Here is a 72,089-nt window from a genome sequence, read left to right as displayed (position 1 = left end):
GAAGGCAACATCACCCAAAAGTCCTTGATCAACTGATGCTGGGGTTCAGGTAAGGAAGCAGTCAAAATAGTGAGAAATTTTGCTGCAGTTGGCTTTTCCCTCTGCCTCTCTATGATCTTTCACAATTTCTCCAATACAATGGTCCGATTCTGCCAGTGCTGAGTATTTTCTGAGAGGTGCTGAGGGCCAGATCCATAAAAGGGACATAGTCTCAACACTGCAATGCCTTACTTGTAGGCACCCTCCTAATTAAGTCCACAGCCCCAAGTGTGATGTCCAGGCTGCCTATAAATTGCATGAAGAGAGGCACTTAAGAATAGGATCCACAAAAGCCAGCATGGTGAGCAAGGAGTCATGTAAGATAGCCAACAGGAAATGCCAAGAAGAGAGGCATGACCTAAGCCCCACGTCTCAAAGAGACATAGGCACCAAAGTCCAAGCTGGAGGGAGGTGCCTCCGTCTGCTTAGGATTCTCAGCTGGTTTCTCACAAGAGGAAAGGCAGGGGGAGGAGGGTGCCATTTTTTAGCCCAGTTGTTAGAGCGCTCACATAGCAGATGAAAGACCCAGGTTTAAATCCCCCCTCCTAATATGGAACAAGTATTTGAACCCAAATCTCCCACCTTCTAGGTGAATGCCCTAACCATGGGGCTATTCTGAGGTGCATGGCTCTCAGTCCCACCACTATCACCACCTCCTCCTCCTCCTTCTCTGGCGTCTTAGGCAAGGCCTGATCTGGTAGATGTACCCTGAGAATGCCAACCAGACAGGGCCCCGTGGGAAAGATAGGTGGGGCAAGGCCTAGTTTGATGATGCCATTTGGGTTTAGGCATAAGCTGGGTGTCAGGACTTAGGCAGCTGTGTGCATGCCCAGCAGTAGAATTTCAGGCACCTAGGGGACTTAGGCATCTAAGTCCAGATCCTCAACAGTATTTAGGCACCTAACTCACATTGCAATCAGTGGGACTTAGGCACCTAAATAACTTTTAGAATCTGAGCCCTATGGTCTTTAGGTGCCTATGGAATTAGGCGACAGCTGAGCAGGGATTTTGAGGTTCTAAATTTTGGATGGGTATCTAAAGTGTCAGGCTGTAAATCCCTTTGTGGCCTCATCTTTCTACCGCAGCAGTTCCTACTGTCATGCTGTTTCTCCTCATGATTTGTATGCTCAGATGTGTATCCTAATGGGATCACGTGATTTTCTAAAAGAGGGTTATGCAATGTTGTTTGAATAGAGGCAATAAATGGTGATGGTCTGTGCCAACTAGCTTAACATTTTGGTTCTGAAAAGAGGGAGTGATTTAAATGAGTTTTTTCAGAACACTTTTATGGGGGGAGTGGGGGAGAAACATGGATGGATGTCACCAGGAGAGGTTTGAATGCTGTTAGTGCTTCAGTGATTTTATGTACAAATATCATGCTTTAGTGACTTGAATACTAATAAATAAAGTGATTTGCCTCAAAAGAGCTGCTCGTTTCTGTGATTCTATGAATAGAAAACATACACCTCCCCCATGCAATCACAGGCACAATCTAATACCTCTAAACTGTCAGCTGCTAAAATCATTAAATTGCAGGGGACCTTGTACCATGTCTCATTCCAGGGAACAAAACAAGATCAAACTCATGCTCTGTACCTGTTCTATTCACTAGCTGTCCTAATGGCTTCCTTGCCACCTTCTAATCCTACTCTAAATAATCATTCTAATTTTAAAAACACTGACCCTTTCTCAAGTCATAACTGCCTCCTCCCTGCACATTCCATCAGCATCCTGCCTCTCTGATCTTATGTCCATGAGTGTACAGCATACACTTGTGAAATAAGTGATGTTTCTGCACAATGTGCAGTTGCAGCAGGGAAAAGTGCTTGCTTAGATTATAAACTCATTTGGGATAGAGGCCAAATGTTTGTACAGTGCCTAACAGAATGAAGCACTGATCCATGATTAAGGCCCCTAGGAGCTACTGCAGTACAAATAATAAAGTGTGGCAAAGGTAAGGCTTGCCTAACAGTATTGTGCTCTAACTGATCCAACATGTCAAGGTTTTGGATGTGCACTAGAGCAAATCCTTTGGGATGTGCAGCGATTCTAGACTTCCTGTGCACTCTAGATGCAATCTTTAGTTTCCATCCTGGGACACTTCTTGCTGGGGCAGAAATGAAAAAGCCCAAGACAGGGCAGTCGTAGGCTGCAGCTACACAGGGTAGTAGAAAGGTTTTTGTACTTCATTTCTGAACATGGTTCCTCTTCATAAGATAAACACTTTATTGAAACTGGTCTGGTTGTCAGTAAGATACCACATGGTTTGAAGAGTGGAAGGTACAGTGTGCTGTGCTGGAAGACCCCATGAGAGTGTGCATATTGCAATTGATGCTACAGAGTCTGTGCAAAAGCAAGTAACTCCGCCACTAGCCCTGAGAATCAGGGGAAATGCTGAGTATGCCTAGAAATGGTGCAAATAGCAATTTGAGCTGTATCTGAATCCCTCTGGGGCAAATAAACTGTAGGGTGAGCAAAAGATTGTGCTGCTCTTAACAGTGCTAGGCACAGAAGCCCTAGACTTACAGTGCATTGCATACAGATGGGTGGTAGAGAGAGAGAAAGCTTTGCAGAAATAATGAAAAGGTTTGAGAATCATTGTGTTTCTAGAAAAAATGATACTTACTAGGGGTGTGTGTTCAGGATGAGAAAACAAAATGAAGGGGAAACAATAGAGGAGTTTGTCACTGACTTAAAACTAAAGTCAGTCCTGTGAATGTGGAATATTAAAAGACTAATTAAAAATCAGATTGCCCTGAGATGTAGAAATAAAAGTCTGTGAACAGTTATTAAGGGAGGTGGATCTGAAACTAGAAAGGGCAATATGTATCTGTCAAGCAGCAGAACAAACTTAACACAAGTAAAAAGGCACACAGCTCATGACTGTGAGTCCTATAGCTAAACCAGCAAGGGAAAAGTTCATAGAAATTAAATTAGTCAAGAACAGAAACATGGAAAACAGGAAACCATGCCAGCGACATGGCAACAAGCATGAGTATAGTAAATGCCCAGCATTCAGGCAGATATGTAGAAACTATAATAAACCCAACCAATGTGTAGCAAAAACAGGAAGGTGCATGTATTAAATGCAGAAATCCTCAAATGAAAAGGAAGAGCTGTTCTTAAGCACAACAATGGAGGAGGCTGAAAACTCAAAAGACTCGTTAATTATAATGTATGTCACATATATGGCATTTTTGCACAAGACTGACACTGACATTCACTACAAGTAAATAATTTGAAACAGAGTGGTGTAAGGAGTACATAAAAGTACATGTGAAAGACTATAATGGAGGAATAATTCCAGTGTTGGGGAAGTGCACACTGAGACTTAAATATAAAGGGGAAATAATAAAACACAAGCTTGTGGTGATACACTGAGGTATGCAACCAGTCTTGGGCCTACGGACGTGTCAGGTGCTTGGTCTTGTTAAGAGGATGTATACCACAGATAAACAGACAACACAGGACCAGATATGAAAGTATTAATAGCATCATATGAAGATGTATTCACAGGAAATGAGTGCCTCCCATATAATATGATCAAGAGATGATGCTGAACCTGTGCTACATGCAACACAAAGTTCCACAAGCCTTAAGAAACAGGCTGAAGAAGAGCAGCAAAACATGGCAGCAACTGATAACACTTGGAAAACAGAAGAACCAACAGACTGGGGTTCACCTCTTTAGTAATAGTAGAGAAAAGGGAAGGGGACTACAGCTGTGTATGGATCCTAAGGAACTGAACAAAAACATAAAGAACACTTGCCAACCAGAAGTGAACGGTTGGCTGAGATGACAGGAGCCAAATTCTTCAGCAAATTAGATGCATCAGCTGGATTTTGGCACATTCCCTTGACACTGAGAGCTCTAAGGTCTACATTTTCAACACACCATTTGGCAGATACTGTTTCCTAAGACTGTCTTTTTGGAATATGTTTGGCTCCAGAAGTATTTCACCATACACAGAGCCAGATGCTAGAGGGTCTAACTGGCATGAAAGTGTACACTGATGGCATAATAATTTGGGGCAATACTGCCATTGAACATCATAAACAAGGAGAATACTTGTGGCACCTTAGAGACTAACCAATTTATTTGAGCATGAGCTTTCGTGAGCTACAGCTCACTTCATCAGATGCATACTGTGGAAACTGCAGCAGACTTTATATATACACAGAGAATATGAAACAATACCTCCTCCCACCCCACTGTCCTGCTGGTAATAGCTTATCTAAAGTAATCGTCAGGTTAGGCCATTTCCAGCACAAATCCAGGTTTTCTCACCCTCCACCCCCCCACACAAATTCACTCTCCTGCTGGTGATAGCCTGAAAGGAGAATACTGGAATTTGTGAGAGCTAACAATCTTAAACTGAGTTTTAGAGGGGTAGCCTGTTTCTGTATCCACAAAAACAATGAGGAGTCCAGTGGCACCTTAAAGACTAACAGATTTATTTGGGCATAAGCTTTCGTGGATACAAAAACCCACTTCAGATGCATGGAGTGAAAATTACAGATACAGACATAAATATATATTGGCACATGAAGAGAAGGGAGTTACCTTACAAGTGGAGAACCAGTGTTGACAAGGCCAATTCAGTCAGGGTGGATGTGGCCCAATCCCAATAATTGATGGGGAGGTGTCATTACCAAGAGGGAAAATTGCTTTTGTGAGCCAGCCACTCCCAGTCCCTATTCAAGCCCGAATTAATGGTGTTAAGTTTGCAAATGAATTGTAGCTCTGCAGTTTCTCTTTGAAGTGTGGGGTTTGTGTGGTTTTTTTTTTTTTTTTTTTTTTAAGGATGGGTTCTTCTAAATCTGTTGAAGGTCCAGGGAGACTGAAGTGTTCTCCTACTAGCTTTTGTACATTACCGTTCCTGATGATTGTGTCCATTTAGTCTTTTATGTAGCGACTGTCCAGTTTGGCCAGTGTACAAGGCAGAGGGGCATTGCTGGCACATGATGGCATATATCACATTGGTAGATGTGTGGGTGAATGAGCCTCTGATGGTGTGGCTCATGTGGTTGGGTTCTATGATGGTGTCGCTAGAGTAGATGTGGGGACAGAGTAGGAAACAGGGTTTGTTACTGGGATTGGTTCCTGGGTTAGTGTTTCTGTGGTGGGGTGTGTAGTTACTGGTGAGTATTTGCTTCAGGTTGGAGGGCTGTCTGTAGGTGAGGACTGGCCTGCCTCCCAAGGTCTGTGAGAGGTGAGGGATCATTTTCCAGGATAGGTTGTAGATCGTTGATAGTTTTAGCTGGGGGCTGTACGTGATGGCCAGTGGTGTTCTGTTATTTTCCTGGTTGGGCCTGTACTGTAGTAGGTAACTTCTGGGTACCCGTCTCGCTCTGTCAATCTGTTTCCTCACTTCCACAGGTGGGTATTGTAGCTTTAAGAATGCTTGATAAAGATATTGTAGGTGTTTCTCTGTCTGAGGGATTGGAGCAAATGTGGTTGTATCTAAGGGCTTGGCTGTAGACAATGGATTGTGTAATGTGTCCTGGATGGAAGCTGGAGGCATGTAGGTAAGTATAGCGGTCAGTAGATTCCTAGTATAGGATGATGTTTGTGACCATCACTTATTTGCACTGTACTGTCCAGGAAGTAGATCTCTTGTGTGGACTGGTCCAGGCTGAGTGTTGATGGTAGGGTGGAAATTGTTGAAATCCAGGTGGAATTCTTCAAGGGCCTCCTTCCCGTGGGTCCATATGATGAAGATGTCATCAATGTAGCGCAAGCAGAGGAGGGGCGCTAGGGGACGAGAGCTGAGGCAGTGTTCTAAGTCAGCCATAAAAATGTTGGCATACTGTGGGGCCATGCGGGTACCCATAGCAGTGCCGCTAACTTGAAGGTATAAGTTGTCCCCAAATCTGAAATGGTTGTGGGTGAGGACAAAGTCATACAGCTCAGCCACCAGGTGTGCTGTGGCCTCATCAGGGATACTGATCCTGACAGCTTGTAGTCAGTCCTCATGTGGAATATTGGTGTAAAGAACTTCTACATCCATGGTGGCCAGGATGGTGTTTTTAGGAAGATCACCAATGCATTGTAGTTTCTCAGGAAAGCTAGGAGTGCTGGTAGCATTGGGTCTGAGGAGAGAGTCCAAATAGCCAGATAATCTTGCTGTAAGAGTGCCAATGCCTGAGATGATGGGGCATCAAGGATTCCCAGGTTTATGGATCTTGGGTAGCAGATAGAATACCCCTGGTCGGGGCTCTAGAGGTGTGTTTGTGTAGATTTGTTCCTGTGCTATGGCAGAGTTTCTTGAGCAGATTGTGTAGTTTCTTTTGGTACTCAGTGGGATTGGAGGATAGGTAGAATGTGGTGTTGGAGAGTTGCCTGGCAGCCTCCTGTTCATAATCAGACCTGTTCATGATATTCCCTTCTCTTCATGTGCCAGTATATTTATGCCTATATCTGTAATTTTCACTCCATGCATCTGAAGAAGTGGGTTTTTTACCCACGAAAGCTTATGCCAAATCTGTTGTTCAATTTAAGGTTCCTTAAAGACTAAGGCCAAATGTCAATTTAGAAGAACAGAAATAACATACTTGGGAGAGACTGACCTCCAAGGGAATCTTGCCCAGTGAATCAAAGATTCAAGCAACACTGAAGATGAAGAAACCTGAAAATAAAATGGGACTTCAAAGGCTGCTAAGCATGTTGAATTATGTCAGCATCTTCACAACTCAATTAAGACATCTCCTCCACAGGGTCAGCAAATGAGCATGGATGCCAAACAACGAAAGAGTTCAATGATTTAAAACATTCTGACATCAGCTTCAGTGCTTCAATTTTTTAACCCATTGAAAGACATCATACTCTCCACAGATGCCTCAAAAGGAGGCCTGGAAGTAGTACTATTATAGTGTCATGTAAGTGATTGCCAGTCTCATGCATCTGGGCTATGACAGTTCCAGAGAAGACATGAAAGAGACACTAGGTCTGGCATATGGATTTACAAGATTTAATGACTTTCTCTATGGTTGTAACTTCAAAACAGAAACTGATCTCAAACCACTGATTGCAACAGCAAAAAGGGACTTGGAGATGCACCACCAAAGACACAGTGACTGCTTCTGAAAATACAGACACACGATGTGACCCTGGAGTTCCAACCAGGATGCCACTTTGTAATGGCAGGCACTCTCTCAAGAGCACGTGCTCCATCTGACAATATACAGACTGATTATCTGGAACAAGTAGTAAACATACATATGCATATGATAGAAGTGTCATGTGCTGTATCTCCAAGCATATGGAATGAACTGGAGATAGAAACAGCTAAAGATGAAATGCTGCAAAAAGTAATACAATAAGTAAAGGAGAAAAAAAACACCATCCACCTTTCTCGTCCCACTATAAAAGTGAGCTCTGTGATTGCAGGAGTGTTCTGGAAGGGAACTCTGATCATGGTTGCCACAGTGATGGGAAGAAAAATACTGGAACAAATACACAAAGGGTATCTGGGAATGACCAGATCAAAAAGGAGAGCTAGAGAAGTTCTATTCTGGCCACAGATGAATAGTGATAGCAAAGAGATGTGGGGAACATGGCCGAAGTACAGAGATTTCCAGCAGAAGGAACTGCACAATACTGCAATGATACTGCATAAGTAACTCTCAATTCCACAGCACAAAATAGGAGTTGACATGTTCAACTTGGGAAGGCATGATCACCAGGTTATAACTTGCTGCTGTCCAGGTGCCATGTGTAAAGTTTCATGAGCTAGGGCTGTAAGGGATAAGCCAGGTCTCCCAGGATTACTATGGGCATTTCCGCATCTCCCCCCCCCCCACTGAGATCTTGTGGTCTGGAAAGAAAGTCCCGGCTTGCAGCTTTCTGTACAGGACACTGTTCCTGAAGATGTGTGCATCATGCACCTTTCCAGACCAGCCTGCATTTATGTCCATGAAAAGCCCCTGGTGATCCACAAGCGCCTGCAACACCATGGAGAAGTATCCCTTGCTATTGATGTATTGAGAGGCAAGGTGGTCTGGTTCTAAAATTGGAATGTGTGTGCCATCAATCGCCCCGCCACAGCCTTCCACTGTCCAGGAGTTTCTTTTTATTCAGCTGATCTAGTTTTTTCGGAGGAAATAAATTGACCAAATAAACAAATCAGAAAATCTCCCCCACTGAGTCTATTTCCGTTGTTGCTGTTTTTCTTCAGATCTGTTTTTTCTGTACTACATTTAGTTTCCAGTTGAAGGAACCTGAAGATAAGATGATTACCACCAAGAAATTTGCAAATACCCCCATAAAACAATTTCAGCAAAATTAGTAGGAATGGGCCAAAAACTGTTAGATTTTTATTCAGATTGGGTGTCCTATTATACTCAGACAAAATTTGGGACTATTTGGATACTCCTATTATTCCAGTATAAATGTAAAATAGGAGCTCTGAGGGGAGGGAGAATGAGGAGAGCATTAGATCCAAAGAGTGGGCAGAAAGCAAAGGAAGAGGAAAACAGATTTTCTTTTATTATGGATGTTTTATATAGCCTTCATGAGAGGCATGCAACAACCAAGAATAACTTTAAGAACAGGTGGCAGCAGCAGTTCAAGAAAGCAAACAAGATGTTAAGTTCACATAAGGAATGGAATGAAGGATAATGTGTAAACATAGCTTAATGCCATTACATAAAATCAATGGTATGCTCTCCTTTTGAACACTGGGTGTGACAGGTTAGACCCCCCACATCCAGGATGTCACCTGAGGTCTCACTGAGCCCGCCCTTTCCACCAGCCTGGGTTTCCTCACCCTGTTCCAGTGTGCCAGACCCTCAAGCCTTCTCCAGCACACTCAGGTAGGGACACACCCAGCTGCAAATGGACACAGATACTGAGATCAGCTCTGTGGGCAGAATCAGCTCGGGGATTGCCCAGCACTCATGTGCACACCTCCTTTGGAGTATAAATTCAAAATAATATTGTCTTGCGCTGTATAGAAAGATTGGCACAGCACAAGCTCATAAAAATTTGCCCTCTCTCGATTTGGAGAGATATATGGATGGCTGGCTGCCCCCTCCTCCCCCAGATATGAATTGCACAAACTGGGTTTTGAAATAAACAAGAAATAAATGTATTAACTACAAAAGGTAAATGTTAAGTAATTATAAGGGATAGCAAACAGAACAAAGCAGATTACTGAACAAATAAAACAAAACCTGCAAACTAAGCTTAATACACTCAAACAGGTTACAAAATGTATTTTCTCACCCTAAATGTTCTTTTAGGCAGGTTGCAGACCTTCTGTAGCTTAGAGTTCCAGTTATTTCTCGTTACAGACTGTACCCCTGTCTCAGCCTGGACTCAGCCCCTGGCTTTCCCTTCAGGTGTTTTTTAGCAATCTTTCTTCTTGGGCGGGGAGGCAATGGAGAAGAGTCCTGTTTGCCTTACTCCCCAGCCTTAAATAGAATTTACATAAGGTGGGAACCCTTTTTTTCCAGTGGAAAAATACCAGCAGTGTCCAAGGTGGTACTCCGTACTAGGTGACATCATCAGATGATTCTGCAGTGTCAAAGCAACATCCCAAGAAGCTCCTTGGGATGGTGGGAGATTAGTATCTCCAAAGTTCTATTGTCCTTAAATGGCTCATTCAGGCTGATTGACTATGTAACAATTACAACTGTGTGTGCACTTGGGGGAATGCCCAGACGGTAGGCATTCCCCCAAGTGCACACACAGTTGTAATTGTTACATAGTCAATATTCCTAACTTCAGATACAGAAATTATAAATGAATACAAATTGGATAAACACATTCAGTAGATTATAACCTTTTCAATGACAGGTTTCAGAGTAGAACGCGGGGACACACACAGGAGGGTTCAGAGACAGGCAACTAAAATGATTACAAGCATGGGAAAATTTCCATACCAGGAGAGACTGAAAAGATTGGGATTGTTTGACCTAAAGAGGAGACACATCAGAGAGAGTATGCTAAAGGTACATAAAATAAAGAATGGCATAGAAAAAGGTAGATCAGGCCTTGTTAGTCACTTCTTTTCATAAAACAAGAACAAAAGGGACACTTACTGCAAATGAAAGGCAAAATATTTAAAACTGATAAAGGAAACACTTTCATCCAAGGCACAAATAGCCAGTGGAACTCACTGCCACAAGAGATCATTGAGTCCAGAATCTTAGTAAGGTACCAAAAGGGACTGGCCATTTTTATAGATAATGTGAATATCCAGAATAATTGTAAAACAAAAACACAAGTGATTGAAACCCTCCCATGTCAGGACAGAGGCCAAAATCTAATTCTTAGGGGTTGGGAAGAACTGTTGCCTGGGGGAAGGTTATCCCATAACTGTCTATGGTGGTATTTATTTATTGCACCTTCCTCTGAAGTACCAGCTACTTCACAGGAAGGTTCAATAAATAAACAAATTGTACATTGTACAGATGTACTGGCAACCGTCAGTGACAAAATACTGGGATAGGTGGCCCACTAGTCTGATCTAGTATGTCAGTTTCTGTGTTCCTTTGCACTGCAAATGGATGCACAAGACCCACTAAAATAAGACCACCAGGTGTAGAACTCATCATAGGCCTATAGCCTAATCACTGTGGTATGTTTTCTAACAAGTTAATGCTCTGGTCTATGCATCACAATGATTGCAAACCCACTGCCTTCATGACAGTGGATTCCTCTTGTAACAAAGTTATTAATTGCACAGAACAACTTTCACTGGAATTGCAATAACTACCTTGCTATGCACATTGGACTTTGTTTCCACTTCACTATCAATGAAGCGTCAGTGTATTCTAGAGGTGAGGCCATCTGTAGATTTGGGGGAAGTCTGGATCTGAACTTTGCATCTCAACTATATCAAAGTTCACTACCATTGCTGTTTGTGTATTATACACAGTGCCACCAGCTGGTGCTATCTACCAACGTTTACATTTTTGTTGTTTCTTACCCTGTAGTTGCCATTAAAGCCACCAGATGGCAGAATTGTATCTCTCTTCCAAGATTGCTTAACATTTCATCACAGATCATGCTCTGAGTCCTCTACAACTGCCACAATTTGAAATTCTGCATTGCATACAAGCCAGCCATCCCTATCAAGGAGCTGCAGCCTTTATTTTCCAGCAAGTTATTTATCATATTTTCCATTTGGTGCCTCCAGAAAGGCTAGAATTGTCTGGACATATCCCAACTTTTCTCCCTGTCTCTACTTTTAGCTTCCAAATGCTGGCAAACATGCATCCCCTATGTTCTTCTATGTTAAAAGTCTGACAGTCCTAGAGGAGGTAGCGTAACTAATCTGGCTTGGGCCATCAGCAGTGATTGACCCTAGGACCTTCAGCACTAAAAGCACAAGACTCTACTGCTTGAGCATGAGGACTTAGTTTTGTAGCTGGAAGCTGTAGCAGACCCATTCATTTATATTACAGTAGTGCCAAAAGACCCCAATCAGCGCATTGTCATACAAATGTGGTAAGAAGTCAAGCTGGGTGGAGACAGGTAATTCTGTTTCATGGAAGATTTAGAGGAGATATTTTGGAATTGGGTTTCATGCTGATTTGAAAGAACCTCCCCCCTCCAATATTTCTGAATTCTCCATGAAAGGGGGTGGAGCCCCAGCCCCAAGGCAGTCCAGATGGCAGACTGCCCCAGAACTGTAGACCCTGGAAGCCCAGGGTGCTGAGCTAGCAGGGCACCAGGCAGGTTTCTGGCAGAACTCTGTCTAGCGGGGACAGAAAGTTACCTGGTTTCCGGAGGAAATGTGTCAAAACTGAACCATCTCCTTGAACCATTTCAAATTCACTGAATTTGAAATTTCTGACCAACCTCCCTCCTCTCCCCCAATATTGTTGGAATTTTTATGACCAACTCTAGTAAAGAGACAGCCCTTTCCCACAAAGAGCCCCTTTACATACTGCCTTAGATCCGGTGATAGCCCAAGGGAACCACATCCAAACCTACTTGTGGAAAAGCACCCCACCGGCCCTCACGCTGTCTAGAAGCATCCCTGGCAGACATTGGGAGAAGGAAAACCCTCCCAACACACCATCACCAAAAGGCAAACAGACCCTCAACCTCCTGGTAACTGAACACATTCTGCATTATAGAAGGAATCAGCCAGGTGACTACTAACTTAGGGCCTAATCCGAAGCCTTGTGAAGTCAATGGAAAGACACTCATTAACTTCACTGGGTTTGGATCAGCTGGTTAGCTGGAAACCTCTACAAGATTTGGGGCCCAATTCTTATTTACACAGAGGTACCCTTATGAGTGCGAGGGTGACCACCTTTTCAAAATGCAAAAATGGGACACATGCCATTTAAATAAAATTGGGGGAGGGGCATCGTATATGTTGACATTTAATTCTTGTTTACCATTATAGAATATAAAATGTGAACTTACCAATTGGTCTTGTCCTTTATTGGACTTCACTCTGTTGGATTGTTGTTCAAAAGTTTGCATTTTTTGCAGTAAAAAAGATACAGTTCTTACATATGTAAAAAATAAAACCAGCAGAGTTCATTTCAATTTAAATGTGTACTTCCTATCACACCTTGCAGATTCCAAGAGTTTCGCATTTGATCCGCCAAATGGATAGAACCCAAGTGAACTCGTAGTTTAGTTTTACTTGCAGTTCAGCTTTTACCAGATCCACAGGACACCTATTTCTTTGATCATCTATAATCATATTCATCAAACTGAATACCCTCTCAACATAGGCATTAGAGCAAGGTATGCGGAGTACAAATGAAACTATTATTAAAAGATGTTTCAAATTCTGCTCAACTGCAGGGCCTGCCTTGTCAAAGACATTCTTTCATTTTTGATCAGTGGTCTCTGTAATACAGCTAAGTATTGGTGCAATACTTGAAATTTCTTTGTAAAGTTCATCCACATCAATCTTTAAGAAATCTGCCAAATTCAGGGTCTCTGCAACTTTGCACAAGTCTTCCCAGGTCCACGGGCAGTCTTTTTCTAGTGACAGTACTTCATATTTTTTAAAGAGATTTGCATCTGACAAGTCAAACCACTTTTCAAGATATCTTAGCGCTCTCTATTGTAAAAACCAAGACGATCACGTTCCATCTCTTTTGCATCGTCTTTTTTTTTTCCAGACCTGTATTCACCAAATAGCCAAATAATTTGTTGTCTTTCCTTCTCTGTAGTTTGTTTCTTAATGACTGCATTCCACGGTACAAACTAGTGATGGGTCCATCCTATTTTTCAAGTTTAAGAATGTGTTTGTGTTTTTTTTTTTTTTTTTTGGAAAATTTGTAACACATGCTGCAGAAACAGCATGTGGAGGCTCTGGAATGGATGTAGCAGTTTGCTCACCAGTTTCATTGGCTATGAACTTCCAGATAGTGTTGAGGCACTTTTCCTTTCCCAGTGACTGGAAATAAGAGTTGATCACTGGCCAGGACTTCAAAATCTTGCCTACTGCTGGTACAAGGTATAACGAGGCTGGTTCTGGCAGGACCCAACTGAGAGTGCCAGTTCAGGACAAATTGCTTAAAGCAGGGCAGTTACAGCCCAAGGCTGGGATTTCTAAGCCCACCCAGGCAAACCAAATCAGCCAAACAGAGAAGACTTTGGTTTTACCTCACTGGCTAACCACAAGTCACACAAGCAATTCCCTTAGACACTCCAGTTTCCCAGTATCACCACCAGTGCCACTTGTTATGGGGATGAATGGTTATGAAAACCAATATCCCAGTAAAAGAAAAAAGGTTCCCTCGATCCCAAAGGACCAAGCCCCAGACCCAGGTCAATATATAAATCTTACCTACAAACCTATAAACAGATCTTACCTACAAATCACGCTGTTGCCAATCCTTTAGATTCTAAAGGTTTATTCATAAAAGGAAAAATATAGATGAGAGCTAGAATTTGTGTAATAGATTCCATTTAACCCAGTCATGGCAAAGTTATTAGTTCAGGCTTGCAGCAGTGATAGAATAAACTGCAGGTTCAAATCAAGTCTCTGGAGTACACCCACAGCTGCGATGGGTCATTCAGTCCTTGGTTCAAAGCTTCAGTGTAGCAAAATCCCTTCAGAGGTATGAAGCAGGACTGAAGACAAGATGGAGGAGCTGCTGCAGCTCCTCCATTCTCTTGCCAGGTGGTCTTTCTTTCTTTGTCCCAAAGATAAGCTGTCCACCATATGGCCTGGAAAAACCTCAGTTCTGTCCATGGACAGGTCCCTGCATACCTTGCTGAGTCGCAAGGCGTGTCTGCCTTCTCTCAGTGGGTCACTTGTATAGCTGATGGTCCTTAATGGGCCATCAAGCAGGCTAGGCAGAGCTGACACTAACTTGGCTGGGGTGTCACCCAGAAGCACAGCATAAATTTGGAATACAGACAGTATAGAGCCAATACCTATATCTTTAAATACAAAAATGATACATGCAAACAGCATAATCCTAACCAGCAAACCATAACCTCATCCTAGACACCTTATTTGACCCCCTTTATACAAGATCTGGTGCCACTACAGGACCTTGGTTGCAGCAATGTTCTATACGGTCCCAGCTCAAGTCAATATCGTCACACAAGGGCAAGCCATTGAGTTGGTATGTGTCTTAGTGACTCTACCCACTCTATCTCAAGAAATTCAAAACTCTCCCTTAAGTTCTCTGCTCTCTTTGTTGAAACTGAAAAGTGGTTGGAAAATTGAATGATCACAGGCTCCACATCATATTCCAGTTGATCAGCAGCAATTTTTGCACAATTATGGGTTGTGTCATGTGCTGGGCAGTTATGAGCCCGCTGTTTTCTTTTTTAAGCAACTGATATGCTAAATGGTGTTTTCCATAATTCACGCTGGCATTGTCAGCGCAGTAGGCAGACATGAGGGATAAGTCAAGCCTGTTAGAATCTAGCGCATGTTTTATCGTCTCTGAAATTGCAATTGTTGTCTCATGGTGGTCACTGTAAAAATCCAACTGATCTGTCTGAATGCCCTGTGTTGGTACAAGATACCATGGGGAAGAGCAGTGTTTCCTTTATTTGATGCATCAAAATACACTGTAAAATATGTAGGTCTTCTTTAATTCATTTAGCATAAGCCCTAAGCTGTATGGAGCAAGTCCATTTTTGGTTATGGCCACAGTTTGTGTGTGTCCGCATGATATTTTCGTTGCCACTTCTGAATGGCAAAACATACTGCTAACTAGCTGATTTGTGCTGGTTTAAAGATCTATAAGAATGGTGATGTTGGTCCACTGCCAAACATTTCTTTATCTGGTCTACATCATTTGCTTTCACAGCAAATGCAGTCATCAGTGTCTGCCTGGTATCAGAAACAATGTTCGCTTTGTGTCCATCTGACTTTGAATGATTCGTGATATCGTTTTCACCTCCTTGTCAATTCCAAACTCTCTTCTATGTAAAGCACAAAAAGCTGCAGTTGAATCTTTTTTGGATTTTTTCCAAATCCATGTGTATGACCTCATCAACTCCTTTCTGAATTTACATAGATGCTTGGTTCTTTTTTTTTTTTTATTTTGGCGGAGTACTGGCGGTTAAGGGTCCTTCCTTCTCTGAGTCCGATGCATCACTTTCAGTGCCTCTTCCACTTTTGGAGTCGGCCATTTCACATAAAAAAAAGAAAACACTGATTTGATCTGAAATTTAAATAATGATACCACTGTGCATTAATAATTTTGTTTTCTGTCCCCATCACCAGAGCAGATTAGTTTCAGCTGTTTGGGAACACATGAAGTGTAACAAGTCATATGATACTGGGATGATAAGTTGTCTTACATTGACACATGGTGTAGCCAATCATTCTGGGACTGTATAAGCACATGAATGATGCGGTAGTGGTGGGGCTTTGCACCGCACTGTAGTGACTATGGTTTGAATGTTGCTAAGCAGTACATTTGGACTGTGTCAAGGGGAATCCTGAACAAATGCTGTCCCAGAGTCATTCAGCCCAGGTCTGGGACTTGAGATTTACATTTCGAGACTGTCCTGCTCAATTAGGGATGGGTGGTCACCCTACTTACAAAATTTTGGTTGTGTAAAGTGGCCTTCGAGTGGTTGTAATTCACCCTCACTTTCAGGTCCCTTTACATTGGCAGAGTGGTGTGTAGGGTTGCCAACTGTCTAATCGCACAAACCCAAACACCGTTGCCCCACCCTTTCCCCAAGGCCATACCCCCACCCCGCCCATTCTCTGAGGCCCCATCCCCCACTCAATCCACCCCCCCCTGTTACTCGCTCTCCCCCACCCTCTCTTACTTTCACCAGGCTGGGGCAGGGGGTTTGGGTGCAGGAGGGGGTGTGGGGTTTGGGTGCGGGAGGGGGTGCAGGCTCTGGGAGGGAGTTTGGGTGCAGGCTCTGGGCTGGGGCAGAGGTGTGGGATGTGGGAGGGAGTAAGGGGGGTGGTGCTTACCTCAGGCAGCTCCTGAAAGTGACTGGCACATCCCTCTAGCAGCGGCTCCTAGGTGCCAGTGGTCTCTGTGTGCTGCCCCCACCCACAGGCACTGCCCCCCGCAGCTCCCAGTGGCCTCAGTTCCCTGGCCAATGGGAGCTGAGGAGTCTGAGCAGGTCCCAGTGGTCCCTGGGGGGGGGGGGCAAGAGGTCTCCGCATGCTGCCCCTGCCTGCAGGCTCCACCCCCACAGTTCCTGGCCAATGGGAGCTGTGGAGTCGGTGCTTGAGGTGGGGGCAGCACGCAGAGACTCCCTGCCCCTCCCCCCCCCACGGGGCCACAGGTATGTGCCAGCTGCTTCCAGGAATGGCGCGGGACCAGGGCAGGCAGGGAGTCTGCCTTTTAGCACCTGAAATCCTCCCGTTTGGCATCAGTGGCCTCTGGGAGATAGAGCCCGATTCTGGGAGACTCCCAGTGAAACCGGAAGGGTTGGCAACCCAACCAAAGTGTAAACTATAATCAGACCCTCTACATAAAAACACTCATGACATGCCCATTGAACATGCTCTTTCCTGCCACGCCCTCCCTCCTTCCTTTTCCACTTCTTTTCTATTTTTAGCCAGACTGTCTGCCACCAGGGTGGAAAATTTGCAGCGGCTTTAGAACAGCAGATGATCCGTTCGACTAATGTATTTCATGAGGAAAGTGGATTGTACTTTTACTGGACTGAATATATTCCATAGCAGCCATTTTGTTTTCCCAAATAAAGTTATTAAAACATAGAGGAAAGAGTTGCCCAGTATGCCACCTCCTGAGGTATCTTCCTATAGCTCTAGTTAAAAACAGCCTTTCGGGACTCAAGTGACTAAATCAAAGCTCAGTACGATGAATCTTGTGGGGGAAATTCACTGCACTTGAGGCAATAAAATGGGGGCGGGGGGGAGAAATGAAAGATGAACATCACTGCAAACTCATCAGCATCAGAATAAACCCAGAAATAGACATTCAACATTTACATAATGCTGTCAGCTGTCACTACAGAGACAGGGATCCATTACCTCTGTTTATACTGCTGCTAACTTAATTTATAGCAATTTACTCTGTAAAAATAGACAGTAGCTCAACTGGCTGGAAAAAAATCCCTTTTGCTGCACTGAAAATAAAATTGATAATGTGCATAATACAGTTCTGAAAGTAATTTGAATGGCCAGTTAATACACAAGCTGAGTTAAATACATTTTTAGTAAATCTCAACCCGAGTTGCCAACTCGCATAGGAGCACTTATCAATAGCGACAGTATGGGCACATGGCACATACAATTAGTACAACTGTCTGGGCCAAATTCTGCTCACAGTTACATTCTTGGAGCCCTGTTGATTTCAGTAGGGTTGCACAGGTGTGAGAGTGCGGACATTGGCATGATGTATTCACAGGTTGAAATCAGGCCGCATTTTCACTGTCCAGCATGCAAGTGAGGGAATGTACATTTGGCTTTGAACAGAAGGAAGTTAGCAGATAACATTTCTGGACAGATGAATGAGGGGATGATGTGGGTAAGGTTTCCTCTACATATATTTTAAATCTCTGGACCACAACCCTTCGAACAGCATTTTATTCCTTTTGTTAGGAAATCTGGTCCTCGTTCAGCAAAACATGCTTCACTTTAAAGAAGTCAGTGGGATTTAACCATGTGCCTAACGGTAAGCACGTGCTTAAGAGCTTTGCTGCATGGGGATGGACTGCTGAACTGGTTTGTGACTAAAAAGGGTTCTCATTACAACAAAGAGTTGGGTCTTGGGATAAGGCAGAACATTTTCATGGTGCCACAAAACTTTTTGTTGGCAGAGGGAAAAGATGCTAAGTAGCACAGTGGGATACCTCAGCGACAATCTCTGCTCAGGAGAGGCCCTGAATTAGAACAGCAGGGAGTGAAGCAGTCAGGATTGGCAGTGCATTGGCAGAACAGTGTGGGAGCATCAGATGTGAACAGAATGGGAGATGCTGCAGCTCAGGAGTGAGCTGCACGAACAGAGCCAGAGAAGTATATACCAGGAATGGCAGGGGGCCTGCGTATCAGGACTGAGGCACTTCGGCTGAGGTAGGTCGGAGAAGTTGTCAATATGACTGCCTGCTCTTTGCTTGCCTCTAGCTAGCACTATTTTACGATTACTTAAAGCTCCCAAAATCTAAATGCATAAGAACTCTCTGGTACATTTTGTGCCACAGGCATAATTCTACTGGTCCAGCAGTTCTTCTTTCTTAAGCAAGGATTATTGACATTTTCACCACATGACACCCCGGCTCTTCATTCATAACTGACATGAAATTAAAGTCACCCATGCCAGTGGTTGCAGCCACATTTTCCTTTTCCCTCAACAGCTGGAGGCTTCCTGTCCAATCTCCCACTGAGAAGCTGCCTGGGTTTTTGTTTTTTTTTTTGTTTTTTTTTTTTTGCATCTCATCCCTCATCGCACACAACTCTAGATGTTCTGAAACGCCTACAGAATCTTGCCTCCACACCCCAAGGACAACATTCCCAGCTCTGCCTTTGCAATCCTCTTCAGCACCACACACTTTGGGAACAGGTTCTAAAGGCTCAGCCACTGACATGACCAGAATGTTAAGGGGAAGATTTGCTTAGGCACTACTGGGAGTTAGACACTTAACAAAATTCAGTGGGAGCTGGGTACCTAACTCTCTCAGGCTCCCTTGAAAATCCCAACCTAAATTGCTTCAGGCACAGCTTTTGTTATTATACATTTTGTTAGTAAAACAAAACCTATTTTAAAATGAAGATCATAGCATGTTAAAAAGTAAATATGATGCAGAACACACAGTTAGGAGCATTTACCCTTCAGCTCGCTGGCTATTCGATGACTGTCTCTAGCCCTATCACTCTGCTTGCTGGGGGAACCATGTTACCAAAAAAAAAAAAAAGTATTTGTGGCACCTTAGAGACTGACAAATTTATTTGAGCTGCCACAAATCCTCCTTTTCTTTTTGCGGATACAGACTAACACGGCTGCTACTCTGAAACCTGTTACTAAGTGGCTCTATTTTAAGGTAACACTGAAGTAGAAAAGCTGTCTTGGTTTTAAAAGAATCTTTCATTTCGTATTTCAGAGTTTAGCAATAAACTGAGATAGTGCTTTGTGGATACGTCTATTTGTACTAGAAGGTGTTTCATGAACAGATTATTCAGCAAACAAAAACCATTTGGTTCACAGGGCCAGATTCTTTGCTAGGGTACAACTGCCTAGCACATTGATTTATACCAGCTCAAGACTTAGGTCAGATTCTGATAGCTCAAATCACCAGGAAGCATACACAATGCTTTAAAACCATGTATGGTTTTAAATACATTTTGATGGGATAAGAGATCAAAGATCTAATCCTGGGAGATTTCCAAGCTCAAGGGGCGGCATGGGGGGGAAAAAAGAAAAGGTAGGACTAGACAGAGAGACCAGGCAGAGTCAAGCGGGTATATGAGGACGTCAGGGCTGAGATGTAGATAGAGGTGAAGTTACAGAGAGACTATCAGGACTGTGGTCTTGACGTTGGATCCACTAGGTTTTTGGGAAGCAGCCTTGGCTGTTGTGCCACGCTGACACATTAGATCACCAGGGAATTCACAGACTTGGGTGAGTGTCCAGGGTTCTGCGACCTGCTTCCTGATGGGCCACATGGTATTGGCCCTGATTGGCTGGTGATTATATATAAAACTTCCTGCTTCCCTTTTGGCCTTGTCTGAGCAACAAGCCGTTGCCCACTGCTGCTACTCAGACCCACCGGAGCCTGCCTTGTCCAACCCTGCTAGTCACCTCGCTGTACCTTCCCTTTGGATTGGATCTCCTGGTGAGCAGACTGCTTGTGTGAACTCTGATCACTGACCATGACTGCCCTTTAACCCACCTGATTCCTAGGCATTATAGAGACATCATGTATGACAGAGGGACTCCCAGGGCACCACATACATGTATAGCATTTATAGGCTGGAAAGAATCATTGGCTAATATTTGCAACCCCCCAGAAATCCCTGCTGTTCCAGTTCTACTTGGATTTATCAAGGATAAAGGGGCTAGAAATTACTTGGAAACCAAGTTAAACAAAGTCTTAAACTCTGGAAGGCTTTATTACAAAACTGATTTTTCTACAGTTAAGCCTAAAGTAATAAGCATCTGATATAACTATAACTCAAGACAAGACCCTGGACATTGCCCATATAGTAAACTAGATTTTACTTTTGATTTCTGGCTCTCTGAAGGGTGGTAATAAAGAGTCAATCGGCAATCTAGTACAATACATTCAAACGCTACATGTATTGCAAAGTCAGCCATACTGCAGGTTATGAGAACATCCATACACTGCATTCAAATAGCTGTATTATCAAGTCTGTTACAACTGTATGACGTTTCTCTTCAAGTGCTGTTCTGCTCTGACAAGCAATTCGAAGACAAGCATTGTGGGGTCCCACATTTATTGCATCTCACTGATTCCATATAAAATGTGCTCTGTTTACAAGTAACGAGGTCTTTCTTAACTTCTAGTCCTGCCAACTCAACCTAGGATCTGAGAGACAAGCTGAGTTCTTCCTCTCCCACTTCAACACATGCCAGACAAATGATACTTTCAATTACATCTATGCAATCCCATTGTCTTTCCTTTATGCCTTCCTTTACTTGTGCCACCCTTGGTTTTTTAGGAAATGGCTTTGCTGGGGAAGCATCCAGCCACATTTTGTAGCAACAATCTCTGCCTTTGAGCCCCACCAGTCCAGGGATAGCTTCATGCAATTGCTCCAACAAGGATCTGTAACACTCTGTGCCGCAAAGTGATACTCTGCACCCCATATTCACCATGGTGGTATAACTATGATATGTTTTATACAAACCATGCCTTGTGAGGTATCTTTTGAAAAGTCTTAATCTGTTAAACATTCATATCCTGTTAAATTGTACAGTATGTGCTATCATTGTATGTGAAGTTATAAAGTTTTGCTACGTATGTGCGACTGAAACATGCAGCCTTTCAGGTACAACAATAAAAAGCCAGACAACACTGATGGCTCGTTGAGGAGAATACGAACACTCACAAGGATTACCCTGGGAATGGTGATGAAGCCAAACTGCTCTGAGAGACAGCACGATTTCACAGGAAAGGCCATTATGACGTGCTGTTTGCTGCTAAAAGCAAGGGGCACAGGTTGGACTTTACAGTGCTGGAGCCTAACTTACATTTTAACATTGACATCAAACTGGGAGGAAATAGCTGCCTGAGAGGGGCTTGTGCTGGGGGAATCTTTCTAACGATGGGACTTGTAGACATCTCAAGACCGTGGCCAGTAGAGCTATTTGTATAGCTTTTACTAGGGATTCACCAGTTTGAAGCTCTTCACTTTGATGCATATTTGCCTTTGAGTATTGATGGGTCCAAGGTACAAATTTTGATTTCTTGTTCAATTTTGCAACCCCCTGCTATGCACACCCATAAACTCTGGGGTGTTTGGATCCCAAGTTTTGGTTCAGGCCTGGTGCTAGGCTAAACATGATTCTAATGTTAACTGGGATGATATCAATAGTTCAGTAATGCTGGCCCTCCTTCCCCAAAGTAATATTGAGCAACTAAAGGCAAAGCCACAATCAACAGGCACTGACTAAGCAGCTGTAATTTGCAGCTCTGGTTCAGGGAGCATTGATTTGGGTGTGAAGATTGGACAAGTGAATGAAATATTGGAATACCTCAGGTCAGTTATGGCAATCGTGGCCTGTATCCAAATGGTGCTGGAGACTGAATGCATTGCTTCTTTGCCCTGGTCTACACTAGGACTTTAGGTCGAATTTAGCAGCGTTAAATCAATGTAAACCTGCACCCGTCCACACAATGAAGCCCTTTATTTTGACTTAAAGGGCTCTTAAAATTGATTTCCTTACTCCACCCCAACAAGTGGATTAGCGCTTAAATCGGCCTTGCCGGGTCGAATTTGGGGTACTGTGGACACAATTCGACGGTCTTGGCCTCCGGGAGCTATCCCAGAGTGCTCCATTGTGACCGCTCTGGACAGCACTCTCAACTCAGATGCACTGGCCAGGTAGACAGGAAAAGAACCGCGAACTTTTGAATCTCATTTCCTGTTTGGCCAGCGTGGCAAGCTGCAGGTGACCACGCAGAGCTCATCAGCAGAGGTGACCATGATGGAGTCCCAGAATAGCAAAAGAGCTCCAGCATGGACTGAACGGGAAGTATGGGATCTGATCGCTGTATGGGGAGAGGAATCCATGCTATCAGAACTCCGTTCCAGTTTTCGAAATGCCAAAACCTTTGTCAAAATCTCCCAGGGCATGAAGGACAGAGGCCATAATAGGGACCTGAAGCAGTGCCGCGTGAAACTTAAGGAGCTGAGGCAAGCCTACCAGAAAACCAGAGAGGCGAACAGCTGCTCCGGGTCAGAGCCCCAAACATGCAGCTTCTATGATGAGCTGCATGCCATTTTAGGGGGTTCAGTCACCACTACCCCAGCTGTGTTGTTTGACTCCTTCAATGGAGATGGAGGCAACACGGAAGCAGGTTTTGGGGACGAAGAAGATGATGATGATTGATGATGATGTTGTAGATAGCTCACAGCAAGCAAGCGGAGAAACCGGTTTTCCCGACAGCCAGGAACTGTTTCTCACCCTGGACCTGGAGCCAGTCCCCCCCGAACCCACCCAAGGGTTCGCTTCCTGGACCCGGCAGGTGGAGAAGGGACCTCCGGTGAGTGTACCTTTTTAAAATACTATACATGGTTGAAAAGCAAGCAAGTGAAAGGATTACTTTGCCCTGGCATTCACGGCTCTCCTGGATGTACTCCCAAAGCCTTTGCAAAAGGTTTCTGGGGAGGGCAGCCTTATTGCGTCCTTCATGGTAGGACACTTTACCACTCCAGGCCAGTAACACGTACTCGGGAATCATTGTACAACAAAGCATTGCAGTGTATGTTTGCTGGCATTCAAACAACATCCGTTCTTTATCTCTCTGTGTTATCCTCAGGAGAGTGAGATATCATTCATGGTCACCTGGTTGAAATAGGGTGCTTTTCTTCAGGGGACACTCAGAGGAGCCCATTCCTGCTGGGCTGTTTGCCTGTGGCTGAACAGAAATGTTCCCCGCTGTTAGCCATGGGGAAGGGGGAGGGTTGAGGGGGTAGCCACGCGGTGGGGGGAGGCAAAATGCGACCTTGTAACGAAAGCACATGTGCTATGTATGTAATGTTAACAGCAAGGTTTACCCTGAAAGAGTGTAGCCACTGTTTTATAAAATGTGTCTTTTTAAATACTGCTGTCCCTTTTTTTTTTCCTCCACCAGCTGCATGTGTTTCAATGATCACAGGATCTTCTCCTTCCCAGAGGCTAGTGAAGATTAGAAAGAGAAAAAAAAACACACTCGTGATGAAATGTTCTCTGAGCTCATGCTGTCCTCCCACACTGACAGATCACAGACGAATGTGTGGAGGCAAATCATGTCAGAGTGCAGGAAAGCACAATGACCGGGAGGAGAGGTGGCGGGCTGAAGAGAGGGCTGAAGCTCAAATGTGGCGGCAGCATGATGAGAGGAGGCAGGATTCAATGCTGAGGCTGCTGGAGGACCAAACCAGTATGCTCCAGTGTATGGTTGAGCTGCAGCAAAGGCAGCTGGAGCACAGACTGCCACTACAGCCCCTGTGTAACCAACCGCCCTCCTCCCCAAGTTCCATAGCCTCCACACCCAGACGCCCAAGAACGCGGTGGGGGGGGCCACCGCCAACCAGCCACTCCGCCACAGAGGATTGACCAAAAAAAAGAAGGCTGGCATTCAATAAATTTTAAAGTTGTAAACTTTTAAAGTGCTGTGTGGCATTTTCCTTCCCTCCTCCATCACCCCTCCTGGGCTACCTTGGTAGTTATCCCCCTATTTGTGTGATGAATGAATAAAGAATGCATGAATGTGAAGCAACAATGACTTTATTGCCTCTGCAAGCGGTGATTGAAGGGAGGAGGGGCGGGTGGTTAGGTTAGCTTACAGGGAAGTAGAGTGAACCAAGGGGTGGGGGGTTTCATCAAGGAGAAACAAAGAGAACTTTCACACTGTAGCCTGGCCAGTCATGAAACTGGTTTTCAAAGCTTCTCTGATGCATACCGTGCCCTCCTGTGCTCTTCTAACTGCCCTGGTGTCTGGCTGCGCGTAACCAGCAGCCAGGCGATTTACCTCAACCTCCCACCCCGCCATAAACGTCTCCCCCTTACTCTCACAGATATTGTGGAGCACACAGCAAGCAGTAATAACAGTGGGAATATTGGTTTCGCTGAGGTCTAAGCGAGTCAGTAAACTGCACCAGCGCGCCTTTAAACGTCCAAATGTACATTCTACCACCATTCTGCACTTGCTCAGCCTGTAGTTGAACAGCTCCTGACTACTGTCCAGGCTGCCTGTGTATGGCTTCATGAGCCATGGCATTAAGGGGTAGGCTGGGTCCCCCAGGATACATATAGGCATTTCAACATCCCCAACAGTTATTTTCTGGTCTAGGAATAAAGTCCCTTCCTGCAGCTTTTGAAACAGACCAGAGTTCCTGAAGATGCGAGCGTCATGTACCTTTCCCGGCCATCCCACGTTGATGTTGGTGAAACGTCCCTTGTGATCCACCAGAGCTTGCAGCACTATTGAAAAGTACCCCTTGCGGTTTATGTACTCGTTGGCTTGGTGCTCTGGTGCCAAGATAGGGATATGGGTTCCATCTATGGCCCCACCACAGTTAGGGAATCCCATTGCAGCAAAGCCATCCACTATGACCTGCACATTTCCCAGGGTCACTACCCTTGATATCAGCAGATCTTTGATTGCGTGGGCTACTTGCATCACAGCAGCCCCAACAGTAGATTTGCCCACTCCAAATTGATTCCCAACTGACCGGTAGCTGTCTGGCGTTGCAAGCTTCCACAGGGCTATTGCCACTCGCTTCTCAACTGTGAGGGCTGCTCTCATCTTGGTATTCATGTGCTTCAGGGCAGGGGAAAGCAAGTCACAGAGTTCCATGAAAGTGCCCTTATGCATGCGAAAGTTTCGCAGCCACTGGGAATCATCCCAAACCCGCAACACTATGCGGTTCCACCAGTTTGTGCTTGTTTCCCGAGCCCAGAATCGGCGTTCCACAGCATGAACCTGCCCCATTAGCACCATGATGCGTGCATTGGCAGGGCCCATACTTTCAGAGAAATCTGTGTTCATGTCCTGATCACTCACGTGACTTCGCTGACGTCGCCTCCTCGCCCGGTATCGCTCTGCCAGGTTTTGGTGCTGCATATACTGCTGGATAACGTGTGTGGTGTTTAATGTGCTCCTAATTGCCAAAGTGAGCTGAGCGGCCTCCATGCTTGCCTTGGTATGACGTCCACACAGAAAAAAGGTCTGGAACGATTGTCTGCCGTTGCTCTGACGGAGGGAGGGGCGACTGATGACACAGCTTACAGGGTTGGCTTCAGGGAGCTAAAATCAACAAAGGGGGTGGCTTTACATCAAGGAGTATTTCAGGCAGGACTTCACGGAGGGTTCCAATAAGAAATGGTGCACCTAAGTTATTGTTCTTATTGGAACAAGGAGGTTAGTCTGGCCTCTGATTGATACATGGCTAGATTTACCTCGCTGCACCTTCTCTGTGAGCGACTGCAGTGTGACCTAGAGGAATGAGTCCCCTAGACAGGGGAGGGGGGGAAGCAAATGAGTACAAAACAAATCTGGTCTATTTCTTGTTTTGATCCACTCCATCTATCTTTTACATCTTTGGCTGGCTGCAGACGGTGCAGAAGGACTGCATGCCATCCACATTTCATGGCTGCCCGGCAGAAGATGGTACAATACGACTGCTAGCCATCCTCATCTCTTGCCTGCCCGGCAGAAGATGGTTCAGTACGACTGCTAGCAATCCGTATCGCCTGCCTGCTCCCCATAAGATGGTTCAATAGGACTGACTGCAGGACTAAAGAGAATGACCTGGTCAAGTCACTCCAAATTTAGTCCCTGCGCCCATGTCTGCCCAGGCGCTCCTGGCCGACGTGGCCAGGAGCACCTCGGACATGACGATGATGGCTACCAGTCGTATTGCACCGTCTGCTGCCAGAAGGCAATGGGTTGCTGCTACTCTGTAGCAATGCAGTACCGCGTCTGCCAGCACCCAGGAGACATACAGTGATGGTTACCTGAGCGGGCTCCATGCTTGCCGTGGTATGGCGTCTGCACAGGTAACTCAGGAAAAAAGGTGCGAAACGATTGTCTGCCCTTGCTTTTACAGAGGGAGGGAGGGAACGGGGGCCTGACGATATGTACCCAGAACCACCTGCGACAATGTTTTAGCCCCATCAGGCATTGGGATCTCAACCCAGAATTCCAATGGGCAGCAGAGACTGCGGGAACTGTGGGATAGCTACCCACAGTGCAACACTCTGGAAGTCGACGCTTGCCTCGGTACTGTGGAAGCACTCCGCCGAGTTAATGCACTTAGAGCATTTTCTGTGGGGACACACAGACTCAAATATATAAAACCAATTTCTAAAAAACTGACTTCTATAAATTCGCCCTAATTCCGTAGTGTAGACATACCCTTTCTTAATCAGCACCTGCACATCACAGGAGATGATAAATAGCAAAGAAGACTCCATTGTCTCCTTCCCTCCCAGTAAGCTGAGCCATGCCTGCATTTCTCCAGGGCAAGAGATAGTACACACCATCACAATTTCACTGCACATATGAGAGGCCTCTGATGGGGGGACAAGTGAAACCCTAGGCTACTCCAGAATCCTAGAGATTCCCCAACTAAAGGCCATGACAAGCACACGCTAAACTCTGTAACCAAACCCTGGGATTCTTCTCTTCATTATTTATGCGGTTTCTGGTCTCAGCTGATCATTTTCAGACAAGTTATGGCTCACAGTTAAAAGGAAAAATATTTTACTTAGTGTTTAAAAAGTGACTTTCCTAGAACTATAGTCAAAATCGGTCCCCTACAAGCCCTGCATTCCCTGAGATGATCTCTCAGTGATCGTGGATCTTTAAGGCCCCCGCAGCCAATTAAACTAAGGATTTTAATGTTGCAAAAATGTGAGTTTGAGGTAATTTAATAGTTATTTTATTAATAAAAATCAATTCCCAGATATTTGCTTTGTTGTAGCTTTACCATCTTAACCTAAAAATGGAAATCCTGTTTCATTATTATTTTTCACAAGGCAGGGAAACATCTTTAGCCTCCTATGAGAAGGTACTTTGAGAGAGAGAGAGGGGGGTGCACAAACAAAGTATAGAAAGTTAAACATTAATCTCTACATATGGCTTATTGTCCATCATATTGATTTTAAACACACATCTTCTTCCAGCTATTCTACATCTGATGTCAGAGTATCGGAGCTCTGTCCATGACTGCTGCTGGTCTAATTTATGTTCTCTTAAGGACTTTACAGCCCAATATTCTCAAATATTTTGAAAACTGCTCATTGCTCTTGGTTATTCATGTGGTCCCTGTGCAAATTTGACTCATTGTTATGCACTCCGCAATCAGCAGCACAAAGTTGTCCATGAAATGTTCTGCATCTTCACTCCAGCTGAAAGTGGAGAAGACTGTTATCAAGTTCTTATTGTCTCCTAAATCCAACACAAATAAAATGTGCTTATACTTATGTGTGCAAAGCACTCAAAACACATTAATGTTCTTTTAGGTGGCAACATTTCTGAATAAATGTTTTCCCAGGAGTTGAGTTAAGACATTTTTATAGTAAGAAAACATGAAAGTGCCCAGGGTTGGTTTACTGTTATTTTTATATGTCGAGAGTATGTTTTCTTACGGCACCCAGATCCCCATTTAGCAAGCGGCACTAACTATTTTTGCATTTACTATAAAAAAATACCCTCTTTTCCTTAAGATGATTCTGTCCTGCAGACATGATCAGAAACTGGGGAAAGTATCAGCAAAGTGATGGGTCATGCTATGTAAGGATACAGAGAAGGACTAGCTAACAGGACAATTGGCCCCAGAGGGCCAGGATCGCATAGGACAAATACACTGGGGAGGGATGAGGTATTTGCAGAAATGGTCTGGAAGAGGCTCAGGTTCTGTAGGCAGGGTCAATGTCCAGAGTGTGACTTATGCAGGATAATTAGAGAGAGGCTGGATCATGTAACGAAAACAACGGGCAGGAGGTGCACAGGGTACGATGGGTCCCAAGAGGTGCCCTGCATTGTGTAGGATAAGTGTGCCTCCAAAGGGACAAAATACCTCAGGGAATGGCGGCCACTAGCTAGAAAGTGATTGTTCATACCTTGTAGTTGCTCAGGAGATACCTCATGGTGGGTCTCTTGGCATGTTCCATAACTCCTGGTGTCCTCACACAAGGGATGTCAGTTTCTTTTGTGATTTCTGAGGAGAATGAAAAGAAAAAGAATCAGTCTTGCCATAGCTGCTTGAAAGTTGTAAATGTGTGATGGACAAAAATAAATGCCACCCCTCCAGAGTGGTGTCCCGCTGTCTTCTGATGGAGGGCTGTGTCCTTTTGTCCGCTGAGATGGCCTCAAAGGCAGACAATCCTTCTTTAGTCTTGTGCTGGATCTTTGCTGCTGCAGGGTTTTTGTCTAGCATCGGAACCTCCTCTTCTCCCCGGCATTGGCCTCTAGAAAGTTCAAGAGGCTCTTTCTCTTCCTTACCATACGACTCAGGGGAATGCACATGGGACCAGGGGAATGCACTATAATTATTTAAAACCTTCTTGGAGCAACACACCCAACAAACAGTGATGGGAAAATGCACTGCCACTACTCTACCCCTCACTTGCAGAGTCCCACAAGGATCTGTTCTCCCTCCTGGCATATTCAGCATATAATGAGGGAAGCAGAACAATTAGTTACAGAGCATTTGTGAATGAATGACTGCACAAAGGCAATGTTGTGTAATGGATAGGGCGACTGGACCAGGAGACAGGAGACCTGGGTTGTACTCCTGCCTCTGCCACTGACCTGCTCCGTGACACTGGGCAAGTCACCTCATTTCCATTTCCCCTTGCACTCTTTGTCTGCCCTATTTATTTAGATGATAAGCACTTTAGCTGGTGGTTAACACTTAAAGAAACAGTGCCCAGCACAATGGAGCCTCAATCTCACTTGGAGTCTTTATGCACCACCATAATACCTCTTTCTATAGTGCACCTGGAGCACACCCTCTTTGACACTCTATTTTCAAGAGCTGAGCTGCATGGCTCCTGCTGATTTCAATCTGAGTTACATGTGTGGTGGGGGCACCCCGGTTCCATACGTGAATCCCAAACACCAAGCCACATGCCTGAAAGAACTCTGCTTGCCCCCCTCCCAGGGTTAAAACACTTAACTCCCTTGAAGGAGGCAGGAATTAACCCACAAATAAATGGTGCCATTAGATGTAAGCCAACACTTTCATCTGGGCAGAGACACAACCTGAATTAGTACAAAGGACCGTTCAGAGGCCCCTAGAAGGAGCTATCTGTACCCCCCTCCACAGCAATAATCCATTCTACTGAGCCCCCATAGCTAAACATACAGACTAACATTCTCTAACCCAATCGTGAGTCCAAACAGCCCAAGTCTCTTAGTCCCAAACAAGGTACCATCTGATCCTTGTGCTAGGTACCATCTGATCCAGAGCACAAGCTCTGAGGGTGAATCCCAGCCTCTGCTACATCACTTTGTGTTCATCACCATGATGGTCAGGGCTCTTCTGCTGGGTCTAAGCTGCTTCTTCAGTCTGGCTGCAGCCACGCTCCCAGCCTGCCTCATAGGCTGATCCCTCAGACCTGGGCTATTCCCCTTGCCCCACCTGATGCCAGCAAATTGGCCCAGAGCTAACAAGATGGCCTGCAACCAATCTGCTGTCCCCATTTGGGCAGGGCTAAGCTCCAACAGGGAGGCAGACTGGTGGTGGGGAGTGTGACATTACCCAGCGTACAATCTAGACTGTTGAACAGTGGTGTCCCCTCAAGTCTCCAGCCTGGGGTGCCTTTTACACTGCTTTGCGTTGAGAGCAACCATTCCTGGCCTGTTCACGCCCAGCCTCCAGCATGTAAATTACTCCCAGCTGTATTGTATGAGTGCTATGGCCAGCCACTCTTGAATTACACTGCAAGGCAACACCAGCAGACTCCCAGTCCCAGGCTTGCCCCCAGAAATCTATGTCTTATACTGCCCAGCCCTCTCCTGGACAACACAAGCTCAGACAAAGTTCGTCATCTTATTAATAGAAAATGATAGGCACAAATCCTGTTATCGCAAAATGAAGTTTCCCAAACACTTCAATCCAAGATAAAACAAATTTATTAACTACAGAAAGAAAGATTTTAAGTGATTACAAGTAATGATGCATAAAAGTCAGAATTGGTTACAAGCAAATAAAAGGTAAAATGCAATTAATATCTAATTTAACAAGCTAAATGAATTCAAAGGAAATATCTTTCACCACATACTTCAGCAGTCTTACTGGTTGGATTCATTTCAGCCAGGACCCCTCCCCCAGTTTAGTGTTACTTTCCTTGTCCTTCAGGTGTTGTTGCCATTGGCAGAGAGAAAAGGAGGAATAACTTGGGACACCTGTTCCCCTTTCTTATACCTTTTCCTCTTCCTTGAGAATTTTCTCCAGCTGGGGCTCAGGAGACTGAAAGTCTGTGGGGATGGAAACCTCCAGCTCTTTCTTTGCCAAGATGTAAATTTCTTGCTTACACTCTTTTTCCTGCCAAAGAATGGCCACTTAACCAGGTGGTGGTCCATTTGATTTCATTGACACCTGGCTGAGGCATCAGTTTGCCTTTTGTCTCTGAGGAACTAGTTGGTGGCTGCTTCCGCATATTTGGAATATGTCTTAGTAACATCATACTGTATAATCTTATAATTTTACATACAATGTAGCCACACATATTTTACCAGGACAATAATGATCAGCAAATTATGAGCTTTCAAATGATACCTCACAAGGCATAATTTGTACAAAATTTATCGTAGTCTTGAAAAAGGGTTGAACACAGGGTTACAGACTGTCACAGGGAATCAGGTCAGGGGTTGGATTTCCTAGGAGTCTGGGGCCAGTTCCCCTGTCTGTCCTCCAGCTAGTCACTCAGGGTCTGTGGGGGTAGGGATGGCCCTTTCCCACTCTAGCTATGAGCACGATGCGGTGTGGGGCGCCACCCGGGGCTGAAACTCCACACAATGCTCTGGAAATGCAGAGGTTAACGTTTGTTGCCATTGCTGTAATTCTCCTTCATTTGCACAATCTTCACTTTATATTCCTGTTTGCTAGAGCTGAAAGGACAAAGCATTAATTTGCTTCATCACTCATTCTTCACCTTCCCTTCAAAAAACTGCTGTGTTGTTTTGCTGGTGCAGAATGGCTGACCTATTCAACCCCAGAGCTGGCTATAATTTAGCAGTGGGTAGAGTGGTCCCTAAATAATCAAAAGCCACTACTCTCTGCCTGTGGACCACATTCCTCTGCTGTTTTGAGAGAAACAACTGCATGGATTACCCCCAGCCCAGTGATCGGGGCAGGGCTGGAAATATTCCCTCCAAGGATTAAGGAGGATGAGGCCTGGAAGCTCAGAGAGGGATAGGAAGAGAGTAGGATCTCCATCCTCTGTGTACCTAGAGGGGAGGAAGGAAAGAGGGGAAAATGGAGCCTCCACCCCACCCAGCAGCCAGAAGGGTGTGAGGAAGAGAAAGAGGAGTTCCCGGACTCTCAGCAATCCAGAGAGAAAGAGTAGAGCTGATGTGACCCAAGAAGTGGCACAAAGGATTCTGGGATGTTGTGGGGAGTGGTAGTCACAGGAGAAAAAAACAACTGATGGGAGGAAGTGGAAGCAGATGATTGAGAACCACTGGACTAAAATACATTGAGCTCCTTTGGGGGCAAAAAGCACAGTATAAATGTAAGGTATAGTTTCCTTATTGCCCAAATCCCTTTATTGTTAGTGTGAGTTGTGAGCAGAAATGTCAGACATGATGCTGAAAATCTCCTGCCAGCATCTACCTCCAGCTGCTCCCCTGTAGTTATCTTTTAAATGGGAGAAAATTGTTTTGTGCACTTTCTTTCTCTTGCCTCCCCTCCCCCCCGCCAAGATATCATGAAAACATAACTGGAAAGAGGGAGAGATTAATTAAGATGCTTGTAATCCAGTTTCAGACTTTCACTGATGACCAGAAACTGCTTGAACTGTGCTTTCAGGGGATTGTAGTATGAACAGAATCTCTGGACAGGGAAACAGTTCTGTAATTAATATCTCTCTATGATATTATTACATATATAAATATAAAAAGACAGCCAAGCATCCGCATAGTTGCCCAAGTTACTTATGCTCAATTCCAGGTTATTTTCATCTGCAAGGTTAGCAGGTCTCCAGCAGTGGGCCAGGAAATGGAGGGGAAACACCAGAAGGTTTTTATGCGGTCACTGGCTTGCTTCCTGTTCTTTGCTAGCACAGGTCCTGCTGATAGGCATTCCATTAGCTTTTCCTGGTCTCTGGCGCAGCGAGAGAAGTTCTGATCACAGGAGCACCCTGTCTGATACTGTATGTGTGTGCAGGCAACACAGGAAATGGTATGACCAGCGCAAGGAAGGCACTTCAGAATAAGGTTCCTGCCTTCTCTCACAAAGTAAAAGAGAGAAGAAGAACAGTGTGAGATTTCCTATTTTCTAAGCAGCCAGTAGTGGGGAATAATAACATTCCCTTCTGAAAGTAGCCAGGATAAAATTGGGGAGACAGTGGCTTTAAGCAGTTATAAGCATTTCTGTCCTCTCTTCTGTCAATAGGCTGAAGGCCATCTGGTCTAATGGTTAGATCAAAGGGTCAGGCACCAGGAATGTGCTGGATTTGGGGAAAAGTCCAAATCCACTGAAATCAGTGTGAGACAAAGTACAACGAGGCCTTCCTACTCCCACCAGCTAGGAAGGAGGGTTATAAAGTTGCAGCGACAGTCTTGTAGCACTTCAAAGAATTGTTACTGGGACTGCTGTAAAGGATTCTGTGATGTGGGTTTGAGGGAGAAAAAGTGGTTGAATCACAAGGGGAAAAGTTCAGAACCACTCTTCTACAGATGAGCCACAGCACTGGAGTCATCCCCTGCCGTCTTCGTGAGGCTCTCCAGTGGGACAATTGTCATTGTGTCCAAACGCCATTTTGTTTTCATGCAACCGTGCAATGGAATCCCCATAAGCGATTTGGAGCCCCTGTGTGTGGGGAGAAGAGGGGGGAGATGGGTGTTACCTTGAGAAATTCTGACCAATGCTGGAGAATCTGAGATGGGGGACATGGGCAACTGTACATAGCATGAGCTCCAAAACCTGGCGCAGCAGGTCAAACACTGCCTGCAGGTCAATGGCAGTGTTTCCCAAAGTATGGGGCACGCTCCCTGGACAGCACAAAGGACTAGCCCAGGGGATGGGGCACATGGACAGGTCTCTCAGTTGCTCTCCAAGTCTCAATCTGCCTGAAAAAAGTGAGGCTCTAGCTGTTATGATTGTCAAGCAAACCTCGAAAACTGAGTGAGAGTAACCGATGCAGCATTGTCTGCCTGAGTTTGCAAGGAACCTGAAACAATAGCTCTGAGGTATGAAGTGCCCCACTCCAATGCCAGTGATTGGATGGTAAATGTCAATAGCGTTAAATATTTCACTGCTCCACAGACCATGTGAGAAAAGAGAGGGAGGACCATATTATGAAGATCTACCTAATCTACTCAGAATGATCACTCACTTTGGATAGGGCCTTTACCAGCACATTGCAAGGGTGAAGGGGGGAGTGCTATAGGTTTTGTTTTCCTGATGGGGAGGGTTTTTTCCCGAAGTTTGGGAAACGCTGGCCTATGGTATGTCTACTGGTTCACAATGAAGAGGAAGCCAGTGTGATGCTGATGATAATAATCCCTATCTCTTACACAGTACTTTCTTGCAGTAGATCTCAAGGTGGTTTACAAAGAAGTGTCATTATTCCCATTTTACAGACAGGGAAACTGTGGTGCAGGGAGGTGACATGACATGTCCAAGGTCAGCCAACAAGCTAATGGCAAAGCTGGGAACAGAAGACAACTCTCCTCAGTCCTAGTCCAGAGCCTGATCCAGTGGGCCATGTTTCCTCCCCTAAAGGCAGCTAACCAAAGCTGAGCAAGACTCCAAAGGGCTTCCAAAATAAGTGGCTGCCTCAACAATGAAATCTGCTTCCTGATTTGTCTCACTACTTGACAGCAGCAATGTCAAGTTTCAGGTCTGGCCAGATGTTAGTAGCAGGAACGAGGGACTAATTCACTTTGACAGCTTTCTTCTCGGCTTTAGGCAGAGATTTTGCCAGCCCAGCCTCTGACTTGACAATCTGACTAAACTAAAAGACTGCACATTAGAAAACAGTGCACCGATTGGCTACTTTTATATAACTAAAAGGAAGGTCACAGGCACTTGACATTCACTCTGGAGAGGAACAGGATTGGGGCGTGCTATGGGTCAGAACTGGTTGCTCTTCAGGAGAGGAAAGATGCAGAAAAGGTCCAGAAAAGGTCAATGAAGATAAATGTGTGATTGAATTAATATCCGACTATTTAGCCTCGAAAGATAAAGAGTTCGAATCGGACTCATCTGAGGCATTCAGTGATAAAGGGCATATAATGACATCTCCAGTGACATGAGAACAAGAGGCCACTTGCTGAAATTAAAGGGCAGTCGCTTTAGAACAATAAAAATAAACAGTTCTGTATGCGGCGTACAGTTAACCTATGGAATGTATCACCCCAGGAGGTCCTTAAGGCAAATGGTGTGGCTGGGTTTTAAAGAGGTATGGCTAATTTTATTGTTGCTTATAGCTTTTGTGGCTAAACCAGCTAAGATAATGAGGAGGGTAATCAAATCACATGCTTCAAGGCATAAACTGATTGCCGGTGGGGTAGGAAGGAATTCCCCATGCAGAGCACTGCATGATTGGCTCACTGCACTCTGAGCGTCTGGGGTTATTTTTCCTTTGTTGGCAGTATCAGGGAGAGGCCACTGCAGGATATGGAATACCAGTGGTTGGTTCCACTATGGCAAATCTTATGTCCTTCTATGTTATCACATCTGTGTTTGGCCCCGCGCAGTGCTGCAGGACAGGAAGATTGAGTTTCACTAGAGAGAGCTGCCTAGGAGAGCAGGTGCAGGTCAGGAGTGAGAGCCATTAAGAAGCGTGTGGGGAAGTTTGCAGAGCAGTTGCCTACACCTAATCCTGTTACTTCCTGATGTTCATGAGAAACAAATGAAACAGACAGTAAAATAAATAAAAGCAAAAGCAGGAACATGGTGTTGAATGACCCTGAGAGTTCCTGGAATCTGGGTTCAGAATTAAAGGGCGGATTGAGCTCTCACTACTGTCTGGGTCTGGTCCTTTCTGAAGCAGGAGAAAAGTGGTAACAACCGTAATGATGTTTTTGCCCTTTGGAAAGTGATTGTTTTATTATTCACTGGCCATGAAGCTCCTGCTGCACAGGGAAATGGGGAATATGGGCCGGGGAACTCAGGAAAGCTGCTATGACATGTGTCCCTGGATGATTCTGCCAAGGATGAAATGCTAGCCATTGAGACAGCAGCGCCCTAGGGATGACATTACAGCCTTTTAATATGTCACAGCTACTGCACACCACACAGGAATGCCGTCTGTTCTGGGCTTCCACTTCTGGGGGCCTGAGGCCAAGTCTCCCTTGCAATTTGAAATAAAAAGAAATAGGGGGATGGAGTGAATCTGGCTATTTTAAAGAGACGCACAGCATGTGTTAGAGACTGGAAGCTTTGCCCAGGAGGTGCTTAAGTCATGAGGCTAAATATGGAGGTCCTCGGGCTATAAAGGTGATCAGTGGTGACCCGGTGTGCTGTAGGGGCACCAAAAAAATGGCTGGGATTGTACAATACTCGGGGCCTTTCCTATAATGCTCCTGCTCATGTTTTTTTCTGAGGCAGCGGTTACCCATCAGGACACCTCATGGTTTTTGCACCAGCGGCACATCTACCAGTCTGTGTTTTTTCTACAGCATGAGTCATCCATAGTTATTTCCCTTGTTGCAGGGCTCAGCCACAGAACTTATATTTCCCCCAGTGGTCAGATCAACTGAATAACATCATCCCACCAGCACGTGTTGTCACCTCACTGATGGGCCTCGGGATATCACTGAGGGTGTGTCTGCAGTGGAGCGGAAGGTGTAATTTCCAGCTTGGGAAGAGATACTTGCTCTAGCGCCTAAAAAAAGCAAGGTAGCCACAGTAGTATGGGCAGTGGAATGGGCCAGGCATCCGAGAACATACCTAGGGTGTCTACAGGATCATGCTTGGGGCACCTAGCCCCTCCCACTACCCATGCAGCCCTGGCTGCGCTCTATTTTTAGAGCCCTACCTTGACCAGATCTAGTGCGGGCAAGTCTGCCTGAGCTGGAAATTACAACCTCCAGCTCCAGTGCCGACATACCCAGTGCCTTCTCCGCGACCAGTCTGACAGTGCAAAGCTGTTGTCTCCCTCGGCCCACGCGGAGCCGTGCCGACAAAATCCCTGCATGGCAGCATGCTGCCTACCGAGCTCCTTAGAACTGTCTTCTGCCTCCTGCTCAAACAGATTTATTTTTCCAGCCCTATTTTTCCCTTCCCTGCCACTCACAGGGCCACCTCCTTTGTGCATTGGGTGTGCTGCTGAGTAGCCATGGCAGTTTACATAGGTGTGGATCATTGCTTCCATTGACACAGCAAGGAGACAGGCTTGTTGTGCATATTCCCCAAGCCCCTAGACACAGCCCTGCCCAGACACTACTCCCCACGTCTGACTGTGCCCTTTTCAGGCAGTGCTCCTTGCTCTCTCTCTCACACACACACACACACACACACAAGCTGAGGACTATTAATAATGCATCCGTGACTGGGATGATTAGTGATAGGTGGTGACAGAAAGTGGGAGCTGAGTAAATTCAAATCAATCGACTTGGCAGGTAGATAAAATATTACTGTGCATAAGATGGGAGATTTAACACAGCAGCTCTACAAACCCCAGGCTAGTGACCTGGCACTAATGCAGTTAATCAAATTCTTTTCTGTTTGGGTTCTTAGGCCTCACCTATCACTGTGGTATCGGAGCTCCTTACAGTAGTGCATTAGGTCATATGCCTAGCATCTGTCACATGTGGTTCTTTCCTCTTTTCTCCCTTCTTTGTCCCAGGAGAGAAGAAATGAGACAGTCCAGGAGGGTCTGGGGCTGCTTCCTTAGCCACTGGGACGGAGCCTACATATGTGAATGTACTAAACTGCTGTTCCTTAAACCTCTGTGGTTTATTATTTGAATTATTTATTATTTATTATTATTATTTAGTGCCCGGGCGCTAAAGCAATTAATCAAATGTGAAAGACAGGGAGACGGAGGTATGTGAGTCCTTCACAAATAGGACTGTGCTCCTACATGCAAGCACAATTACTTATGAGACTGTGACAAGAGAAAACTGAATGTAAAGTCTGCTATACAGCCAGTAAATCAGGCTTATGTCTTCCTTCCTCAATCAGAAAGGAACCAAGCTATTTTAAAATCCGTGTTCCACATACATAGTCAACTAGAATGCTCTTTCTTGTGGACAAGACAAGGTTTAAAATGTTCTTAGGCCTGCTTCTCTCCAGGCAACTTCTCCCTCCCAAAAGTGCTCCTTCCTCACCCTTGCCCTGAAAGAATCAAAGCCTGGATGAGCTCCAATGGCAGCATGCAAACCCTGAATACTGCATGCCCACAGTGATCAGTTTGTGGGCCAGCCACACAGGGTTAAACTTGTTTGCACAAAAATATCCATCAAATAATGTTGAGTAACAAACACATCTTGTTACAGTCTAGCTCTGTCTGTAGGCATTTCATGATCAGAGACAATTGCCTATCGTGCTGACCAATATTGTCTCCTTGTTTACTTGTATTCCCCCATCTGTCTCTCAATCTGTCATCTCTTGTCTTATGCTTAGATTGTAAGCCCCTTAGGGCTCTTTTTGGTCTGTGTTTGTATGATGCCTAGCACAATGGAGTCCTTGCCCATGAACAGGACTCATAGGCACTAATACATTGGTCAGATAATTTGTCCACAACAGAATAATCAACAATCTCTACTCCACCATTCTGTCTCTGAACTACAAATACAGGAGATCTCTTCACACAGCTAGAATGACCCATCTGTACATTTTAACGAGTTGCTATCTTCAGTCTGCCAAGCAAGGGATCTCACAAACAGATTCAGCGTGACACAGGGCGATTTAGGGAATTGGCAGCAAGAAGCAGAGCCTTTCACCTGTAGTTTGCTAGTTCAAGTTCAGACCAGACTAAACATTAGTACCATATAATGGGCGGGCGGTGGTCTCAGTGCAGCTGCCTAGTGGAGAAAAGCCCACATGCCAAAAACCACAATTGGCTTCTTTGCTGGAAGTTTGTGTGGCAAGGCCAAGAACTGAATGCACCTGGAGAGTGAACTGTCCTCTCACCCCATAGGGCCTCCTGCACATTAAAAAACCTGCTACCTGTTTTTCAGCACTAGTGCTGCCTGTCGTGTAAATGCTAGAGTAGACAGAGCACAGGCTTAGATAACATGGTGACCAAAGCACTTATGGTGGGGCTTGCACTTACACCCAGGAGAAAAACAGCTACAAAATGTCCTAGAATAGGAGCATCCTCAGTGGTCCTTTGAGAACAGACTTGAGGCTCACAGGCAGGGGAATGTGGGGCAGCCTGTTGTCTGTACTGAACTTGTTTTGTGTAGAAGCCGAGGACTGCAGTCTCTAGGGCTGTCAATCAGGCACCTTGCAGAGTCACAAAATGCAGACGTAATTATTTAGGGAGGAAAAAATGACTGAGAAAATCTGAATAATTCTGGAAATTGGCTCAGAGACTAAGCTGTTATTTTGTTTGCAGTGTATTTAAGTTACCATTACATCCATTCTGTGCCACTAAGGTGAAGTCATTTCCACTGATTAAACGTGAGGAACCAACAGAGTTGCTCATTCCTTTTGTTCTCGTCTTTCAAAAGTGAATGTAGTGCTGGTGAACAGTGCCAGAATGACAGCTTTGGAGAGCCTGAAGTGTTTTGTTAATCTACAGAACTGGTACCCGTGCACTCTGAGCAGTGCACACCTCCCCATGCACCATTCGCCTCCCCATAACAAGGGGCATCAGTGCTGGATCGGGGGGACTGGGCTGGGTGGGATGTTCTTGTGATGTTGCACCCCATATTCTTCTTAGTAATATTATGATAGGATTATGGCATAATTATGATGCATTTTGTACAAGATAAGTCCTGTGAGGTGTCATTGGAAAAGATATGATTTGCTGAATATGATTATCCTATTTGTATGCATGTTTCATTTTTGGATCTGAAGTTATAAATACTGACTATGTATCTGTACTTCAAATGAAGTTACACCTGGGCAACACCCATTAGACACGATGCTTTCAGTCTACATAGTGGGTGGGGAAGGACCTATTCAGGATAATGGGCCATTAGGAAAAACAATAGGCCTTAGAAGACGCTTATCCTCCACCTGGTGAACCTTCCTAAGAATGCTATAGGCAGCCTGTAAGGAACGGCTGCTATGACTCTACAAGGACATGTGACCAGGCCACATGATTCTGGACTCCACCTTGGCATGTCAGTATTTTTCTGCAAACCAGTCTGGGAACCAAGTTTTGAAACAAAGGGTTCCCACCATATGCTAAAGAAATATAAGGCAGGGAGTGACATCATCCGTGGTTCTTCACACAAGAAGACTTCTGGAAACACCTGAGAACCAAAGACTGAACTGGGGGAAGTGCTGGACCCAGGCTAAAGGGATTTCTAGCCTGTGTATGAAACACCTGGGGATTCTAAGCTGCAAAGCAAGTGTAGCTTGTGCTTTAAGAATCTACAAGTCTGCTTGTACCATCCGTTAGGGTGAGAATCTGCTATTCATATCCAATCTATCTAATATCTTAGACTTAGTTTGTGTTTTTGTTTATTTGCTAGATAATCTGCTTTGATCTGTTTGCTATCACTAATAACCACTTAAAATCTATTTTTTTCAGTTAATAGATTTATTTTATGTTTTAATCCAAACCAGCTAGCTTTGACTGGAGTGCTTGGGGAAAATCTCTGCTTGGTTACCACAAGTGTGCATTGTTCTCTTCACATTGAGGGAGAGACGGACTGGATATTAAACCCATATACTGGCCAGATTTGACCAGGGCAGGATGGTACTGCTCTGGGGTCCTAGGCTGGGAAGCTGGTGGTTAGACAGCCTGCAGTGGTTCGAGAGCCTGCATGTACCTGCAGCTGGCTGTGTCTCTACCTGTGTGAATGCTGGTGAAAGTGCAGGCTGGAGGGCTTTGCAGCTTGTCACAGCAGCACAGTGTGAGAGGGAGCCCAGGCTGGTGGATCAGAGGGCTCAGTGGTGCCCCAGTTCCAGGTGGCACTCTGGGGGGAACCTGTCACAGTTCTATCTTCATGCTCCATGGTTTCAGTGCTGGGACTGTCAGCAAGGATGTCAACTGGGATAGTGCCTTTTGTGACTTGCCACTTTTCCACTAGCCCCTGGACTATCACTATCAAGTTCAGCTCCTTTTGCTTTAGCCACTAAATAGCTGTCAGGGGGAATGATTTCTGGCCTTTTGTTTTCAATTTGGGCCAATTTAGGAACAGATTATGTCCCACGCTGTGTGCCCATGTAGGGTAGAAAGATACCCTCTAACTCGCCTGTGCTGGCTACCCATACTGCAGGTAGCTGGGTAGAAGGGAGAGCAACCTCCAGGGGACCACTACATTGCCCCCTAGTGCATGGGAACAGGAGTGGTTAGAAAGGGGTGGGACATCTCAATATTCCAGGGGCCATATGTTCAGGGCAGGCACAGATACATCCCCTGTCAGGCAGGGAGAAACTGGGTGGCAGATTCCAATTCAGAGTCACAATCTTCCTCCTAGTTTCCCAGTTTGCCTTCTCAGTCTGCTCAGCTCTGTCTCATCCCATACAGGGACTTGGCAGCAAAACCACAAATGGCCCCTCAGTCAGCTAGAGATGAAATAACACTACGTTTTATACAAAGCACTTTTCATTGCTCTCAAAGGGCTTTGGAGATATTAACTAATGAACTGAAAGGCTCAGTTCCCCCAATTATCAGAAACAACCAGATGGAATGAGTCTCGCTCAGCTGTCCTCTACCCTGAAATCTGCCTGTGTGTTGTGTTAAAAAAGGAAGGAGGAGGGGAGTATAAACAAAAGAGCGCGCAAGAGAGAGAGAGAGAGAGAGAAAAAGAAAAGTTGTGGGTCTGCTGAACAGCCATTAAATGGCACATTTTTCTCGTGACATTTTGTTATCACAATTATTATTTCAAATGCCTTGGAGTATAATCAACAGTCGCTTCCCCATGAATGTGCTGGATAAAATGTGTCAAATGCAAGAGACAATCCATTTGTTGCATCTGAGTTTCAGGAAACTGAAATTACTGCTTAAATAACCTCTCAGTTCAAGTCAGGGTAAATCAATGCCGACCGCATGGAACAAAAACCGTACAGATTTTTACTCCTGTGACCCCAAGCTGGACATCATCACAATTAATCTGATCTTGTCAAATGAAAATGGAGGTGAATTATCTGTCTTTCCCCTGCCTTTATTCCTTTGATGTGGACAGGAGCTGCATTATTACAGTACGTTAAGGTGCCTTTATTTTTTTTAGCTTCCTTGTGTATTAAAAAGGAAGAGGACAAATCTTGACACTGTCTTGGCTGAAGGGGTTGTATACATTTTGCCTTGCTTAGGATTCCTCCAGTGATCCATTATAATCTTATTAAGCATCTTTCTGCTAAATATCTGAAACAGTTGTGGGCCAAACCATGCTCTCAGCTATGCCCCATCAACCTCCCTACATCAGAGGGGTAGTTTGGGAGTACATGAGGGCAGGACCTGGCCCTCCAATGTTTTGCGTACAGCATGGTTGAAGAAGATGGAAACAGAAGGAGGGACTCTCACTGCAACACTCAGGGAAGAGGGGGAGATCTCCCTCTACCTTTAGTACCACCCTTCCCTCATCCCCAACTCCCACTTACTTTAAACCTGGTATGTAGACCAACACAGAATTGCTCAGCACATAGATTTACAGCCAGCTGCGGAGTAAGCAGAGTTGAAGTCCATGTAGATTGTTTATGAGAGTAGCTGTTTGAAGTTGTTTGAGGAGGCTGGTTTTTCTGGGCCCCACATTTACACCCTGGGACTCAGCTCAGATTCAACGTCTTGTTTTTGATGAGGTTCCGGCTTTTTCCTTTTCCACTTGTCCAAAGACACACAGTGAGCCAGCGGCTCAGCAGAAATTCTGCCACGCCTTTCACTTTTAAAGCTGAGACTGGCAAGAAGGATTTTCTATTTCCAATACCCGAAGTGACTGCTAGTTAGAACCTACCAGTGCGCTGAACCCTCTCCTTAATTATTTTGCATGGGTATCGTAAGTATGTCAGGCACAAAGGGCCAGAAGGGAGCATGAGGTAAAGAGCCCAAGGCTCATGAAGCTGGGATACCCATCTTTCCCAGTGACATTCCACTATCATCAGTACTGTCTATTAACAAAAACAGTCCCACACAGTGTCTCCATGTTACACTGGGCCCGACCCTGAGAAATGCCGTGCTCCTTCCACAACCATTGGGATCTCAGCACCTTGCAGGATTGGGCCTCTTGAGAGGATGTCTTTCTAAAAGATATGTTCTTGTTCAACCACGAGTGATTTGACTTGATGCAGGGAGTCACAGGGGGAAATCTATGGCCTGGACTATGCAGGAGGTCAGACTAGGTGATCACAACAGTCCCTTCTGGCCTTCACATCCCTACATTTCTTTTGCTTTTGATAAAAATTTGGTGGGACTGGGTGAATGTCATTATTCAAGAAATTGAGGGATTTATATCAAGTGCTAAACCGAGGTAGGGGCAGGTACTGCAAGCTTCTTCCACACAGGTCTGCAAAGGAAGTTTAGCCCCCACATAAAATGCATTAATGAGATACAGGCATGCACTTGGATTCATGCCAAGGGAACTCTGTAAGTCCTTGTGGGCTGTCCACACACAGTATTTCTGGAACACACAGGTCTTTAGACCACCAGGGGTATTCCACCAGAGGTGAAGAAAGGCTGCTCTTTTTGTTGGGAAACTAAATGGGCACTGGAAACCTCCAACCCTCACCCACCTTAATTTTTTTAAAAGCCCTGTTTCCATGGATACAACCTATGCACTCAGACCCACACATGAATCCTGAATTAGTAAAATCTGTCTCCGGGCTGGTGGATGATCCCAATTAAACTAAATTAATAATTTATTCAAATAAAATGAGACATGCTGAGATTCTCCAGGGAGGCTGTAAAAATGATAATGTCTCTTGTTAGGAAAATGTGTCAACACCTCGCGTACACGAGGGCCATTTTATCTACATAGGCTACTGTTTTCTGAAAGGCTTCAGGGCTCCAAATAATGAACTTTGAGCCACAGCTGGTGGGAGATCTCCTACCTTCTCCCTGTTAACACTATGCTCTGCATTGCTATAAACACCACATGGCCATCTTTTTTTTTTATTAAAACTTCCAGCAGTCGTTAGTCCAAACTTAAGACCCTATTCACAGACAAGAAACTAACAATGCTGAGAAGATAATTTTCCCATGACGCATACTGAGTGATTCTTGCATAAAATTGCCAAGCACTTGACAAAGTCATAATCACTGGCTAATGATCCATTATCCAATTGCCATAATTAGTTGCATTATTGATATTACCTTACTAGAGTAATTGGACTGATACAGCCTTTATCAGTAGAAAGAGAAATTGCCATATTGATGCTGTCAAGGAAGGGCATCATTTGAAGAACAACTCACACAAACAGATTGTACCAACAACAGCTATACAATAATATGGCCTCAGCATGGTATCTCCTGCTTATTCTAGGTATGAGAGGGGGGTTAGAGGCACAGCAAACTTGGAGAGGGGGACAAAGCAAATGGCAGGGATAGGGTACTTCTTTTAATTGTACCTAATTTTGTTGTTAGGGCCTGTTGGTAGGCATAGAACTCCTAGGTTGTATGTTGATATAGCCACGCACTGAAGGAAAGCAAATGTAAGTTCCTATTTGTGTATGCAGTAAATTTAGTACTGTTGAAACCTCCCAGAATAGGTACAGAACAGGCATTGGCAATGCAAGCCTCTCCTGTCAGCCGTGTCCCTGGGCCTCACCCTGGAGACAGAGGAACTGCTTCTAAGGATGAGAAAGTCTTTCAGCCTCTATTGCCTCTCCACTGGGACTGCCCATGGTAAGGTTGCTAATTAGTGTCACCTGTGGAAGTGTTTTTTCCCCTCCAAGGAGGACACTTGTCCCTTGGGAACTGGACCCAAACACCCATCAGATGATAACATGGCCATTGAAATCAATGAAAGTTAGGAATCTAAATACATTTGAGGATTGGGGCCTAGCAGTCTGGGTTAGATTCATACTGGGTTAGAAAGGCTTCTAACCTAGTATGAATCTAGGCTTCTAACCTAGCATGTCTAGTAGCAGGGCTGGTTCAGATTTCATTGCCAAACCTGCAGCCAGAAAGGGCCCTTGGTGAAGAGGGCCCCAGTCCAGCAGCGTACCGGTTGAAATAATAGTGTGATGGATGGTGACCCTGCTCCATTGTCACATGGTGTGGCGCACAAGCTACTTTGTGCTGAGAATCCTGGAGTAATGATAACTCACCCTCTTCGGAGAATCAGTATCTCCCTTACCCTGTTATCCTGGCTGTGGCTGAGGGACTTTATAGGTTTTCCCCTCCTTCGCTATAACAGGAAATCTCCATGCATGACACTGCACAAAACACACACACCAGTTCTGCATGCATTCTATATTCCCACCCCCATCTCATGGAAAGAACTCCCCTCCTTTCATAGACTTTGAGGCCAGAAGGGACCATCATGATCATCTAGTAGTCTGGCCTCCTGCACATTGCAGGCCACAAAACCACATGCACCTAATCCTGTAACAAACCCATAACCTGTGGCTGAGTTACTGACATACTCAAATAATGATTTAAAGACTTAAAATTACAGAGAATCCACCATTTACCTCAGTTTAAACCTGCAAGTGATCCATGTCCCAGGTTGCAGAGGAAAGTGAAAAAACTCAGGGTTTCTGCCAGTTTGGCCTGGGGGAAAATTCCTTCCCAACCCCAACTATGGCAGTCAGTTGGACCCTGAGTATGTCTGCAAGACCCAACAGGAACCATCCGGGAAAGAGTTCCCTGTGGTAACTCAGAGCGTTCCCCATCTAGTGTCCCATCGCTGGCCGCTGGAGATATTTGCTACTAACAGCCATAGATTGGCTACATGCCATTGTAGGCAGTCCCATCATACCATAAACGTAGCAAGCTGAGTCCTGAAGCCAGTTAGGTTTTTGCCCCCTCTACTCCTGTTGGAAGCCTGTTCCAGAACTTCACTCCTCTGGTGGTTAGAAACCTTCATCTAATTTCAAACCTACACTTGTTGATGGCTAGTTTATATCCATTTGTTCTTGTGTCCACATCGGGGCTTAACTTAAATAACTCTTCTCCCTACCTGGTATTTATCCCTCAGATGTATATATACAGAGAAATCATATCTCCTCTCAGCTTTCATTTGGTCAGGCTAAACAAGCCAAGCTCTTTGAGTCTCCCCTTGTAAAGTAGGATTTCCATTCCTCTGATCATCCTAGTAGCCCTTCTCTGCACCTGTTCCAGTTTGAATTCATCTTTCTTAAGCACAGGAGACCAGAACTGCACACAGTATTCCAGATGAGGTCTCACCAGTGCCTTGTATAATGGTACTAACACCTCCTTATCTCTACTGGAAATACCTCACTTGATGCATCCTAGCACTGCATTAACCTTTTCCACAGCTGCATCACATTGTCATTGTCATAGTCATTCTATGATCAGCCACTATACCCAGGTCTCCCTCTTCCTCTGATGCTTCCAACTGATAAGTCCTCAGCTTACAGAAAAAGTTCTTGTTGTTAGTCTCCAAGTGCATGACCTTGCACTATGCCCTATTATATTTTATCCCATTTCTATTACTCCAGTTTTCAAGATCATCCAGATCTTTTATGATATTCCGGTCCTCCTCCATATTGGCAATACCTCCCAACTTTGTGTCATTTGCAAATGTTATTAGCATACTCTCACTTTTTGTGCCAAGGTCATTAATAAAAAATGTAAAATAAGATTGGTCACAAGACTGATCCCTGAGGAATTCCACTAGTAACATCCCTCCAGCATGACAGTTCACCTTTCAGTATAACCTGTTGTAGTCTCCCCTTTAACCAGTTTCTTATCCACGTTTCAATTCTCATATTAATCTCATCTTCTCCAATTTAACTAATAATTTCCCATGTGGAACTGTATCAAATGCCTTCCTGAAAGGATGCATTTCCTTTGTCTAAAAAACTGGTTATCATCTCAAAGAAAGAAATCAGGTTGTCTGGCACAATCCACCTTTTGTAAATCCATGTTGTATTTTATCCTGTAATGCAGCGGAGGGGCTTCATTCCGGTGCAGAGGCAGTTAGCTCACCCTGTTGGGCTCAACTAACCCTGCCCCTTCCCACTAGCAGGAAGTGCAGGGGTGGGACAGGTGGTAAAAGGGCAGGGCCCTGCAGCTCAGTTGGAGCCAGACCAGGGAAGGAAGCAGACGTCCTTCGCAGGGAACCGAGCTGTCCGCGAAGCCCATGACTGGCGGTGGCAGATGACAACTCCCCCGAGTAGCTCAGGGAAGCAAGATATTGACTCGGGTTTGTTGCCGGGAGACAAGGCAGTGACCCCTTGCTTCCCTGCTGACCCTGTGATTGGACCACCCATCACTTCTCGGGCCCTTAGCTGAGACCCAGTGGAGCAGGGCGGGCCGGGATCCTCAGACCCCTGGCCCCGCACTCAGGACTGGATGAGCCATAACCCTTAAGCTGGGTAGCCTGAGCTATCGACTGTTTCTCTGCTCAGCCCTCAGGCAGGTGGCCTGAGCCACAGACTGCTTACTTCCTTAGCCTCCTTCAGGAGGCCTGAGTGACCACTTGTCCAATGGCTTGGCTGCAAACCAGGATGCCTGATCAACCCACCGAGTGCAAGCACTGATTCTACACCACTGCCAAAGGTGGTGCCCTGTCCCTGAGACCCAAGGAATGTTACATATCCGAATTACTATTGTGGTAAACACAGGACAAACAGCTACAAAAGGGGGGTAGTAGTTAGTCCCAGGGGTTTAAAAGGCCTCTCCCTATCCACTGAGGAGAGAGAACCACGGGGCAATAAGGTTCAGCTGGAAAAGGGGTTGCTAGGGAACCAATTAGGTTCAGCTGACTCCAACTACTTGGGACCTTTTTAAACCCTCCCCTGGGTGGTAGGAGGGAGAGAGTGAGGGAGTGAGAGGAGCCGGGAAGCTACCAGTAGGCTGTTTGCAGCAAGACACCAAACCTTCCCCGTAGGGAGGCTGCACTCACTCCCCAGAAGGGAAGGAAAATAAGCACAAGAGACTGACTGAGGAGAGGAGTAGCGGGACCCTGTGCCACCTATAAAGATTCGCCTTGCCCCAAACCTGAGTCTCCAAGGCTAAAAAGGACTGCGCCTACTGAGGCGAACAAGGTATTTTGCCACACGTGGTGTCAGCAGTGGGATGTGGTGAGTGAGTAGGCTCTGTGGCAAGCCATCTCAGGGCAGGGTAAATCACCAAAAGAAAAATATGGAGGATGTAGTGAAGGCATTGGTACAGGCCACTGCGGCCCAACAAGAGGCTACCAGGGTGCAGATGCTTGCCCGGCAAGAGTCAGTACACGTCCAACGGGAGATGAACCAATTACTGATGAACCAGGTGGCCCAAGATCGAGCCACCCTGAATGAAGTAGTGAACCAGTTAAAAGCCCTGACCATGCTGACACACGGGCCCCAAGGGATCCGGCTGCTGCGGGCAAGCAACTATTTACAGAAGATGGCTATGGATGACAATATAGAGGCATATCTCCTCGCCTTGGAGACGATGGCACTGTGGGAGGCCTGGCCTCAAGACCAGTGGGCAGGTATCCTGGCTCCATTTCTGTGTGGGGAGCCCCAGAAGGCCTATTTCGACATGACCAGAGAGACAGCTATGGATTACCCCCAGCTGAAAGCAGAAATCCTGGCAAGGTCAGGTGTGACGGAGGGTGGATAAAAGGAGGGGAACGAGGATCTTGACCCAGTACTAGAAATCTATGCTTGTAGGGGAAAGAGGTGGCTCAACAGACAGCGGGGCGGGGCAGGAGATCAACGACCCAATAGCCAGACCTTGTTCTGGGGAGACAGAGGTAGATCCCCCTGAGTTTGGACAAATGGGGACCTCACTCGGGAATTTTGGTCAGGATCAGGCCAATGATCCAATATACAGCAATATTCATAAAGAAGTAGTCGAGGTAAATGGGGTCCCCGTGGAGGGGACAGTCAAGGGCCCAGGGCCATATTATGTGATTAAGGGTGATCTGCTATACAGAGTAGTCCAGGTCCAAGAGCAAGTCGTAGAACAACTCTTGGTCCCACAGAAGCATCAGAGGGGCTTGATGGATCTGGCCCACAGCCATCTGTTTGGGGGCCATCTTCGGGTAGATAAGACCCTTGATCGGATTCTGCAGAGGTTTTTTTGGCCCAGCATTTATGTGGCTGTCTGGCGATATTCTACCTCCTGTCCAGAATGTCAGTTACATGGGTCCCGACCACACTTAAGGGCCCCTTTGGTACCTCTACCAATTATTGAAAACCCATTCGAGCAAATAGCTATGGATCTAGTAGGGCCACTGGAGAAGTCAGCCCGGGGTCATCAGTACATTCTAGTAGTACTAGATTATGCCACCCAATATCCCAAGGCCATACCTCTGTGGAACACCATGTCCAAGACCATAGCCAAAGAATTAGTCTGGATTTTTTCCAGAGTAGGGATACCTAAAGAGATCCTGACGGAACAAGGGACCCCCTTTGTGTCCAAGTTAATGAAAGACCTATGTGCAGTGCTCCATATACGAACCCTCAGGACGTCAGTCTATCATCCCCAGACTGATGGTCTTGTCGAACTCTTCAATAGAACATTGAAGAACATGCTACGGAAAGTGGTTAGTCGCGAAGGGAAAGACTGGGACGCCCTGCTGCCTTACTTGCTGTTTGCTATATGGGAGGTTCCCCAAGCTTCCACTGGATTCTCCCCATTCGAGCTGTTATGTGGTCGCCACCCCAGGGGCATATTGGACATGGCCAAAGAGGGCTGGGAAGAACAGCTGAACACCGGGAGAAACATCGTTGAACATGTATTGCAAATGAAAGATAGGATAGCCCAAGTCGCCCCCCTTGTGCGTGAACACCTGGAGAAGGCCCAAGGGGCCCAACGGACATACTACAATCGCCAAGCAACGACCCGGAAGTTCCAGGTGGGAGACCGGGTAACGGTGCTCATACCCACGGCAGAGAGCAAGCTCCTGGCCAGGTGGCAGGGGCCATATGAGATAATAGAAGCCATAGGAGAAGTTGACTATAAGGTCCGACAGCCGGGTTGCCGGAAGCTGGAGCAGATCTACCATAGAGACCTGCTGATACCATGGCAGGATAGAGGAGCGCATGTGGTTGCGCTAGGGGCACCATCCCCTAAAAGCAACCAGCCCGACCAAGTGGGAATATCCCCGGAGTTGACTCCGGAGCAATGATCTGAAGCGATCAGCCTGATTAAACGCAACCAGGATGTGTTCTCAGAAAAGCCAGGCGGGACTACTGAGGTTCACCATCACATCCTCACAGAGCCTGGAGTGAAGGTGAACGTCAAGCCATACCGGATCCCGGAGGCCAAAAGAGAGGAGATCAGGACAGAGGTCAGGAAAATGCTGGCCTTAGGAGTCATTGAAGAATCTCAAAGCCAAAGGTCAAGTCCAGTGGTTTTAGTGCCTAAGCCGGATGGCAGCATGAGGTTCTGCAACGACTTCCAAAAGCTGAATGAGGTGTCCCAGTTTGATGCGTACCCTATACCCTGGATAGATGAGCTAATTGACAGATTGGGAAAAGCATGGTTTATGTCTACCCTTGACCTGACCAAGGGCTATTGGCAGATCCCGCTGGCCAAGGCCAACAAAGAGAAAAGGCCTTTGCAACTCCAGAGGGACTATATCAGTACACCATCCTCCCCTTTGGGTTGCATGGGGTGCCCGCTACTTTCCAAAGGCTCATGGACAAACTGTTGCAACCACATGGCAAGTACGCAGCAGCCTATCTCGACAACATTATCATATATAGCCCCGACTGGGAGACACACTTGGAGAAGGCGGAGGCAGTGCTGGATACCCTAAGGAAGGCGGGGCTGACAGCAAACCCTCCAAGTGTTCGCTCAGGCTAGCTGAAGCCAAATACCTTGGGTATACAGTGGGGAGGGGTGTGGGGAGGCCCCAACTCAACAAGTTAGAAGCTATACAGAAGTGGCCCCGACCACTCCGGAAAAAACAGGGCAGGGCATTCCTGGGACTAGTGGGGTACTATAGACGGTTCATTCCCCACTTTGCCACCAGGGCATGCCCATTAATGGACCTAACAAAAGCTCGGGGCCCAGACATAGTAAGATGGACAACCGTGGCTGAAGATGCTTTTTCAGATCTATAGACGGCCCTCTGCATTGACCCCATACTTGTGGCCCCGGACTGGGGGAAGGAGTTTATCCTACAAACCAACACCTCTGATGTAGAGTTGGGGGCAGTACTTTCACAAATGGTCAGGGATGACGAACACCCCGTCCTCTTCCTCAGTAGGAAGCTCCTGCCTAGGGAACGGAAATATGCTGTTGTCGAGAAAGAATGCCTGGCGGTAAAATGGGCCGTAGAAAGCCTCCGCTACTATCTACTGGGACGGAGGTTTACCCTTGTCACGGACCATGCCCCTCTGCAGTGGATGCACCAAAATAAAGACAAAAATGCCAGAGGGATGAGATGGTTCCTGTTGCTTCAACTCTTCCACTTCAGAGTACAACATAGGTCTGGAATCCAACATGGCAATGCGGATGGCCTTTTGAGACCCACGTAGCCCAACCCCGTAGTGTTGAGCGGGGGGGGGGAGGAGGAATATGTGGTAAACCCGGGACAAACAGCTACAAAAGGGGGGTAGTAGTTAGTCCCATGGGTTTAAAAGGCCTCTCCCTATCCACTGAGGAGAGAGAACCACGGGGCAATAAGGTTCAGCTGAAAAAGGGGTTGCTAGGGAACTAATTAGGTTCAGCTGACTCCAACTACTTGGGACCTTTTTAAACCCTCCCCTGGGTGGTAGGAGGGAGAGAGAGGAGCTGGGAAGCTACCAGTAGGCTGTTTGCAGCAAGACACCAAACCTTCCCCGTAGGGAGGCTGCACTCGCTCCCCAGAAGGGAAGGAAAATAAGCACAAGGGACTGACTGAGGAGATGAGTAGCAGGACCCTGTGCCACCTTTAAGGATTCGTCTTGTCCCAAATCTGAGTCTCCAAGGCTAAAAAGGACTGAGCCTGCTGAGGCGAACAAGGTATTTTGCCACACTATTTACTTCTATGTAAGGGTGCCTTTACTTCTATGTAAGGTGCCTTAACTACTTTCTCTTTCAAAATTTGTCCCAAGACCTTGCGTACAATTGCAGTCAAACTAACAGACCTGTAGTTTCTTGGATCACTTTTCCCCCTCTAAAATAGGTACTCTCCATCCCAGCTGACGGAGCAGAGCAGTGTGGACAGAGGTTGGGTGGCAACAATAAACTTTGTGCTGGACTGTGGCTTCCCGTCTGTGAAACCCAGTAAAGTAGAGCCCCAGATTTGTGCCGATTGGCCCTGCCGATATACAATTCCACAAGCCTTCCAACCTCCCCCGCAAATTTCATGTCATTTGAAAAGGCAATTTCCATCCAAAAAGTTTTGATGAAAAATTTGCAAGCAGCCCTATGTGGGATCTTTAAGTCAAGACGGGATGTCTTTCTAAAAGATATGATCTAGTCAAGCTACAAATTATGGGCCTGACGCAGGAATCAGTGGGTGAAATTCCAAGGACTGGATTATGCAGGTGGTCAGACTAAGTGATCGTAATGCTCTTTTCTGGCCTTAACACCTCAGAATTTCATCAGGATCCTGAGAGGAAAATGTTCTGGATGTGAAATTCACACCTGTGTGTGTGTGTGGGGGGGGGACGGGACGCAAAGTCTATGCACACGAAAGTCCTATTTAAGCCCTATTTGAAGGCTATAATAGGACTTAAGGGGCACATAAGTTTTTTGCTGGCCATCTGCACAGGATTGAATTTCACCTAGAAGAGTAAATCATCAAAATGCTGACACACAATGCTGCTTGCCCAACCAATCCCCATTTCACCATCTGATCTATGGCCCCAGGACTCTCATGATATTAGGATAACGAGGCAGTACTGACAATTCTGTCCTCGCTGTTGGACCAGCATAGAGCCACAATTGGTACTATTCCAATGTTATCTAACAATTAACCTTGACACAAGTCTTTTACTTCCAAAAGCCTGCTGGAGCACTTAGAAATTCAATTCCTCTCTGATAAAGGGAATTCAGATGAGTTTCAACTTATCACAGCTAGAGGAAAATTGCAGCGTCTTAATAAGAGTATAGGTGGTGTTAAACCAGACTTGTCTTCCACAATGCAGCGCAAACCTGCTACACGTTAAAAAAAATTAATTTGTCGATCTGTTACAGACTCTATTTATACCAGAATCTACAAAGCGAAAATTAGATTGAAAAATGACTCCAGACACTACTTAGTAAAAATTATTTCATGCCAGTATGTGTTAAATTCAATATCTGTTCTATTCATGCAGTGTACTTCATTGAAATGAGCAGCATCTCAAATATGCATTTCTGCATTCTGTTACATTGGTCTCCTCTTGATGGATCTATTAATGCTGAAGGGTACTAATGCCTTCAGACTGTAAGTGGATTGACTACCATTTTTCTTTATTTTTTAAAGATAAATGTATGAAGCTGCTCAGCAGCCTAAAACTGAGAACTAGCCAGCTGGAGCCCTATATCTGACTGCTATACTGTCTATCCATCCCTACGGCCCTTACCACCATGGAGTCTGAACGCCTGACACTCGTTAACAGATCGTATTATCCCAACACCGCTGTGAGGTAGAGAAGTAGTATCCCCATGTTAACAGATAGGGAATTGAGGCACAGGTAGTCTTGTCAATCCTACGCCTTCAAAAATCAGGAGTCAGACCCCCTCCCCCAAATCATGAGATTAGTCTTAATCAGACTTTTTTAAAAAAATAAAGATTATGTTGTTTTTTGGTCCGTCTTCTAGTTTTTAACCCCCCCCGCCCATCCCCTCTGTGCATGTGTGAGTGAGAGAGTGAGTGTTACAGGATTGCCAGCTCACCCAAATGTATGCAATGAGTAAGATGAAAAGGAGTACTTGTGGCACCTTAGAGACTAACCAATTTACTTGCGAATACAGACTAACACAGCTGCTACTCTGAAACCTGGCAATGAGTAAGGTGATCTTGATCCCCACTGCAGGATTCTCACTGGCTGCCTGATGGTGCAGAGTTTCTAGCTTCTCCCCAAACCCCAACATTTGAATTAATTCATCCTTCCAGCCCAGCAATTAATTATGCACCCCCAACTCCCCTGTCTCCCTGCCAGCCATATATCAATTCTGCCCCTGCCACCTCACATGTGCCCCAAGCCCCTCAGTGCAGATCTGTTCTGCTGGCAGCTCTAGGGGTTCTTCACCTCTTCTTTTCCTTCCCAAGCCTGGGGTTGCAAAGGGAAGTGCAGGTGAGCACAGAGCAGACTGACCCATTATTCACAGAGACGGTAAGTGGGGAGCAGAGCCACCTTGAGCTGCTGGGCTTTTTCTGCTCTTTGGTTCCGACTCCCTCTTCTCTCCCTTAACCAAAACTCTGGTTCCTGAGAGGCGGGGGTGAGCTCTCCCTGCTTCTTGCAGCAGTTCTGACTTCTGATGGACTGCCCTTTCCTAGGAGGTAGGGGAGCAGGGATGGCAGCCAATGAGATGGGCTTTCCCCTCCCCGCAGGGCTGAAAATTGCTAGAAGGCTGCAACTTCTGGAGTCATGGGGAGACTGGCTCCAGCAGGGGCTAAAATCATGTTATTGGTAGAGTTGGCAACACGGCAGACAGGGTAGATTTAGTGACTTCTTCAAAGCAACCCAGGAAGCCTGTGGCTGAGCCAGGATTTGAAATTAGGTCTCTTGAGTTCCAGTCCAGTGTCCTATCTACTAGGACGTCCTTATTCCTAAAGCTGAGACCCGAATTCAGCAAAGTTAGTGCAGGGAGGGATAAAGTACTCTCTAGTGTCCCCACTAAACTCATGGTGCTGAGGGGGGCTCATACCTTCAGAGGGCAGATTATGCATCTGCTTCTGCCTTCCATTAGGCTTCCATCAGGCAGAGCAGCTTTCATTCACATCATGGCTCTGTAGGATCAGTGGGCTTCCCAGCCACACTCTCTTTTCAGCCACGCTGCCAGCTTTTGGGGTTGTGCTGGTCCATTATGCCCACCCCTCTCCAGAAATAAAATTGCTGCCACTTTGCACCCCGGCCGCGTGACCTCCCCATGCACCCCTGCCACCGGCTAGCCATGCATTCAGCCCGCAGTTTCTCGCTCTTTTGAGCCACTTAAAATGTCATTTCCAACAGAGTAACTCACGTGTGTAATAGACTCCCAAAGGGAAGCTGTCATAGTTGCTGCAGCAGCAAACGTATTCCAAAGAGTCTGAAACTGGAAACCTGAATAATGAGGCGCATTGGCTGATTCAAATGAGCGACATTGGTTTTCCTGTCCCATCATGTTCCCATGTTTCTTAATTTCTTGCCTCCCCCTCTGCTGTTATGCTGCAGTTAACTCTATAACGGTGTTTCCAGTAACCCTGAAAAGCACAGTGAGGTAGAATTGGTATAGAAGATACAACAATAACAAAAAAGGTACTGTATTATTTTATGTAATATATGGGCTTATTCCTTCCAGGTGGATACAGCACTAATATGGAGATGTTTAGCACATCAGTGGTGCTTTGCATTTTCAGAGAGCTCTTCCATCATTAACTACCTAGGTGAGATAAGTATTTTCACTCCCTTTTTAAGATGTGGGGGCGGGAAATGAGGCACATGGAGAAAGTGACCTGCCTAATGGAGGCTGGGCAGAAATTTGAACTCAGGAGTGCCTGGCTCTGAAGCCCATGCCAGGTCCATGAGACCACCCGGCCTTTCATTAGTATTATAGGCCTCAATTGACAAAAGTAACTAATGATTCTGGTTGCCTCAATTTTCAGAAAGCACTGAGCACCCACTCTCTGAAAATCAGGTGTCTCCTGGTGGGCACCCAAAATCACTAGTCACCTTTGAAAATGTAGGGCATAGTTTGTGTGGGGCGCCTCCCATTCAGCTGTAAGTGGTTTGTGAGTCTGTTAAGCCAGTTAGGAACAGCCCAAGGTCCATTCTAGGTTAAAACACACATTGAAGGTGAAAAGCTGGTACTGCTTTTAGTCCCATAAACTAGAACTTCCTGAAAAGGTCAGGAACCACTGGACTAGAGACTAGAATAAAGTGTCAAGTTAGTACCACAGAGATGTGTGTTAAAGCTTCTCTATGAGAATTCCATTTTCATCAGGGTCACAAACTTTCCAATTGAGACTCCTTCACTTGGAACCTTATTTTGTTGTACAAGGCTAATTGATAATCCCCCATGATATAATAATATCACTGTCAACCCATTGAAATGCAAGAACAATGCTGGATCCTATAAATCACCATGATCTTAAAAAGGAGAGTTAAATGAGCACTGCATTATATACCACACAGCACATTAATCACTCTGCTACAAACCGTAAATATGACAAGTACATCCATCAATCCAGCACCTCTCTTTCAGATCTGCGTACATGGACGTTAGCAATTTAATGGATTTAGAAAGGCCTTTTTTTGGAAAAAGGCAATACTCTGGAGTACAGTCTTTTATTTATCATGGTTATGGGAATTAGGACCCTGCTTTGGCCTCCTATGGGACTACTCCAGCACTTAAAGTTATAAATTTACTTAAGGCTCTTGTTGAATCAGGGCCCTAACGGAGGAAAAAATTCACCTCTTCAAAGGCTGTCTGTACTAGCCTGTGATGGGGCGGTGCCCCACCCCCATGCCAGATTGGGCTACAACAGCCCAGAGTGGCTGCTCAAGGTGACAGCCAATCAGGGCCAGTATTACAGCCAGCCAATTAGGGCTAGGCTAGGCTCTATATAAAGGCTGCCCAGGAAGGGAGCAGGTGATCTCTCCCAGGCCTTCAGGGGGTGAAGGTCTGTCTTCTGTGTGAGGCGACTAGCACCAGGGACAGCACAGTGCTAGGCAGGTAGGGGGAGCAGAAGGGAACTCCTGCAGGTTCCGGGCTGCAGGCCCTGAGAAAAAGGGCCTAGCTGGTGCAAAGGAGCTGAAGGGGAAATGGCTGAGGAAGAGATGGACAAAGGGAGAGAAGGAGGGCAGGCAGGAAGGCTGCTGCCAAAGGGTCCCTGAGTTGGGACCCAGAGTAGGGGGTGGGCCTGGGTCTCCCCCATTCCCCCTTGCACTTCCACCTGGCCGTTAGGAGTGGCCATTATGGACTGTGCCAGACCCCTGCCAAAAGGGGTTAGACTTTAGGGTGTGGTTGGCCATTGTGGCTGGGGCGAAGAGAAGGACTGCTGATAACACCAAACCCCTGGAAGGGGGTGAGACCAGAGCAGTGGATGCTGCTGGAGGGCAGTGTCCTGAAGAGGATGCCGCAGGCTGGGAGCAACACTGGTCAAGACACCAATCTAGGGCGAGAGATGGACAGGACACCAGTGGCAGAGGGTACTTTACATGAACTGAGCTAATTCCTGGAGTCAACAGCAGGAGGTGCTGTGGTGGTGAGTCCCAACCCTGTCACATAGCCCTTTTAGGGAAATAGCCTGCTGTTTCATTACCAGCAGCTGTACTAATGGTAGCAACAATACTAGAAGGATAGTCTTGTGGAGAAGACACTGGACTGGGACTCAGGAGATCTGGGTAACCATCCCCAGCTCTGCCACAGTCTCTTGTGTGACCTTGGGCAAGACACTTCATCCCTCTGTTCTTCAGTTCCATAACAATGGGGATAGTAAGTCTCTCTTTTTCTCCTACTTTGTCCGTTTTGTCTACTTAGCTTGTAATCTCTGTGGGGCAGGGATTGTCTTACTGTGGTTACGTCTACACTAGAAATGCTACAACAGTACAGCTGCAGCACTGCAGGTGTGCCACTAGAGTGTAGACCTTTATTAGAGTGACAGAGGCGTTCTTCCGTTGCTGTAGTAAGTCCACCTCTATATGAGATGGTAGCTAGGTCGATGCAAGAATTCTTCCATCGACCTAGGGTGTCTGCACCAGAACCTAGCTTGGCTTAATTACGTTGCATAGGGTGTGAAATTTTTCACAGCCCTGAGTGATGTTGTTAAGCTGACCTACCTCTGTAGTACACAGACCAGCCTGACCTGTATGTACAGTGCCTAGCACAATGGAATCCATTTGATTGGAGCCTCTGGGTGCTATTGGAATATAAACAATAAGAGTAATAATAATAATGCAGCTAGGGCACTGGTATTTTCCCCACCATGTCATCTAACCGTGTTCAGAGCACATCTAGATGACACAGTGGTAAAAATGATGAACGCTAGTGCCCATCTACACTAATGCTTCTGGTTGGGACATTTCTCCCCACAAGACTAACGTAGACAAGACCAAATTATTCCAGTGTTCATCTGTTTACCTCTGCCCACCACCACTCCCCAGCTCCACTCTGCCTTAGCACAGATGAAAAGATTGGGTTAATGCCTCCATGTTACTGGATTCATATCTGGATTATGGTGTGTGTAGAACTATAGGGTTCTCAGATTATTAGTTCCTCGCACGTTCACATCCCCAAATTACTATGCAGTTTGGCCTGATTGGTAGTCTCAGACTGGGCCGGGGACAACAGGGTGCTGTAAATGAGTATTCAGATGTAGTAACAAACCTACGTGGGATGTCGGGGACGGAACTGCCACGGCTACTGCACGCTCACAACAAGCTGTGCTAGGGGAGAACATTTACAGAACATCTACCCCCGATGTCTGACTATTACCAATGCTGCTAGTTCTGCACTTTCATAAACACCATAGCAACAGAAAATTAGTCTCCCTCTCATTCTCTGTATCTCTCACTTATAGGTCTTGCATTCAAGTGAGAGATAAGTGGGTAGAGTTAAACCTGTTTACATGACTCGCTGCTGGAGAGCTTCTTTCCAAAATCGCACTTAAAAGGTTTTTTATTTTTGTTCCGATTAAAACAGTCTAATCTGTCCCAGTGCCTGTGGATGCAAGATGGACAGACCCTGGCATGCATGAGAAACTTCATGCATGAGAAACTTTTGGAGCTCTTTTGCAACTCACACTTACTGAAAAACAGATTTCCCTGTCCAATTCCCCCCGTCAAGGTTCCTTCCCCACTCTGAACTCTAGGGTACAGATGTGGGGACCTTCATGAAAGACCCCCTAAGCTTATTCTTACCAGCTTAGGTTAAAAACTTCCTCAAGGTACAAACTTTGCCTTGTCCTTGAACCCTATGCTGCCACCACCAAGTGTGTTAAACAAAGAACAGGGAAAGAGCCCACTTGGAGACATCTTCCCCCCCAGCCCTACACCCCCTTTCCTGGGGAAGGCTTGATAAAAATCCTACTCAATTTGCATAGGTGAACACAGACCCAAACCCTTGGATCTTAAGAACAATGAAAAAGCAATCAGGATCTTAAAAGAAGAATTTTAATTAAAGAAAGTAAAAATCACCTCTGTAAAATCAGGATGGTAAATAGCTTACAGGGTAATCAGATTCAAAACCTAGAGAATCCCTCTAGGCAAAACCTTAAGTTACAAAAAGACACACAAACAGGAATATACATTCCCTTCAGCACAACCTAGTTTACCAGCCATTTAACAAAAGGAAATCTAACACATTTCTAGCTAGATTACTTACTAATTTAACAGAAGTTCTGAAGAGCATTCCTGACCTGGTCCAGGCAAAAACATCACATAGACAGAGCCTTTGTTCCCCCTGCTCCAGCTTTGAAAGTATCTTGTCTCCTCATTAGTCATTTTGGTCAGGTGCCAGCAAGGTTATCTTAGCTTCTTAACCCTTTCCAGGTGAAAGCGTTTTGCCTCTGGCCAGGAGGGATTTTATAGTTCTGTATACAGAAAGGTGGTTACCCTTCCCTTTATATTTGACACCCCCATTTACTCCAAGGGAGGAGGTAGGGGACAAGGCAGAGGTATGCCATACAAAGATATGCCTCCAAAAGTAGAGCTCTAGTAAAGTTAGCCAACATAATCATTATGGGCTTCATCCCGAATGGCACTGAGTATTTTACATATTTTAAGCACATGCTCAGCTGTATGCATGCAAATAATCCGGTGGGGATACTCATGTGTTTAAAGTCAAGCATGTACCTAAATGCTTTGCTGGATTGAGGTCAGAATGCTCAGTGCTGTGCAGGATCAAGCCCTGTCCATGTTTACATCCTCATCTGAGGATCTCAAAGTGCTGTACAGACATTAATTAATTTAGGCCAAGTCTACACACAGAAATTGCACCAATTTAACTCAATCAGTGCAAATTAATTTAATTAAACCACTGCAACTGCTTTGTGTGGAGGGACTTATGTCGATTCAGCTTAATTCTGTGATCTGCCTGAAACCAGGATAAACTGCACCAGTGCAAATGGCAGCTTATCCTGCCTACACTAGGCTTGAGCCAGCGCAGATACATTAGTGGCAGGCTACTGATTGCTGAAATCAGGCTGACCCCCAGCATAGACAGGATCGGAGTCCCAGAGACTTAGTGATTTTTCTCCAGGTCATACAGCAAATCAATGTCACAGGAGTAGAATTGTGAAAGAATGTGCACTGATTTCATTCCTTTACTTACATATTGACCCTTTATTCTCCCCAGTAAACAGCTTCCCACTAATTTACTTCCTATGTATAAGTTTCAGAGGCACTTGTGCAGGTTTAAAGCAATTAACAAGTGGCTCCTAGATTACAGTAAGCTTTTCAGGACAGAGGATTTACTAATATAAAGTGCTTTGCCCTTCTGCAGTATTATGTAACATGTTTTTAATATAATTTTTATATAATTGTTTGGGATGCAAAGCTAAAAACTCAAAAGTTAGGAAATGCCAGAATTAAAGTTCTCTGCACAACCTTAATTCTGATCCCTTGTGCATACGAATTATGGTGCACTCCTTAATTACATGATCATATGCTATGGTTTTTACAGGAAACCTATCTCATCCACGTTGACTAAGTTTTGTAGCCAGCTTCTAGCAAGTTCTGCTGAGGCAAACACAGACAGGAAATGATGATATTCAGGAGCTTATAACTTGGCCAGATCGGAATGGATTTTTGTGGGGGATAGCAAAAGGCGTGTCCCTGAGACCATAACTATCCTGATGTCCAGTTTCAAGTTCCTGCCAGGCACTGGGGAGGTACTAGTAGCACTCTTCAAAACGGACTAATTGTTGTAACGGAAAGTTTTAGACAATGTAAGTATAGTGGCCAGTGCCACTCCCTCTATGATGAATAATAGAGTGAGGACCAAATGAAAACATTGGATCAGAGCAAACCGGAAGACTAGAGAAGTCAAGATCTGGAGCTGAACTCTGTGGCTCAGACCAATCTCTAATAATGAGTAACAAAATGTAGTTTCCTTTTCCTGAGTGCTTAAACAAGACCCACATAATTACCAAACCTGGTAGGTCTGACTTCATGAGAAATTGACCGATTTTTGGCTTATCTTAATCAGCTTCCTATGCTGGAAGAACAAACCTGTGAATGCAGGAGTATACTTAAAATATCTAATCTGAAAGAACTGTTTTCAAATGCCTGACCTGTCAGCAAGTACATTATGTTGTGTCACATTCTAAACTAACTCAACCTGGCCTAACACAACTTGACAAGATGTAAAAATCCAGTGTAGCATTTTAGAAAGAAGTAAGTCCTTTCAGGATAAAGTACATTGGCCAACAAAGCTCTGATCAGAATATCTGGAGGCAGATATGAGCAGAGTGGATGCAAGGCTTGTCAGCCCGCCCAACAAACTCTCTTCCTGAGATACACTGGCACATTTTCTCCACTACAATGTTTTGTAACTCACTGCAGGAAATTCTGACTTTAAAAAAAAAAGCTATTTTCTATCACTGGATTTTAAATGTATAATACTAGCTTTGAAAAGTCTCCTAAAACAGCAGACACGAAAAATCAATATGTCTTGACAATGGAATTTACTAGATCAGTGGTTGTCAAACTGGTTCTTAGACTGCTGGGGGTCTGCAGAGCCATTACAGGTAATTCCTGGAGCTGTTTTTTGTGATAATGGAGAAACTTCTGGCATTTTTCAAGCACTTACACTTCCTGCTAATGGAAGTCAAGAGCTCTTCTAGGATTCCTAGCAGCTTGTTTGACTAACTACATTAAACAACAACTAGCAGCTGTCAGACACCCAGCTTAGCCACTTCATGTTTTTTGTTTGATTCTGGCAGGTGTTTATCTGGTATAAATTGAAAAGTGATCAAATTTTTGGATGACACCAAAATAGGAGGATTAGCAATGAAATGTGCCCACTGCAACCTTCATGCAAATGGATCTTTGGATGGCTAGCTGGAAGAAAAGAGGTGTTTCACCTTTAGGGCTCCATTTCAGCAGATAGGAAGGAGGAGGAAAGTTTACCAGGATGGACAGAAAGGGCAGGAAGCAGTTGGGGCCAGGTCTAGTGAAGATCACTGCATTGCCTTTCCTGCTGACTGAAAGAGTGTGTGTAGGCAGGTATTTATACCCATGCAGTCCTAGAAGACCCTCGTTACTAGCATTGAGCTGGCAGCACCCACCCACACACCCATGAACTTAGCAAAAGGACCGGGTTCCCTTTTGACCCACTGTGGCATTACACTACTTGCCCTTTTCCTTGAGGGACTGGGAACAAATGTTTCCCTCACCTCCAGATTGGCCAAGGCAGAGTGGATTTTTCCCCCTTCCCCACAGTTGGTCTGGGGGGCAGAGGGGTGGAGTAGTGAGGTTTAGGTTGTGATGTCACAATTTAATATGTAACATTTGTGGCAGATGTCCAGTGCAGGTACTCAGTATGGAAGGGAAATGGTTATTGATAAAATGGACTGGAAAAGGATTTGAAGGAAAGTATCCCTTCTGGGAGCTGCTGTGGTGTTCCCCTCTGGTGTTATCTGGACCGGTGATCTGCTAGGCCACTACAATCCTTGACTCTGGGAGCCAGCCTTACCCTGCTCTGCTGTGAGAAACCCCACTCCTGGGCTGTTCACACACAGCCTCTAGCATGTAAGCTGCTCCCAGCTACTTGCAAGCAAATGACACTAGCCAATATCTCCGGTCCCAGACACAACCCTAGGAACCTCCGTCTTGCAGTGTCCAGTTATGCCTGCTGGATGCTGCAAGCTTATGAGTTCATCAATTTAACAAAGAAATTGATATGTACCAGGCTTGTTATCCCAAGGGGAGACTCTCTCATGCTTCAAACCAAACACACTGCTTCAGATAGAATAAACAGATTTATTAACTACGAAGATAAATTTTAAGTGATTATCAGTCAAAGCATAACAAGTCAGATTTGGTCAAATGAAATAAAAGCAAAATGCATTCTAAGCTGACCTTTACACTTTCAATGCCCTTACAAACTTCAGAGTGGTAGCCATGTTAGTCTATATCAGCAAAAAGAACGAGGAGTACTTGTGGCACCTTAGAGACAAACTTATTTGGGCATAAGCTTTTGTGGGCTAAACCCACTTTATCAGAAGCATGCAGTGGAAAATACAGTAGGAAACATACACAGAGAACATGAGAAAATGGGGGTTGCCATACCAACTCTAACAAGACTAATCAATTAAGGTGGGCTATTATCAGCAGGAGGAAAAAAAACTTTTGTAGTGATAATCAGGATGGCCTATTTCAAATAGTTGACAAGAGTGTGAGTAACAGTACGGGAAAAATTAGCATGGGGAAATAGTTTTTACTTTGTGTAATGACTCATCCACTCCCAGCCTTTATTCAAGCTTAATTTAATGGTGTCCAGTTTGCAAATTAATTCCAGTTCTATAGTTTCTCGTTGGAGTCTGTTTTTGAAGGTTTTCTGTTGAATTGCCACTTTTAGGTCTGTAATTGAGTGTCCAGGGAGATTGAAGTGTTCTCCGACTGGCTTTTGAATGTTATAATTCTTGACGTCTGATTTGTGTCCATTTATTCTTTTGCGTAGAGACTGTCCAGTTTGGCCAATGTACATGATGGCATATACTCCATTGGTAGATGTGCAGGTGAATGAGCCCCTGATGGTGTGGCTAATGTGATTAGGTCCTATGATTGTGTCCCTTGAATAGATATGTGGACAGAGTTGGCAAGGGGCTTTGTTGCAAGGTTTCTTCCCTCTTGTCTTTGCCCCCCCCCTTTCAGAATCAGGCGAGCATTTCCTCATTGCAGTCCAAAACTAACCAAGGGAAGGGGAGTGACTCACTCGGAATCTAACAGATACTTTTGTCATTGCCTAGGCCAGCATCCTTTGTTCCTGTGAGGCTGGGCTGGGTTTGTCCCATACCTGCCCTGATGAGGTGTGAACTGCCTCACTGCTCTCAGAGTTTTTGCCTGGGCTTGCTTTAAGCTACAAAGGATACACTTTCAGCCTCATAACTATATATACATGAAATTATAATCTATAACATTACTATAAAGATTGTTATAATATCACTATAACAACCATGATCAGTGCATCGTGAGCCTTCTGATAACACCCAACATGACAAACTTTGCATTGGATACCACACAGTCATTTTATAAAAATGAACATGGGGGTGTAGGGTGTTCCCCCAAGATACAGAGTGTCACAACTGCATAAGGAGGGTTTGGGGGCTCCTACATCCCATACAGCAGGGAAACAACACTTTTCCTTTTCTTAGCACCCTGAAAGGGGGCTTGGGACTCCTACACCAGGAACAGCAGGGACTTGACTCCCCCGTACCACTCTTCCTGCACTGTACAATTCGATGCCAGGTACTCCCAGATATTTTAAATGAATAAAGTTGAGGCCTAATTAAACCATTTCTGTGGTCTCCTGTTTTTCTTCCTGCATGGATGGACAAACAGTAGGACAGCAGGAGCTGGTGGTGGGAGGGTAGGACAGAGGTGGCACATGATAGAATGGCTGTCTTTGGGTATGGAATAATCTTCCAAGGGGAATGAAAGTTGTATCATTTGAGACATTTAAAATTAGACTACACAAAGCACTGGGGAAATCTACTGAAGGGAGTAATTCTGCTTTGGCTAGGTGGAAATAGACAACAAGGATCTGATGCTGTAGACCTATTAGGGTCACCATCAGGTCAGCCCATCACATTCCCCAAACTGTTTTAGGAGCTATGATCAGAGTGCCCAGCCTCTGGGTGGGGGCAGAAGTGCAGTGTTACTCAACAGTGACCCCCCTCTGGACACTTCAAAAGTGGTACTGACTGATTCCTTGAGCTGTACTCTCCAGCGTTCTACTAAATGGATGGGAAGAACATTTAAATCCATGGGAAAAAATAAGCAGATAGTGAGGAGAACTAGGTCTCTATTAGGGATGGAGATAGGAAGAAGTAATGGTTACTGAAGTGTTATCATACACTCCTATTGATATCTGTGGCAAGACAAACAGAACAAAAGGCTTTGGCTTTAGAGTATTTTAAGAACAAGATATTTTTCTCAGGGTTTCTTAAACCTTCTCCCAATATCCCAGACTCTCCCTGGAAAGATCGTCAATGGAGGTTTTGCCTGAGTGAAGAATGCAGGATTAGGGCCTCTTCTCTAAAATCAGAAGTCATGGTAATTAGAAATGATTGATGGAAAAGGAAATATGCTTAATGGGGATTTGGAGAAAGTACAAGAATTGCCAAGTATTTTACTATTCATATTTACAGCACCTAGCACCATGGGGCGCTGATATCAGCTGGGGACTCCAGATGCTTCCATAACACAAACTAAACACTAAAAATGATAGGAACCTTAGATGGTGGAGTAATACAAAAATACTTTCATAAATGAAAGGGTCGAGTTTGATCTGCTATTAGTTGAGGCCATTGTTTGTAAGTATTCAGGCAGCCAGTGTGTATTTGTGAAAATTTTTCATCAAGCCTGAACGTTTCATTAATTTTAGCTCAAGGGAATATTCATCCAAAAGGCAGCATATCAGAAGTGTGGCCCTTGCTACCCATTAATCATCCTTCATTAGTCTCCTGTTTAAAAAGTTTCAGTTATTTGGCAGGGAACAGAAATACCATGTGACTTAGGTAGCCAATCATACATCATGAATAACAGTCAAAAAGAATAGTTTATAAACAACTTTTAGGCTGAAATTTTGTTTTCATAAATTATTTGGCAAATACGTATGAATAACAAATATAGTAGCAGAAATCAAGATTGGTTCACAAACAAATTGGAGGGGTGGGGGGAAGAAGCTCAATTTGTAATAAATTTAGGGAGTCTTTCCATTGACTTTAATGAGCTTTGGATCAGGCTCACAATTAATAATAAAAAAAAAAAAAAAAAAAAAAATCATCTGACCAACTGCTTTTTTTTCCTGAGGTGGGTTGTGGATTGTGGGAATTCATATAAGAGAGGACAAATTTTGATTTTTTTTTTTTTAAATTAAGAATAGGTAAGACTATTCAACTCTGTCAAATTCCTTCTCAGCATCAATTGGGAGTTGAATGCCTTTTGTCTGGAGAATAATTCACATTCTATTCTATTCTAGATAGGTTCTTGTACCACTCTCATTACCATAATATCCAAGCAGCAATGTGTCAAGATTGTTGTATCAGAAGCCAACCTTCTTTTCATAAAACCAACCTCATCTGGATGGATCAGTACAGGGAGAACTTTGCTGAGGTGAGTGGAGAGTATTTGAGAGGTCAGTATGAAGGAAGTCTGCAGTGGTCAGCACATGAGTCTGTTTGTCCTTTTTCAGAGCTGTGATCATAGCTGCTTTTGTACCTCTTGGGGGACAGCCTATTTTTTGATGTAGTTTGTACTGCAGATTGAAGTACAAGTAAATGATAGAATGCCTTGTGGAATTTTAAAAGAAAATCACCCAAGCAAAAAGACTTGCCAAGGCATTACCATAATAGTTTGATGCAATTCTTCTTTTCAGAACTCCAGGTCAAGAAGTTCCTGTTGGAATATGAGATTTCTTGGAAATCAAGATCTTAAAAGAAAATATCCCAATTTTTGACACTGCCATCCTAGTCCTCCTTTTTAACCACAATAAGAATGCCACTAACCGGGTCACAAACTCAGGAAACTTTCAGCATGTGCAGTATGCACTTTTCAAAGCCTCCTTTGTGCCACATAACTTCATCCTTATTACTGGTTAGGAAATAATAAAATTACTTCTGACATGCCAGTTTCTTGAGGGATGTTTTTGAGTTTTGATTTTTGTTGAATGTTTAGATATCAAGGTGGTAGACACTTTAGAAGTAGATTATATTGGACTAGATTGATGCTTCACAAATTTCTCATTGAGGACTCCGCCACTGCAAGTTTGAAATTTTGAAATGAATCTGTTTGAGTTATCCCAAACATCTGAATGATTTTTGGAAAACATTAAATACAGAGTTTTCAAATCTGGATACCTCAAAAATAGCCACAAAAAATTTAATCAAGAGTCACTTCTGGGCTGAGAACATGAGAAATTTCATCACAAAGGTTAATTTTTTTTGCTAAGCATTTTAAGCACCTGAACATAGTTATGCCTCCCTCACAGCCCTTCAATACCTTCCCATAATTCTTCTGTATGCCCAGAAGTGCAAGCAAGTTCTCACACAATTCATTAGGAAAGGATCATAGACAGACTCGGCTTGCTTCAGCACAAAGAACCATGGGCCATATCCCCCAAAGTCATAGCAACATACATGGGGGAATGCAACACCAGTGAGAACACAGTAACACTGATAGGGCTTTGCAGTGTGACTCCTGTCACCTGGGCTAGGCTAACAGAGGTGCACAGACCCAAGCACTGATCACCTGAGTTAACCTTGCAGTGAAGACATACCTTAAGGTCCTAGTTTAGGGCTTCATAAATCATAGTGCCAGCCCTGAGGGATGTAATGGCTTTGTGGGTTATTAAACCTTACAACAGTTCAGATCCGGACCAGATCAGCAGTGAGAGAAAGTTATTATTTGTGATAATTATTTGGTGGCTTATGTGAACTGAGTCAGTAGTTTCAGTCCAATTCATAATAATAGGCAAGTGTCCTCAAACCACCATCAGTACTGGCACTAATTGCTCCCCTTATGCAGTGTGCATAGACAGGACTATGATTGAATGGGGGTAAATAGTAAAGTGCCCAATCTCACCCCAGGATTTGGTGCTTCTATGGGTGGATCATGAACATTAGTGGGCATTATGGAGGAGACTCAGACTGCCACTGCTCATGTTGTTTCTGTTCTGAGGCTAAACAGAAGACTTCAGACTCCCTATGGGGCCAGTCAACGAGATAGAAAATATTTCTTAAAGTTGTCTTGCACCCTTTAGAATTCCACTAGTAAAACAACAACAAATATGAATACCTGGCCTTATAGGCTGCCAGTCTCAAAGCACTTTACAAACACTAATGAATTAAGGTTCACCCCACCCTAGTGAGGCAGGAGAGTATCGTGATCCTCATTTTACAGCTGGGAAAACTGAGGGACAAGACAAGTTCAGTAACTTGCCCAAGGTCACACTAGAAGTCTATGGCAATGCCAGGAAGAGAACCCAGATCTCCTGACTTCTAGTCCTGTGTGCGCTTCAGTCTCTGGACTACAAGCCCCACAGGGTTGGCTTATGCCTGCAGTACTTATTAACCAGCTCCTCTTTCCCCTATCATATAGCGAATGGCGAGGCTCAGCATCTCCTTCACTTAGGGCCTGATCCAAAGCCCACTCATGTCATTGGAAAGACTCCTGTTGGCACGAGGGGTTGTTGGATCAGACCCTTACACGGGCAAGACTAGCAGCCGTTTGCAAAGGTGGTTTGTGAGTTCCTCCCTCCTCACTGACTTTCGCCAAAGCAGAGCTGAATGCAGCAAGACGGAAGCAAGGAGGGTCAAGTTTATAAATGACAGTTGGAAGTTTGGTTTCCATGGCTGCCAGCAATTACTGTGCAGACTCAGATGAGTGGAGATTACAGCCTGGGGCTGCTATTCTGTGCACCAGCGAGACAAAATAACAAATGACAAACTTAATTCACTGCTGCAGCAAGGTAGAGGCAAGCTCATTCCACGAACCTGAGCCTCAGCTAACAGGGTAGATGCTCCGGCTGGATTTCTCCTCCTGCTATGCTGGCTGCCATAAACATATATTATTCAGTCACCATCAACATCACCTATGTGACCTTAAGTCTGTTAGTCACTCCCCCATTCCTTTCAGCAAATATCAAAATTTGGCCCCCAGAAAGGATTGAGAGAGCAGCCTTTTTTACCCAAGGGGTCAGACCAACTCTTTGCTGGTTGAAATGGGGAATAAAAAATAGCCCTGTTAGACACTGGGTGGCAGCTTGCATTTGCAGGGGCAGGGATCGTCTCTGTCACTAGAGCATTTCCACATGCTGACTGCCGTTAATATAGATGTCAGGCCCTTTATTTATAATATTACAAGCCCAGAATGCAGAGTCATTCATTAGTATTAGTGATCAATTAATAATAGATTACCATCTATGCTAGCATCACTTGGTATCACTGTTTAAACCACAGAAAAGGTCACACCATTAGGCAATGCAGAGTGATTAACACCCTTAGCAGTAAGGCTTTTCTAGGGCATGGGTCCATCTATGCGCCTGTGAGGTGAGAGAAGCAGTTTGCTGAAGAAAGGGAGACTTCATTGTGTGCTCTGTGCGGAACAGACTTGATGATAACATATATAACTAAACAGAACCTGTATTGTGCTTTACAGATATTAACTTATTAAGACTCATAACACCCTTGTGAGGTGGAAAAGTGGACATTGCCTTCCCTAGACAGGGAAATTAACATAGTGGGTAAGCGCCTTGCTCAAAATCGTTCAGGAAGGACCAGATCCAAAGCTCACTGACCTTCCTCAGTGGAAAGGCACCCACTGACCTTATGGGGTTTGGATCAGGCTCTGAGGGTATGTCTACACTACGAAATTAGGTCGATATTATAGAAGTTGATTTTTAGAAATAGATTTTATAGTCTATTGTGTATGTCCACACTAAGCGCATTAAGTCGGCGGAGTGCGTCCTCACTACCATGGCGAGCATTGACTTATGGAACAGTGCACTGGGGTAGCTATCCCACAGTTCCTGCAGTCTCCGCCACCCACTGGAATTCTGGGTTAAGCTTCCAATGCCTGTTGGGGCAAAAACATTGTCATGGGTAGTTTTGGGTACATGTCGTCAGTAGCCCCTCCCTCCGTGAAAGCAACAGCAGACAATTGTTCCGCACCTTTTTTCTGTGCGGACACCATACTGCTTTCAGCAGACGGTGCAGTAGGACTGCTAACCGTCGTAATCATCCACCGCTTCCGCTGCAACTCTGCTCTGCTGCTATTGTCTCAATAGCAAATTTCTCCATGTTGTCTGTCATGGGCTCCCAGGCACGTGTGTTCTTCCTTGGGAAATGTGCGCGATGCTAATCGTCATCCTCCACCGCTTCCGTTGCAACTCTGTTCTGCTGCTCTCATGAATCCACCTCACAGGTCCTCTCGTCATTCTCTATAAATATCTATTCTTGTGGCATCTGTCGTCAGCCACCGCTTCTGCTGCAACTCTGCTCTCCTGCAGACGCCAAACCACAGCAAGCATGGAGCCCGCTCAGATCACCGCGGCAGTTATGAGCACTGTAAACACCTCGCGATTATCCTGCAGTATGTGCAGAACCAGAATCCGCAAAAGCAAGCGAGGAGGTAACAGCAGCACAGTGACGAGAGTGATGAGGACACGGACACAGACTTCTCTTAAAGCACGGGCCCTGGCAATTTGAACATCCTGGTGGCAATGGGGCAGGCTCATGCCGTGGAACGCTGATAACAAGCACAGACTGGTGGGACCGCATTGTGTTGCAGGTCTGGGATGAGTCCCAGTGGCTGCAAAACTTTTGCAGGTGTAAGGGCACTTTCATTGAACTTTGTGACTTGCTTTCCCCTGCCCTGAAACGCCAGAATACCAAGATGAGAGCAGCCCTCACAGTTCACAAGCGAGTGGCAATAGCCCTCTGGAAGCTTGCAACGCCAGACAGCTACCAGTCAGTCAGGAATCAATTTGGAGTGGGCAAATCTACTGTGGGGGCTGCTGTGTTCCAAGTAGCCAACACAATCACTGAGCTGCTGCTGTCAAGGATAGTGACTCCAGGAAATGTGCAGGTCATAGTGGATGGCTTTGCTGCAAGGGGATTCCCTAACTGTAGTGGGGCGATAGACGGAACGCATACTCCTATCTAGGGACTGGACCACCTTGGCAGCCAGTACGTAAACCACAAGGGGTACTTTTCAATGGTGCTGCAAGCACTGATGGAACACAAGGGACGTTTCACTGACATCAATGTGGGATGGCCGGGAAAGGTACATGACGGTCGCATCTTCAGGAACTCTGGTCTGTTTGAACAGCTGCAGGAATGGACTTACTTCCCAGATCAGAAAATAACTGTTGGGGATGTTGAAATGCCTATAGTTATCCTCGGGGACCCAGCCTACCCCTTAATGCCATGGCTCATGAAGCCATACACGAACAGTTCCTGACTGCTGTCCAGGGTGCTTAACTATAGGCTGAGCAAGTGCAGAATGGTGGTAGAATGTGCATTTGGACGTTTAAAAGCTTGCTAGCGCAGTTTACTGACTCGGTTAGACCTCAGCGAAACCAATATTCCCACTGTTACTGCTTGCTGTGCATTCCACAGTATCTGTGAGAGTAAGGGGGAGACGTTTATGGTGGGGTGGGAGGTTGAGGCAAATTGCCTGGCTGCTGGTTACGCACAGCCAGACACCAGGTCGGTTAGAAGAGTACAGCAGGGTGTGCTGCACATCAGTAGAAGCTTTGAAAACCAGTTTCATGACTGGCCAGGCTACAGTGTGACAGTTCTGTTTGTTTCTCCTTGATGAAAACCCACCCCCTTGGTTCACTCTACTTCCCTGTAAGCCAACTGCCCTCCCTCCTTCAGTCACTGCTTGCAGAGGCAATAAAGTCATTGTTGTTTCAAAATCATGCATTCTTTATTAATTCATCACACAAATAGGGGGATAACTGCCAAGGTAGCCCAGGAGGGGTGGAGGAGGGAAGCACTGGGTGGGGTGGTGGATGAGGGAAGGACAAGGCCACACTGCACTTCAAATCTTATTTAATGCCAGCCTTCTGTTGCTTGGACAGTCCTCTGGTGTGGAGTGGTTGGGTGCCTGGAGGCCCCACCCCCTGCATTCTTGGGCATCTGGGTGAGGAGGCTATGGGGAGGAGGGCGGGTGGTTACACAGGGGCTGCAGCGGTGGTCTGTGCCCCCACTGCCTTTTCAGCAGCTCCACCAGATGCAGGAGCATATCAGTTTGATCCTCCAGTAGCCTCAGCATTGCATCCTGCCTCCTC

This window comes from Eretmochelys imbricata, chromosome 1 (assembly GCF_965152235.1).
Source record: "Eretmochelys imbricata isolate rEreImb1 chromosome 1, rEreImb1.hap1, whole genome shotgun sequence".
Lineage (NCBI taxonomy): Eukaryota > Metazoa > Chordata > Testudines > Cheloniidae > Eretmochelys > Eretmochelys imbricata.
Note: the sequence above shows the minus strand (reverse complement) of the source record.